This window comes from Drosophila busckii, chromosome 3L, assembly GCF_011750605.1.
Source record: "Drosophila busckii strain San Diego stock center, stock number 13000-0081.31 chromosome 3L, ASM1175060v1, whole genome shotgun sequence".
NCBI classification, from domain to species: Eukaryota; Metazoa; Arthropoda; class Insecta; order Diptera; family Drosophilidae; genus Drosophila; species Drosophila busckii.
Genome location: NC_046606.1, coordinates 15,726,988 through 15,784,675, shown reverse-complemented (window position 1 = coordinate 15,784,675; position 57,688 = coordinate 15,726,988). Strand labels below are relative to the sequence as shown.

General features: G+C 39.8%; 5 protein-coding genes across 6 annotated transcripts; 3 read left to right on the top strand and 2 right to left on the bottom strand.

Moving 5' to 3' along the window:
- Positions 1-1,014: 1,014 nt before the first annotated feature.
- LOC108598940 lies at positions 1,015-2,838 on the top strand. The gene is made up of 2 exons (XM_017985706.2): positions 1,015-1,084; positions 1,586-2,838. The coding sequence occupies exons 1-2, from the start codon at positions 1,076-1,078 to the stop codon at positions 2,798-2,800; spliced, it is 1,224 nt and encodes a 407-aa protein (XP_017841195.2). The 5' UTR covers positions 1,015-1,075; the 3' UTR covers positions 2,801-2,838.
- A 1,121-nt stretch (positions 2,839-3,959) lies between these two features.
- On the bottom strand, positions 3,960-5,112 carry LOC108598731. 2 transcript variants are annotated; one of them, XM_017985463.2, is made up of 2 exons: positions 4,090-5,112; positions 3,960-4,038 (listed from the first exon to the last, which is right to left on the bottom strand). In XM_017985463.2, the coding sequence occupies exons 1-2, from the start codon at positions 4,923-4,925 to the stop codon at positions 4,032-4,034; spliced, it is 843 nt and encodes a 280-aa protein (XP_017840952.2). In that variant the 5' UTR covers positions 4,926-5,112; the 3' UTR covers positions 3,960-4,031. The 2 variants fall into 2 exon arrangements, with proteins under 2 accessions (XP_017840952.2, XP_017840953.2); XM_017985464.2 differs by lacking the exon at positions 3,960-4,038 and having other exon boundaries at positions 4,061-4,914; positions 4,968-5,112.
- An 11,273-nt stretch (positions 5,113-16,385) lies between these two features.
- On the top strand, positions 16,386-17,300 carry LOC108598157. Its single transcript, XM_017984774.1, has one exon. It carries the CDS (start codon positions 16,386-16,388, stop codon positions 17,298-17,300), a length of 915 nt encoding a protein of 304 aa, XP_017840263.1.
- A 22,337-nt stretch (positions 17,301-39,637) lies between these two features.
- LOC108598159 (protein regulator of cytokinesis 1-like) lies at positions 39,638-40,591 on the bottom strand. Its single transcript, XM_017984775.2, has one exon. It carries the CDS (start codon positions 40,589-40,591, stop codon positions 39,638-39,640), a length of 954 nt encoding a protein of 317 aa, XP_017840264.2.
- A 9,018-nt stretch (positions 40,592-49,609) lies between these two features.
- On the top strand, positions 49,610-50,931 carry LOC108598160 (putative odorant receptor 69a). The gene is made up of 3 exons (XM_017984776.2): positions 49,610-50,593; positions 50,659-50,814; positions 50,872-50,931. The coding sequence occupies exons 1-3, from the start codon at positions 49,610-49,612 to the stop codon at positions 50,929-50,931; spliced, it is 1,200 nt and encodes a 399-aa protein (XP_017840265.2).
- Positions 50,932-57,688: the final 6,757 nt, after the last annotated feature.

The following is a 57,688-nucleotide window of genomic DNA, read 5'->3' as shown; positions in this document are numbered from 1 at the left end:
CAACGCCAATACCCAATATCAAGCCCAGGCGAACGTAAATATGGATCAAGGCGTTACTGTGACGGCTGCACCGGCAGCATATCTTTTGCAAACCAATGCTACCACCATCAGTACCGTTGGCTAGACTATTCCATTAAATATTATTATGTATTTTGCTTACAAATAAAATGTTAAGCTGGCATTTAAAATGATTTATGAGCAGTCTATAGATCTATATAATTCTCCTGGGGGAATTTTTTTAGTTTAATTTGTATACTCTTTATTCTTTTAGACCTACAAACTTAAACTTACAATTAGACTCAAAATGTTCTTTGCTTTTTAGTTGTTATACGATAAGATAAAAATAAAGAGCGTATCATAAACAAAACAAAAAAATAAGTATTGAAAAATAAAAGACGCTCTAATTAAAAAAAAACAATATATAAGGGACACTCTAATATACATACGAAACTAACAAAGAAAATCAAACAAGATTGCTTGCGTTAATTGTGTGCCAGATATGACATTTACTAAATATAGAAACTTGAAATATGTCAACAGTAATTGCATATTTGACCTACATGCTGACGCACAATAAAAATCAAATTGACCTAACAAGGCTAATTGTTAAGCTTTGTGTAAATAACAAAGTCCCCTTAATGGCAATACATGAAGCCGTACATATTTATTAAATAAGCAAATATGCATTGGCATAAATGAAGAGAGTAAAAAAGATAATTTGCTATCCCTTTGCTCACGTGTAAAAACAACAAAGCAAAGCAACACACGTTCACAACAAAGCAGCAAGAGAGCGCGTGAGAGAAAGAACGAGAGTGAGAGCGCTCGCGAAAGTGTAGAAGAGAAATATAAGCACTGATAAAGCAACTGTTTTCAATCGCAAGTCATTTAGTTTAGTGCCAAGCGCAGCAGGTGTCACAACAAATAATCGCAGTAATGTTAATCGCAAGTAAATTGTATGTCGTTTGGCTTACACTGCTAATTGCCGTGGAGATTCAAGCACGTGAAGCATTAAAACCGAAACCAGATGTTGAGCAAATAGTTAAAGATATAAATGATCTGCATATAGACGAGCCAAATGAGCGTGGTAAGTTGCCAAGCTGGCAAAAACTTTACAACTTTCTTTTATTTTAGTTACATACATATACATATGTATTTAGTAGAGTTATCATACATATATTCTGTTTTGTTTAGCTACTAGAAGTGACTGCTAATAAAATTTAAAGTTAAAAATAACTTGTCGATTACAAAAGCTCTAAGTTATTTGTCAACTAATGATATAGAAATGAATAATTTTTATTATTGTATATTGTTTACAGAAAAGTAAAAAACGCTACTATTATAAAATGCTAAATGATAAAAGTTTAAGCCTTAACGGTGTTTTGTTTTATTAGCTGCTAATGGAAACACATCTGTCTATATCTATTGTTTATTCATCTAGCGTCAAGCATATAAAACCAGTAATCATTTCTGTTGTCATTAATTTATTTCCACGTTTATTTTAATTCATCTTATAGCAAGCACAACTTATTGTTATTTAACAGCTTACTTTTTTGTATCGTTTAATAATTCCAATAACCATGCTCAGCAGGTGCTCCCTGCCAGTTGGACGTGCCAACAAAGATTTACCCCGGAACGCAGCGGGTGCCAGCCGCTCTACTTGAAGCCGCACAGGGACAGCTATTGGCAGCCGAATGAGGACGGACTGCTGGAGGTGCCACGTGGTGCGAGCATTGAGCTTTATTGCAGTCGCGCCTTTGCGAATGCTAGCAGCGATGGTGCCATAGATGCCCGCCAGCGCTCCATTTACGCGCGCTGCGAGCACGACAGAACCTTCGCTTGGTCTGGGGGCAAGCGTGAACTTGGTGACTTTAGCTGCACACAGCAGCTGAAGTATGTGGCGGAGCGCATGGAAGGGCGGACGTGTGGAGATGCTGCTGTCAGCCCTGGGGCGCGTATTTATCGTGTGGGGTATAACATCAGCGAGTCGCGTTTCGTGCGCACCTTGGAGCTATGTCACGATGCCACCCAGTTGCGCACGCTCTACGCCAATTACCAGCTGACGCCGGCGAATGTGCACTTCCAGCAGCGGGTGAAGCGTGTCAAGTTCAGCGCCGCTGGCCACTTTGTGGGCTATAACATGGAGCGACTGTACGCGCAGCAATACCAGGCGAAACGTGCCGCCCAGCTGCTGCAGCAGCCCGAGCTGGCGGCCAAACTGTTTGACAAAAAGAGGGGTCTTTTTTTGTCACGCGGACACCTGGCCACCAAGTCGGATCTGATTTATGCCAGCCAGCAGCGCAGCAGCTTCACCTACCTGAACGCCATGCCGCAATGGCAGAGCTTGAATGGCGGCAACTGGGCTACGCTAGAAACTAAAACTCGCTTGTTTGTGCAGAGCGAGAAGCTCACGGTGAATGTCTATACGGGCGCCTATGGTGTCATGCCACTAACGGATGAGGCACAAACGAGCTTCTATCTGCTGACAGATGACAACAACAAAGCTGTGCTGCCCGTGCCGCGTCTCTTCTATCGCGTGCTCATTGATACCAAGCAACCTAACCGTGGTCTCGCCATTTTGGGCGTCAACAATCCACACGCCACTCTGCAACAAATTCTGGACTCGTATGTGATATGTGAGCCACTGCAGCCAGAGCTGATACCTTGGCTGCGCCCACTGCAAGAAACGGATCTGAAAAAAGGCTACCTCTATGCCTGTCGCGTATCGGACTTGGCCAAAGTTGTCACGGATTTGCCGGCCCAGTTGCGAGAGGTGCACGAGTTGCTAACTACTTCTCAATAAGATACATATAAATTATTTATTTTAGTCTAATTTATTATTTATATTTATTGTTAACCAATCCAATTATAATTTTTATATATTACTTAATTAATTTATCATATTATTATGCAAATAGTTTAAGGGGGAAGTGCATAAAATACCACAAAAAGATTAAAGTTCAACTTTTTGCAAGAGGCCAGTGACTTGGCCAAAGAATTCATAACTCTGTGATTCGATATCAAATTGATTATCAAATAAAATTTTTTTGCACAAATAATGAAATATTGCCATTGATTACAAATTATTTATATTTAATTTTTTAATATATTTAAAGGCATGGCAAATTACTCCAACAAATATTTGTAAATAAATTTAAAAAAATTAAATGAATTACTTGCACATTAATTCCCACAAGGCGACAATAGTCAAAAGCAAAAGTTTATAAATGTATGTAAATTACAGTTTTCAGCTACAATGTATTAAAATGTAATAACTGGCATAGCCTCTAGTTCGTTTCACAGAAACATTCAAATTACACACAAATTTTAATTTAATGAAAGCTCACTTATAAAATACAAAACACTAACTTGAAATTTATACTGCTGACATGGGCTGCTAGGCATCTGGACCATTTCCCACACAGTAGGTGAGCAGCGATTGCTTACATGAATAATCAATTGCTGCTACACACTATGTAACACATGGCGTATGCTTGATTTGCTGCCCATCATCAGCTTTGATTTGCAGTTGTATAGAAGACCTTGCGCATGGCATCATAGGATGCTGATACATTGTTGCTGGGTATTCGTCTGCGTATCTGGACACCTGGAAGTACGTAAGCCATAGCAAGTTTGGAATTTGTGGCTGTGGGCGCTGGCACAGGTGGTACAACCTGACTGCAGCATGATGACCTTGGCGCAATGCACTTGATGCTGCTGCTACAGCTTAAGCTGGCGTTACTGCTGCTACTGCTGCTGCTGCTGCTGCTGCTGGCGTTCTTGAAGACCATCTCGGAGTGCGCAGGCAAGAGCTCCAGCAGCTCTGGCTCAGTCTTGGACGATTCATAGTCAAAGATAATGTTTTGAAAGACAATATCGTTGGTCTGCAGCATGAAGGGCATGAATAGCTGCGGCTCCTGGCCGGGATATTCGACAAGCACTACGCTCTTGTCCAGCAACAATTTCAATTTGCAATTCATAATTTGCGTTCAACCAAAACTTTTTACTTCGTATACGATTTTTAATCGAATAGCTTACAAGCTACAAAAACAAAGTTTAGAAAAATACTCAGATATATTTGAAGTTTAATGCCTGGACGCAATGAGCTTATGCTTGCGCTGATCTCCTGCGCCCATGTTCTCCGCATTTAGCTGCTTGATGTGCCTACGCGTGGGCTTGACGCCTTTGGCCAGAGGCTGTGGCATCGGCGCTGTTTGCGTTTTGCTAAACATTTGCATGGGATTCACCAGCAGCTGCGTGAGACCCATGGCCTGGGCGGCTACCGATGCAGCAGCCACAGCTGCGGTGGCCGCGGTGCTACTTGCCGATACTTTGCGCTGCGCCACTGGCTGCGGCAGCGCCAGCTGCAGCGACTTTTGCGGCGACCTCGTTGTGTTTTGCGCACACTGAGCCAGCTCACCGGCGGTGACGCGTTTCATGGCTATGCAATGACTAGAAATATGAGGCAGAAATATCTCAGATTCGTAGCCATTGCATTCCGCAAGCACCACGTTACCCTTTGAAATGAGCTTGAGCTCAAAGCGCAGCCTACCGTACTGTGCATTCGCGGCCATAACCAAGTCGGCCTTGTTCAGCTTGAGCTGTTTGGCGGGCGCTAGTCCCGCCGTTGCCGTGGTCAGCTTGCGGTGCTGGTAATGCCCCAGACGCTGCTTACGCTGCCTCAGCGCTGTGACTTGTACTAAGCTCAGTTGGCTCATGCGCAGTCTTGGCTGCCGACTGCAAATGACGTTCACCAGCCCAATGCGTCCATACTGCAGCTGCGGTAGAAATATTTCCGACTCGTAGCCGCTGGCCTCCACCAAAACAACGCACTTATCCGCCAGCAGTTGGATTTGGTATTTGGGCAGCGGCGTCGATGCTGCTCCGCAGCGTTTGTTCATTATCTTGCGGTCGCAGCTGGAATTCATATGTTATAAATCGTTTTCTATTGCTTTAGAGGCTAAATTCACCAATGGGAACGTTGCTTTGGCCAAATTCAATTTCTAATGTATAAACTTGTTGTTAAAGAAGCTTTTCAATCTCTTCTGAATGCGAAACTTGAATTTATCTAACAACCAAACAATTTTGGAATTTTTTTTTATTGAACAACATGTCGCCCAGTTTTGATTAAATTGTCAGTGCAATTGGTTTTGTACCTGTTTAGATGAGAAATATAAAATAAGAACTTATCCTCTTACAGGACATCATTCTCAACTATAATTTGAGTATTCTTAAAAATGCAGAATACAAAAATGTGATGTAAAATTGTTAAAAATAATCCGAGAATTAGCTTTGATAATTTTTTTATTTAAAACAAAAAAACTCAACAAGTACCAATGTTTCTCATTGATTTTGAGTCTTGCACTCTTTGTATTTGCTTTATCGAAGAATACACAGTAATTAACAAATTTAATCAAAAGCCATGGGCAAGATTCTACTTAAAGAATTTTTTTTTATTATTATTGGTATTACTACTACGTATTCCTTCAGAGGATTATTTGGCAATTGGCTGTCGAACAACTATTGGTCCACTCTCATCTCGGTGTATTTCGAATTGGTTTATGCCAAACTCGCGTCTATGAAATTTAAGCTTTAAAGCACTTAAAATTCCATAAATTGCATATTCCTCATTAAGTAATTGGCAAGTAACAATTTTCGTACCTTACGATAAAGCAGTCAATGCATTAAGCTTGACCACCAAATCTCATTTAATTTTCACCTCAGCCCAACCACAAATCGTTGCGGACCGAACCCACAAAACCGCCACGTTCAGCTATCACTGTTCTTACAAAATTCCAATACCAAGCGATTTTCCTAATTGCATCAAAGAGCAGCTGAATTTATGTATGTGCGCTCCCCCTTTTTATCAAACACACACACACACATACAGATACAGACACAGACACAGACACACACTTCCGCATACAACTAGTATTAAATGTCGGGGCAACAGTGGCGCCGGCTGTATTTTATGTGGGAACCATTTGGGTGTGCTTTTTTTTATATTTTATTTTCTGAGAAAAAATGAAAAGGAAAAGCACTGCGGCGCTTTGGCTCTTTGGGCCACTTTATGTTTGCGCGTTGACCAGCTCAGCGTATTATAAAAAATTCAATTATACGCTTTTATAATAGCCTAGCTACGTTTCCACCTAGCTGTCATAGTTTTTGTTTTAATTTCATTTTACACGATTTATTTTGAACAGTGTAATGCACTTTAACTGCCATAGGCGAGCGGTTTGATTAAATATGTATGGGAAAATTTCTCAGAGGAATTGACATAAATTGTGCGCCCAACTTGTTAGAGACAGATATATTCATGGCAAGGCCAAGTAATTCAATCTGACAAAGAGCCGAGAATAAAATAGGCTTAATGTGTGAAAACGTTGACAGCAATGTGCTTGGCCAACGGCAGTTTGTTTCTCTTTTTGCATACACATATTATTTGTTTATGCTCATTTGCCTTTGCTACTTGGGCCTTAGTCTAAGCACATTTGCATAAGAAAGTGTGAAAAGTGTGTTAGTGTTAGTGTATGCCAGTGACATTCTTTCTTTCCTCGTTGACAAATGACTTAAAGCCTTTGGGGAGCAGACTTTGTTTGAAAAGGGTTAAAGTAATTTGTGCCGACTTTTATATATTGAGTGCAAAAGTAGAAAGCAACAAATCAAAACAGTATTATTAATAACAAACAAAAAAGTGTTATATATGCAAATGGAATATTTATAGTTGTCGCACAAGTGACAATCAAATTTTTAAAGCACATAAATATTTGATAATGTTGCCAAAAATAAAATCACATTGCCATAAATCTTATTTATAGCTTACTTGAGGAGATGTTAACGCTGAGCATAGCCAACTTTTTGATGCACTTTGACCGTCCATGCAGGCTTTATAACAAGCCTGTTAAATATTGTTAGCGTAAATAGTTGATTTCGATTTTTAATTATAAGGTTTATCGCATCTGCTTCGGAATTAGAAAGTATCAGCTCTTATAGCCGACTTCTTCGGATAGGACCAAATCATCACAGCTTGTTATGCTGATCAAGACTATGTTTACTCTATAGGATGTGCCCCGCCTTCTTTTACCTGTTACATTCATTACCATTTTTTATTAGAATGCCAAAGTGTATAAAAATATGGGAGCAGTCAAATCAAAGCGCCTTGAAGTATGCTATTAAATAGGGACGCACAGCCAAGTGGAAGTCAAAGCGCAAGTTTCATGCTCAGTTTCGTTTTGGTTTTATGGCGCTAACTTGGTTTGATGACAATGCCTTCAAGCAGTTGTGTGTGTGTGTGTGTGTGTGTGTCGTTTAATCCTGCAACTTATTTAAGTATGCACATACATATAGCGTAGTTGTATGCCTGTCTGCGTGTGTGGGTGTGTTTGTTGCTTGCCGGTCGTTGGCCTGGCGGACACATACTTATAACACAGCCACGCGCACCGCACTTTCACTTTACATAAGCTCTTTGTAGTGCTTACAGCCTGACACTTTCCAACACAAGCCTTCCAGCTACAGTTGCGCACAAATGTCTGTGTCTCATGTGTGCTTGTGTGTGTGTGTTGACAAACACTTGATAATTCCTTGCATACACGCACTTTGCCTTGAATATGCTCGAGATATGTACTAAGTGTCTGTCAGATAATCTTATGTAACCAGTGGATAGCTTGGGCCAGCTGCCAGTTGCTGCTTCTGCTTCTGCTTTTGCTGCTGCTTATCGCTTTTATTGCTGTTGGTTGTGACCGCAAGGGTCTCTTGAATTATTTTAAATTGTTGGCTGGCTTGTACTTAGATCAAATATTCATGCGTAGCGCAAATAAAAATAAAAATAAAAATAAAAATAAAAATAAAATAATGAACATGAGATGCAGACTGAGCTTATTGTCTGAGCCGCATTAAATGCTTAAAAGCACATTTCAACTTAAAGTTAACTAGCTTTCACTTACTTTTACTTAAATATACGTACATATGTATGTATGTGTATATGTGATTTGCTGGTTGATAATGGACACTTGCTGTGTTAATTTAATTAACGTGAAAAGTGCTGAAATTACTTTTCTGTAAAGTTTCACCTCTCTCTCGCTCCCGTTCTCTCTCTCTCTCTCTCTCTCTATGTTTATTCTGCCTGGTTGGCAAAAGGCTTGAGCGCCGGCGGGGCCATAGATCAAAGTTGTGCGCTCCTGCCACCAACTGTGCAGCACACCACAGGACGTATACGTAATGTGGGTATAAGCATTGCCTGCGTTTCGCTTGTGTAACAGCGTGCGTGTGTCTGCTGCTCTATGTCAGCAGGTGCGCAAGTGAGCAACGCTAAACTAGGTCAGTGCGAGCGCTTGTGCCCTGCCAATAAAATTTAATGCGTTGGAGTGTGTGCATTGAGCTATTTGCAGTCGCTTGTTGATATTTTTTAATATTTATGGAATTTTTAAATGTGCATTAAGTGTGTGTTGTGTGTTGTGGCTCTTGTCGCCGTTATAGCAGCACATTTTAACATTTAAATAGAAATAACCGCATTGGAATTGTATCATTTATTTTAAATTAACAAATTATATGCTGGTCATAGTGCCAGATACAAAACAGTCAGCGGACCCTACAAACTTTACACTCAAGCGGCTTTGCACAATGGGCACGCACAACATTTTCAATTAGCTTAAACTTTCAGCTGTTAATTGAAGCTGTCAGCAGCATACTATACAAAAATGAAATGAAAAGTAATAAATACTTACGACGGAAAAAAGCAATGTTTATAATTAGAAATTGAAGCATGAAAGCTGAATTTGTTAAGTATAATGCTTCACTAAACAATACAGTGCTGAACAATTCAAGTGCAAGTAATGCGATTGCGATAGCGACGACTGACAAATGAAATGTCTACGCAATAAAATGGCAAACTGTCGTCAAACGGAAATCTGTCAAGTGAGCGAGGTGACAGCAGTGTGGATGAGCTGGTGCTGGCGCTGGCGCACCGGATAACCATGGAGCCGGATAGCAGTTAAAGACGCTGCCCAGGATACACACACACACACACACATACATTCAGCTTGACAGTTTGGCTCAGGCCTCAGGCCATTGTCTGCTGACAACAACGGAAATTATTGTTGCCACAAATATTTCTATGCAATATATTAAATTTTTTAAAGCAATGCAGCCGGGCATGCCGCATGAGCACTCGAAGTTTAAGCTATAGCCCAACAGTAAAATGCTTTGTAGGTTAAAAACACACTGCCAGCATTTGTTCATTCATTAATTAACTTGTTCTAGAGCAGTAGAGAAACTGTGTAGACAAATTGCTCTTGTTGCGGTTGTTGCCTTGTGGAAAGTCTTGGTAATTGCATTGTTTGACAAAGGGGCCCAATCTCTGTGTGTGACCTTTTGACAGTTTATAGCCCTAACTTATGATATGTATGTATATGTAGCATGTGCATTGCCTTTGGCGCTCAACGGGCTGCAGACACGATGAAAACTTTTGGTAATCCTTGTTGACTCTTGAACTTACTTGACAGGCTGCAGCTGATGCAGATCTTTGGTTTATTGAAGATGATGCTTGTAAAAAATAGAAGAAGAAAAAGTAAGTAAATTTCATTTTCTTAGATTTTTGCCCAACATTTTTGTCTTTGACGTTTCATTGCAAACTTGTTGAAGCGTTTCAATTAAAACTTGAAAACTTGTTGACATTTATCGAATACAGCAAGCGTAGACAAAGTCATCTTTGCAGTTACTTACACACGGTCACACACACACACACATACAGATACACTGGAAGGGTCTTGAGTATTAGGTGTGTGTGCTTCGACTGCTTTGTCCTCCCACCAACTTTTGTGGTAGCACAAAAAGACAGTTGACAGTTCAACTTAACGTCATTGTTGAACTTGCTTAGAATGCATCTGAGCTGCTCGGCAAGTTTATTGATGAAATTTTCCATTTAAGCCAATAACAATATAGGAATTATTTAGCTATAGTGTCATTTATAGCCTTATGTCAAGCTTGGGCAAGTTAATTAAGCCATGTGCTGGCTATGCAAAAGTGTCGCAAATTCAATTTCGAAAGTTCAAACTTAATTGAGCTTTTATTAGAAATAAAATACAAAATATTCTTTACTGTCTGCTAGACCGAAAATATATATAAGGGAGCAGTCAACTTTGTGTGGAGTGGGCGAGAGATTAGGTACACTGTACATAACACAAAAGCAATGCATAAACGTAGATACAATGATTTATAAATTAATTTTTGTGCCATGTTGTGGCAAATTAATTAAACGCATAAATGCAATAATATGTAAATATGTGTGTGTTTGTTTTCTTTTTACCCATTTCTGATTATTCTATTATTTAATGGGCTTGTCAATTGTGTACAGCGTTTATTTATTTATCAACTGACCTGTTTAATTTTTTATTCGTATTTGTGTTTATTTATTAAGTGCAGCTTAATTAATTTGACTTTGCACTAAAAACATTGTGTATGGGCAACATAAATTGCTTTTCTAGCTGCGTAGACATACATATATAATCCAATTAATGCGCAAGGACAGCACCTTGTTCCTTTTAGCTGCTTTTTGAGCACTAATTGGTTTACAGCCAAAGGTTTCATCGGCAGTGTAAAGCGTCATAGCCTAAGTGCTCTGCCAGAGATAGCTCTAAAGTCTCCCTCTAAAATCGACACACACACACACACACAAACAGACTACACACATGCAGGTATGAACGGTTAATTGACTTTAGACAAAGGTTACATAATTGCCATGTGGGTAACGACCAATCACACAGTCTAATTGAAAGTTGCGCCAAACGGTAACCAAATGGCTTTTGTGCACCCTTTGCTATAACTTATATATTGTATAGAAGGATTAAATGCATTTAAGCTCAAAACGCTGGATAGGTCTCAAATTAATTTACCACCGCCCAACAGAACGTAACAGTTGTGATCGGCTTAACAGTAACAGCGCGCTGTTAAGCCTGCGGCTTTAACAGCCAACGCAAGCAGCTCAGCGGCTTTAACAGCCAACGCAAGCAGCTCAGCTGTTAAAGCCTTAGCTCTGGTTGTGTCTTTGAATAATTAACATTAAAATTATTTGCTTGGTCGCATCTCAAAGCGTTTGTTGAAAAGTCAAATTAAGCAGCATTATTTCATAAAAAAAGTTATGCAGCTTGCTGATAGCCAAAGTTGTAATCGATTTAAGCGCACTTAAAAGAATAATTTACATATTTATGGCCAAACAAGTGGGAATATTAATAAACTTGCTTTGCAATGAACAAGCAGCAAAAAATGTGGGAAATTTTTTTTATAATTAACTTATGTTATAATATGTATGCTTGCCGTAAAATAATATTTAATTATGAAATTTAAAGCACAATTCATCTGAACTCTTGACATATCAGTGCTTAATAAACCGGTTGCAATTGAAAATTAAAGCTTTTTGCTTTTATTAAGTGAGTTTCATACAAAGAGTTGAATGCATGCTTTTAGTTAATTTTAAATTTCAATTACTTAGCATCAAGAGGCGCTTAGCAATCGCTTTGACATTTCGATTTAGTGCTTAGTAGCTCAGACTTAAGCCAGCAGGCAACAGCAAACAGACATTAAGAAATGTTGTAGCACAAAAGTGCCAACATTGTCTGATTAGCAATTGCAATTTTACTGTAGACCACAATACAAAGTGCATTGCATTGGAATTTTAGCATTTACTTAGACTTTACTCTCAGTTCTTTGCATTTGCATTCAAATTGTTTGATTTTGGATTGGTTGGTCAACAGCTGTTTGCTTTGGGCGTCCTATCAGCTTGTTTACAATGCGTTGACATATTTGTTTAGCACTCAACTGTGGCTTAAACTTTTGCAGATTTATTGCACGCACGCACACACACACGCACACAAACACAGACATATACATAGGTATTGCCAGGTTTACAAATGTGTAAAACATGGTTGACATATTATGCTCAGCGCTAATGCACTCGATCTAAATAATTGAGGGGTTGTGCTTTTGTTGTTGGCGCATTGTCACACATTGCGTATACGCAATTTGCATTGCAATGCATTGAGAGGCTCCCAAGGCACTTTCAACGGCACTCGACACACGGCAAGCTGGCTGCCTATTGTCTATTAAATGACAATTTCAATTTGTTGCGCACCTTGCCAAAGAGAGCGCAGAAGAGAGAGAAAGAGCGAGAGAGAGAGAGAGCTGGAGAGAAATGTTAGTTATATTCATACACACAGCTGTCAGCTTCACATACAACTTGTTTTCTCACTCTCTTTAACGCTCTGCCTGTCTCTGTTGTTTTCAGTTCATTGAATTTCCATGCGTAATTTATTTAATTATTACTTAAGCCGCAGCACAGCTGACAAAATGTCATGTCAGTGCTAATTTCACTCAATTGAATTTACGAAAAGGACAAAACCAATCTTATTACACACACAAGAGAGAGTTGCATTTGAAATGCAAAAATAAATAAATAAATAAGTGAGGCAAGCTATAAGCTTTAGCGTTTGCTTGAGGTAATGCAGCAGCTGAAAATAATAAATTATTTGAAGCAATTATACTATGTAAACAGTTAATATAGGCCGGAGAACGATGCTGTTCGTGTGAGCATTTTAAATATTTACTTTTTTACTTTTATTTTATGCATGCGAACTTTCACGAATTGCAGTTTTCACGCAGAAATCAACACATTGGTAACAAGGATGTGCATGCGCGTAGGGGCAATAATTCTTCAGCTTACCTGAGGCAAGCTGTATGGACTCTGGCGACGACTGGCTGTGGTAGCCGCAGGTGATTAACTGCCTGGCCAGAGGCGCACTGTAGTATACGGTAAGCATCATTAACTTGCTTGTTGTTAAAGCGCAGTTAAAGTTTGTTAAAGTAGTTGCTGGCATAAAGTAAAACAGGCAGCTGCACTTAATTCTACACGGCAGCAGCAGCAACAGCAGCAGCAGCGTTCATAACAAAGAATGAAGGCGAAAAAGAAAGCAACAAGGAAAAACTTTGTTACTTATTGTTGTGCCTTTGCCATAACGCGCTGTATGCCCGTGTAATCTACTCAAGGCGCATGCATATTTAATGCTGACTAATGTAGAAAATTGTGCAGAGAAATTTACCTGTTGCTGGCTGTCTGCTGTCTGATTAAGCGCACTAAAGTAAAGTGAGCCATGCGCACTAATATCAAATTTAGCTCGGCAGTGCGTACAAAGCAAACTGTCAGACAATTGCATAAAAAGCATCATTAAAGCAAAAGCTAATGGCACCAACAACAAATACTCAAATTCATAAATAGAATGCGGCGACTGGTTGCTGCATGCAACAAAGGCCAAACATCGAGTGGAAATTGCGCAACCCAACATTAACGAGCATCAGCGAAAAATTTGCAACTTACGACTAAAGCTTGTGGGTGGGTGGGTGGTTGGTTGGAGGGAGGGAGGCGTGTTTCATGTGCTATTTGCATTGTTTTGCGAAAATGTTGCCAAGTAAATTATGCAGCAGCAAACAGTAGCTGCAAAAGTTAAGCGCACTTGCAAAACGCAATTTACCCGCTGCCTTTCTACAAAACAACTTTTTGCCTAAGAATGTCTTTGTAGCCAGCTCTCTACTGCTGTTGCTGCTTCGCTTGTTTTGTTGTCTGTTGTTTTTTAATAAGCTTAATAACTTTGCAATTTGTTTGGCTGCAATCAGCGCTTGGACAGCAGCGGCAGCACCAGCAGCAGCGACAACAAATATGCCTGGACAGCACATGGCGTATACTCAATTTTAACTGCAAATTATGCAAGCGCAGCGACAACAAATTAATTTTCAACATTTTATACAATTTGGACAACAAATTTGCATGCAAACCAACTAAAGTTGTAGCCAAAGCTTGAGTTTGAGTTCCACAGCATGGCAAATATAGCGTTACGCGTTACGCATACGCCATGTGAGACACATCAAACAGCACAACGTTCCAAAACCACAAAACACACATGGCGGCCAGTTGATAACCAAGACACTGAATGACAACAACAGCGCACAAAAACAAAAAATCACTCACTCCCAAACAGTTCGTCAAACAGTCTGCCAGTTATTCATGCATTCAGTTAGTTACATAGTTGGGTGGTGGGTTAGTGGGTGGGTGGGTTGGTTGGTTGGTTGGTTGGTTGGGTGGTTTGTTACCTAAATGGCTGGTCAGTTGGTTCGACGCTTACAGATTTTTTGGCATGCATGCGGTGTTAGCTAGCTGACAACATGGGGCCACAGCTGCGCTCAACTAAAATCCAAACGCACAAACATATACCCAATGTCTATACACTGAAAGAAATCAGCAGCGTAACTGCGTAAGACAAATAGACTAGTCACAAGTCACAAGATGACTGCCAGCCTATCGATCAAGTAAAGCTAAGCAATTTTTTAAGGGATATGCAGATAAAAAACTTTTCATTTGTATTGGCTGATTAGAAGCTTAAGTTTTGTATATTTTTAAAGGTAAATATAATACAATGTATTGTAATATAGAGAATAGAATTAATATTTTTTTAAATTATAATGAAAAATAATCGCATAAAGGTATTTTCTGATTCGTTATTATTATTTAACAGCTTTGGTATCATGTTCAATTGGAAGTTGCAAAGTGAATTCCATTAAAATTTACGTTAGTTAGTAATCAAATTTCCTTTAAATCATTTAGCCTATTTAATATAATTTTATTTATATTTTCAGTGCTGTATGTTAACTTTTCTATTGAATTTTTTTATGACCCTTCGTCCTATATACTTCTGCTTATATAAACGTCTCTGCGTGTGTGGGGTTGACAGTTAACTGCTTTAGCCGCGTGCCAGGTAAATAAATCAAACAAAAATGGCGGCTTCGCCTACGTGACAAAGTCAGTTGCACGACCATAGACATAGCTAAAGCCCACCAACTGAACAATTTTGACTGATTAGCAGTCGTCTGCTTATGACACAAAACTGCTCCGAGGTGTAGAGTACAACAGCAACAGTTGCCGCATATCTGTGACACAAATTGCTGCAGCAGTTAACAGACAAACAGACTGCCAGTCAGTCAGTCAGGCGGGCGGTCAGGCAGCTTAGCATTGACAAATGTACCAAAAACTTTGCTGTGTGTTGTTCTCCTATTGATAGCAGCAACACACACAGGCAGACATTTTGTATTGAATCCATTAAGCTGCTATAGAAAGTCGGCGAAGGTTAACGCTGCTTAAAGTTTGAAGTGAATATTTCAGCAAATTCACGGAACAGAATATGAACTATCGTGACTCAGCAACTGTACATGCAATGTGTGCATAATATTATGCTGAGCTTAGTTATGCCACGCCCACAATTAGCTGCGCCCGTTGTTTATGTTTGCCTTGTGGCATGTGATCACTCAATTTGAATTTAATTTGTGGCTGTCAAGCAAATGAAAATTAGTTTGCGCATAATTTGCATAAACTAGAGCGTTGTAACTTAAGCAACTGCTAAATTGCTTGGAAATTATTAAAGCGCTTAACAATCTCTTCCTTGCTTTAAACAATATTTGAGCAAGTCCTTAGCTTCAGCTGTCGTTGTTAAGCTCTAAAGCAGCACAAGTCTGCAAGCAACAGCAGCAACAGCAGCAGCTGCAGTCAAAGCTTTAGCCATTTGTGGTTTGCTGACTTGAATGCAAGCAACAAAAAAAAACCAGCACGCATTAATGCTAGGCGCAGACAACTTTTTGATACACTTTGTGGCGCCAGCGAGGTGTTAGCAAGTGTCCTCCATGAAAAAAATAAATACATTTACATATGTCCAAATTTAATTATCCGCTACTTAGAAGGCTTAAATTAAAAATATACAAAATATTTTATATATACCATAATTTGCGCAGCTTCATGATACCCTTTTCCAAAAATGGGAATGTGTATAAAAATGGAGACGAAAATATTTTGGCACTTTGCTTTGGGCCTTTTCTCGACTAATTCGGTTTTTGTTTATCTCACACACATGCACATTCAATGGGCACTGCATTGCCTTTGGCCTGGCGTCTAGCTGTTGAGAGCAAACTGCAATTTGGTCGCTTTAGTGCTGCCTGAGGACAGCTGGTGTCTCTCAATGCATATGCTGAAGCGGATTAACGTGCCACAAGCAGCCAAAAAGTGTTGCGGATTTTTAGTTGCAGCTGCAGTGGCAGTGGCAGTGGCAGGCCCCATCTTGCTTGTTAGCTAACTAACTAAAAAGAGCACTAAAGGAATTGCGACAAAATAGAGTTTGCCACTGTCGACGACGACGACGACGACAGCTGGCAACCGCTTTAAATAATTAATTGTATAAAGCAAGTGTTGAGGCTTGTCTTAACCTTTTATTGTTGTTGCTTAGCATTTCACTAACTTGTCAATTTTAGATTTCGGGTTTTAAAATTCAATTCATATATTCTATAGAGCCTCGTTCTTCAACATGAACAGCAGCAACATAATCGATGTGCAGCTGCAAAAGGGCCGTGAGAAGCAAATGGACGAGATGCTGCAGCAAATCAAAGAGAACGAAGCCAAGGCGAAACAGCTGCAAGCAGCCGTCCGCAAATTGCCACACACGCCAGCCAATTGTCCTGTATGCCGCAACACGGTTGTCTTTCCCACCAATCTCTTAACGCATCTGCTGCACAAGCACGTGGGTGCGCCATTCTCAATGCACGCGGAGATCTATGAGCAGCAGCCCTTGGTCGTGTGCTTTGATCCTTTGTGCAATGTGCACGGCAATAATCACTGTTTGGCCTCCTTGCTGTACGGCGGTGTGAGGGACCGGCCCGAGACGCGTCCTGGCCTGAGCTACTTAAGTCGGCTCAACTCGGCGCTCATACGGGATAATCAGCGCTACAACAATTATCTGCCCATTATGCTGCTCGCCTGCCGCAGCACCTGGTATGCGCAGCTTGGGGATAAGCACTTGGAGCGTGAGCTGAGTCGCATCAATGGCCACAAGGCGGGTCTCAATGTCATTTGGCTTGTGGCGCCCAAAACCACGCGCAAGCTCTACTTCCAGCTAACCATCTACGATCGCTACCATCTCAATATCCGCAGCGTCAAGGGCACGGTGCGCAACTACACAAGTTCTCAGAATCCCAGCGACTTTATGCCGCATGAGCACAACTATTTGCTGCTGTGTGACGAGGAGCTCGATGAGCTGCTGCAGCCCAGCTATAGCTCAGCCAGCAAGGAGCCGCGGCAAGGCGTCACTATTGAGCTCATACTTTTTGAGAATCCAGCGGCATCTTTGCGGCACTTCAATGGAAACGAACTTCAAACGGCTTTGCAATCAGCTCAGGCTGAAATGTTGGGCTATTCACTCTCCTTCAGTAAGCTGCATGACTAGAGTTAACCTAACGCATAGCAACTGAATGTCGCTATTAGCTGCGCATCATTATTGTTTAAAGTACAGAGCTCTAGTCCTAGTGCACACTTCAGTTTAGCAGAAAATTACAGTTTAAGTTACAGTTTAATTATGTAAATATATAAAAGTAAAATATTGAATGTGTAGATTGTCTTATTTATTTCTAAATTCCAAATTAATACATAAAGAATTTTGCAATTTATACGTTGCATCCCACAGAAATCCCAACTTTGGAAACATTCAGCACACAACATGGGAAGTTAGCAGTTTATACTCATTCATAATTTTTTTATTGCGTTTTCAGATGATATTCTAATTCAGCTGAGCTTTATATTTTAATTTAAAACATTTAGAAAAAGAAAAGAAACTTGGGGATTTGCTCGTAAGAGTGAAAAAGTCTTGTTAGGAATAACAAGTTATATAAATTTTTCTTTTACGTTATTTTTAGAACATATTAAATATTTATTATAATTATTTTTAAATACTTTTTTATTTACATTTGCCGTCGAATGTCCATAGCTGACATTAAATAAATAAACATATAGGTAAATAAAATAGCTACAGAATAAATTGAAATGCACTTAAATATATAAGCTTAATCCGATAAATACTTGTAGTAACTTATTTTCATAAATAAGGGATTTCTTTCACAAATTGCGCAACAAAAATGACTAAATAGCGTAGTTTTCTATGTATTAATTAAACATTTGTTATTTATTGTCCAGCAGGACAGCAAAGCGATTCAGTCTGCTGGTCAAGCCAAGCTATTCTGCTTTATATATGCATAGAGAATTGTGCCTTTAAGAGAATTAGTTCAAAACAAAGCCAAAGCATTACGTGACTGGCATACAATATGAAAACTGGCAAACTGGCAAACTGGCACACAGAACTTAAGCCAAAACTTAAAGCCGCAGCTGTGTTTATTTGAGTGTGTGAGCTCACTTAAGACTGCATGCTGTTCAATTTAAGTGCTCGAGTGCGTAAGTTTATAATTATTTAATAAGCTGACAGCTGATTGAAAACCAAGGGCGCATTAGTGCCACGCCAAAGGGGAAGCAAGCAGGCGGTCAAGCACAAATGCAATTCCAACTGCTGCAGGTGTGTGCATTAAGCAGCTTTCTGCACACACACGCACGCACACACATATCACGTATACGCACATTGTTGGTTATGCAGGCAAGCATGCAAAATGCCATGTAAATGACGCTAATTGTATTACAATTTGCTTGAATGCTTAAAACCAGGTACTGGCAAATCACAAACCGCTTAGTTTGGATATTATATGGCCATGTGGCAAGCTAAACTGCTGCTGGGTGGATAACAATTGTTGCGCATTTCAATTTGCACCTCAGGGCCACACCCACAACCACTCACATCCCCATTACCCATGCAATTTTAATAATGGAAACAGCAAGCTGAATAAAGCCGCTAATGAAGCTCAGTGGATTGTCAAGGGTGTTAAATCAAATGCTACGACTTTGACAGTCTTAAAATCTGACGTTTTCTCCATCTGCTAAGACCAAAACGTTATTGGGCACTAAAAATACCTCATGAAGTCATTTTTCTTTTCTGAAACCAAAAAAAATACAAGTTCTAGCCTGACCTGATTGGGTTGCTCCCAGTCCTTGCAACAAATGTTGGATCTGTTTTTTATATTACCAATAAGTGAGGCCACTGTAAGGTGGCCTACCGGATTAACCTATATATTACCAATCATATAACTTTCATTTCTACAAATTATTTATTAAAAATATTTATGTGTAATCATTTTTATATATTTATAAAATACTTTCTCATTTAATGTTATCTATCCATAGTTGGGATTAATAAAATAAATAAATAACTATAAGATATCCATACCCAATTATCTCAACAAATGTTGTAATTGAACCTAATTTTTCCCATTACAATTTTATTGGTTCTTCTTTCCATTCTTTAAACATTGAATTTAAGATATATTATATTATTAAATTGTTTCTCTTGTTATAAGTATGTTCTTACTTTTTAGTAGTTTTATAACTAGTTTTAGTTTTAGTTATTTAAGTGTCTGGCGAATGCAGAGCGACATTTGTAGCCGCCCAGCAACATAAATTGTTTGCCACCTACACATCTAACTAACATACTTTATCAAATTCTATGCTGTTCGCTATTTGTCTTAAATACTCTACACAAAATATATTGCTTGGGTATACTAAGCTGTTACAAAAACATTAATATAAATCTTGCAGTTTTTTAATATATTGTATTACATATATGTATGTGATGCTGCTCACTCGTAGCCCATTGCAGCATTTCGTTTGCTGCAGCCACAAATGTCACGCTGAATATGTCGCAAGTGCTTCATGTGCTTTTGTGCTATCCAAATTGTCATCTTTGGCTTGCCAGACTATCTGACAATTTGAGCTCAGCAGCAGCAACGACACACTAAACTCAAAAGAAGCTGCAGCAGCAGCAGCAGCAACAAAATGCTGTCAAGTGAGCTGCAGTGCAGCTCAGCACTTGAAGCACAGCAAGAGCAGCTCGAGTTGAGTATCGCTTTTGGGGATTAGCCGAGAAGATGTGGCACAGTAAATGCTGCCAACGGCGATTCTATTTCAATTTACAAGCGGTAAGTTTATTAAAGCCTTAGCCAGATTGATTTTCGATTAGTACATGACTTAATTGTTTAACATGTCGTGCTCATTACGCTGAGTGCACTTTATAATTACTAAAGCTTAAATCACTGCACAGCACACAGACTGAACACACAATGCGTATGCTTAATTTTGTCTATTTAACATTTATTTGCTATTTATTATGTTTACGCCAATATAAGAATTGCATTGAACTACATCATGTTGTTTGAAAATTTATGATTGCTGTCTCAGAGTTTATGAGTTAAATGGTTTTTATCACTTGAACAGCATATTAGAGTTATATTGTTTGAAGCGTTTATTGCGCACATAAATTTTGAGACCAAAGCCAACAACTGCAAGTGGGTTTACACATGGCTCGATTAATGCTGAGTTATGACGCTAAATGGCATTGCTTATACTATAAAGCATTTAATTTTAATTAGTTTGCGCAAAAAGCATCCATCAACTAAGCCACATTGTTTGCCTAACTAGCACGTGCACAGCGCCTGGGAAAAATATTCACCAATAGCTGCTTCGATTGTTTGCCATCTCGCTCGCCCACAGCCCACAGCCCAAGCTGCTGCTGCTGCTGTTGTCTCTGCATATCAAATTTGGTCCGCTTGCCTATTTACCTCAAGCATTGTAAACGTGTCTAGTACTATTTACCAATGTATGCGCACATACCCTTCAGTACAGCTTGAAGAATTTGGAGAATTAACGCAAGCTAATTCTAAAGTATAGTATAAATCATTTCAACATTCGAATTACAGGCATAAGAAACAAGGCATGAACTGACTTTCAGCAAGTTTTCTCCTTAGTATGGGCAGTAACTGGAGACTAGTAGTCAGTGAAGTTACCAGTGAGTCGTACTCGAGGGCACATGTGCTTGGCATGCCTTTGTATATTTGCATAGGCAAGCGTTTCCCATGCATGGCCACTGGGGCATTGCAATTGAGTTTTGCATATGGCCACAGCGTAAGCAATATGAATTTAGCTACAAACACATACATAACATAAGTATATATTTGCTTTTTATACAATTGGGAATTTGCTTATTTGATTTTGTGCATAAAAATGTTAAACGGGCATAAACGATTTTTTTTATTAAGCGCCATACGTTTTTATCCAAAATTCATGTGCGCATGGAAAATATTTAAATAAGATTATCTTAAAGGCAATGTAACGTTTTCATAACAGGCTAAAAAATATTTCTATATTACTTATGTTATAAAAGCTAAGTATATGCGCGTTAAATGTTTTCTATTGGTATTTTTAAAGAGTTGCATTTGTCTTTGTAAATTCTTTACAAAATACGCGTAGAATTGCAAATTATTATGATTAGCTTATTTGTTGGAGGCGCTCAAACAAAAATGGAACTCACACTATGTGTGTTTAAACTTTAATCTGCACGATATGATTTTTAATCAGTGTAGAGCTGAAACATATTTATAGTCATGTGACCTAATGGCACAATTGTTTCACACACACACACACACACACACATATATATATGTAAATATGTGCACACTTAAATCGGTAACAGTTTTTCACACACACACACACAAGGACCCCAAAAAGCAGAAAAACAACAAGGTGAGAGAAAAATTCAGACGTGCGAAAATGTAACACAAAAAACATAAAACTGCTCGTAAATATATCTACAGTGGAGAGTGGACAGTGTAGAGAGCTGTGATATGCTTTGTTTAATGAAAATGGTTTACTGGCCCAGGCACTTGCATTAAATTACAGTTTAAGGCATATGCATCTCTTTGGCATACAAAGCTTGTTTGATTACAAATTTTTGAATATTGTATTGTCACAGTTTCTAAAAGCATAAACAAGACTGTTAGTTTGTAGCACTTGTTTGCTGTCGCTTGTATCTTCTTCTTTTTTATTCTTTCTCTGTGTGTGTGTGTGCTTGTTTATTTTGTGCGCTGTGTTTTGTATGCAAATGTTTGAGCTCTGCTGGACAAAGTTGAGTAGCAGCAATAGCGGCAAGGGGTCAGGCGTACGCACACGTGTGCACACAACACACGCACACACACACAAACCCACACGCATTCATATGTTGCAGTAATATGCAAATATTTGAATGAACATTTTTTGACTTGACCTGTCACACTGTGCCTTTGTCTGTGTCTGTGTGGCACGAGGCATGCAACAATTCACACACTTTTGTTTTGTTTTGTTTGTTTTGCTCATCGTTAAAGCTTTGCTTCACACTTGTTGTAAACAAAAACAAGCATTGCCCTTTAAGGCATAGATATTGCATTTGGATGCCTTTTAAATTTGTTTTCGGCTCACGCTGCGTATGCGCCATTTACAGCCAACTCGAATAGCGCGAATAGTTGCAGCATCCTTTGGTCAAAGCTAAGCTCCAATTGCGCACAGCAAGCAGTCAAGTCATCAGCAGCAAAACCAAAACAACTTGACTTGACTACGACAACAAGTTACTTTCAGCACTTCAGACAGCAGCACTGAAATCGATCTGCTAAGTGAGTTGGCCAAGACTCTTGGCATTTGGCCTTGCCAGCTCCAGTCTGCTTGTTTTTGCCGCTACAATGACAGCGGCAATTGAATTTGCTCACTGAGTGCCTTAGCTGATGAATGAGAATGCATGGGAGAGAGAGAGAGAGGAAGAGAGAAAAGTGTAGAAAGTAGTAAAGATTTTTTGATGCTTAGTTAGTTATTTGTTGGGTGCAGAGACGAAGTTGCCTCTTGGCAGCAAACTGCACATTAGACAGCTCAATGAAGCAAACCAAGTGGGTGCAAGTGCCAGGGGGCGATGAGGGAAGCTTTACTATATCACCTTGTATTGTAATAGAATTCTATGAACTGGCAAAGCCAAAGCCAGAGAGAGACTTGTGCTCCAAGGGCTTTGACGTATATGAGCCGAAGTCTGAAGCTAGGATTTGTTGCTAAGCAATAAGAACAACAATAACAGATGCAATCAAGCTTAAAATCAATGCGCTTTGCTTGCCTTTTGCTGTGGCTTCTTTTATTCTACAAGTGCCAATTGGCTTGTAACCATACAATTGATTAAGAAGTGCGCTCAAACCTGAAAAGAAAGACTTAGAAAAAACAGCAGAAACTTAAGGAATTAAGGAATTTATTGTATTTGTGTAAAGCTGGCACAAATCAAGTATAAAACTTTTATTTTATATTAAATACATTCATGTCTGAGCACTGGCCTGAGTCCAAATAGCCACGCATGACTGTCTGTCTTTAAATCTGTCTGTATCTTAGCAACTCTCAGAGCTGCAGATACCAAAGCTTGTCAAATTCTTCGCATATTACGTTTGTTTTTGAATTTTAATGTATTGCTCTTCTTGCTCCCACTAAATCAAGAAAAACTTTAGCAGACAATAAACAGGCGTTAGTAAAGAAAACAGTAGCGTATGACAAGCGGAGCTGCAGCAAGTTTTTTGCACTTAATAAAATTTTGCACTTGCTCATCCAACTTTTAATTTGGCCATTCAAGCTAATATTAATCTTTAACAACTAGTCTGCTTTTCAATGTATTCATTGAGCTGAAACCTTTGAGCTTGTGATTTCTATTTAATATAAAACAGGCATGGGCATCAACAGTTATTCATTTAGGGGGAAGAATTTTTTAAAATTATAATTATAATTTTCATTGTTATGGCTCGGCGCCTAACAATGTCATGGAAGCCAACCGAATGCGCTTTGAAACTTTACTTTCAATACTTTTCGTCAATCCTTGCAACGAATGTTGAGTCTGTTGAACACTCCCAATCTATAAATTTATCAAATTTAAAAAAAAAAACATAATTTTAAATAACTTTTTAAATTTTTAATTTTAAATATTTTCTATAATCTTTTTCTTTTATCGTCGACTGTTCATAGTTGACATTAAATAAATAAAATAAATAAATAAATATAATATGAATATATTCATCGATCTTTTTTAAATCCAATTTGCAGGCTACAATATGTGGAAATTACTGTTTGCGTATTTAATGTGAGTGATTGGGGGAAAGAAATGTCAGCAGCAGTATTACAATTTTTCAGATTTTTTACTCAAATAAACATTATCTAGGGGTCTGTGTTCCTCCTTCCTTTTAGCTGGCTACGCCCATGACGAAAGCACACTCAATTTGCTAGCGTTCACTCTACTTTTTGCGTATGTGTCTAATCTATATTTAAAATATGAATCCGCTTTGGCTGTTTGCTACATGGAGCGAACGCTGGCCAAACCGATTACTGCAAATGCTCAAGCTCTGTCTTTTTGGCTTGCTTCACATTGCTTTGGTATTGCTATGCTATGCAGTTATTTGACCATCACTTAGTTACTGTCCTACTTCGCCTCTAGCCCCTGGCGCTCGCACTGGCACTCGCAGTGTCTGTCTGTGCATGTGGGCCATCAGTTTTGCTTGAGTTCCACCATGAATAACTGGCTGGGGCGTTGCGCCTTGCATACCAAATTGAGAAAGCAGGACCTCAAGAAATGTATCTTGGGCCGAGCGGAAACCACACACCAAATGCTGCTACAACTGCTGGCCATTTGTCTAGCTGGCCTGCTAGACTGCTTTGCTGCTTGCTGCTTGCTGCGGAAGTCGCATTCGCACACTTGTCGCTCATAACTTCAACTTCAGGTGAGCCAAAAATAAAAAAAAAACAACCGAGAGCACAGTCGAAAGGCGAAAACTTGCAGCAGTTTTTTGCGCACTTTTGGGTCAAATGCAATTTAAGCGATGAACATTTTCGTGCAGCAAACAAAAAACGACAAGAAATAGCCAAGAAAATGTGCTGAAAGGCAGACAAAAAACGTAACCCAAAGCGGCGGAGCATTTGAGCCTTCTTTTTATCGAGCTGGCGGACAAAGCTGGAGCAAAGCAAATTTATAAAGCCCAAGCAGGCAACCAAACAACCAGGGTATGGGTGTAAGTGTGGGGGGGTGACTAGATAATGGTGTCTTGGCAGTGCTGCTGGTGCTGCTGTTGCCTTTTTTCGGCTGTCGTTGCTGCCCGTTGTACAAAGTGGAAAATGTGGTTAAAAACCGCAATACGAAATAAATTACTTTTTCTGCTTTGAGTTGCAGCACGAAGGCTGCTGTCGTGGCTACTTTTTGCATTGCAGCTTGAAATTGAAAGCTTCCGTTAGCCCAACCCCAGCTCTTGCCCCAAACCGTTGCACACAATGTCCAGTGCGCACACCATTAAACCACCACCCACGCTCCAGACTGCGACTGAGACTCAGAGCCAGCGAGCATTAGGCCGCGTTCGCCATTGCTCGCTTCCGTTTCCGCTGCCGCTGCCGGCCGCAGCCGCAGCCGCAATGCGGCCCCTCTCATTGTCTCAGCGCACAATGCGACCCAATTTTTGGTCAACTTAAAGCGCGCTTAAAGGTCCCTGCCGTATGTCTGTTTGTCCGACTGTCTCTTTGCGGCCTATTTGCCAGTTGGCGACTGCTTTTGACCTCAAAGCGCCGCTGGCGGCCTAATTTGAATTATGGCCATCAAAAAGTGACTAAACTTGTTACAGCTGCTGGCTCAGCGCCAGTGTCAGCGCATATGTTTTAGTTAAAGTTAAAGCTTTATACAAAACGAGTGTCTATAAAGCCGAATTGCATTATAGGCAAATGAAAACTGTTTAGAGAAGCGCAACAATGTTCGAGAACGTCGCATTAAAGGGAAATAGCTTCAACTGTGCAACTTCAATTACAATTACCATGACTTCTCCTATTGCCCGTCTTAACAACGTAGCACAAGCGTCGACTGTCGACGCTGGACAGTCGACAGTTTTCTATAACAATTGTTGACTGGCCAATGGCGTGGCCCATTGTAGTCCTTTGACTGCGCTTGTGCCATTTATTTGCCGTTTGCATTCAACGAGCTGATGAATGGCCATTAGAAGTAAGCACAACGCTCTACGAGATTACCTTAAGTATGCGGCAATTGCACAAGCTGCCGCTGCTCTCTGCTACGGAGTGATAAAAATGAAAAAAAATCTTCTATACGCACCGCTCTTAGCTGCTGCTGCTGCTGCTGTCTTGCTCTAATTTATGCGCCAGAGTCGTCGTCTCGAAGAATTATCAGGCTACTAGCAAATTTATGGGCCACAAACAAAAGACAGCTGCCGACTCGCACTATGCTGATATATTAGTTTGATATTTTTAGCATGACTAGTAGCTCCCAAATGGCTACCAAATAAACTCAAAATTGATGATGCGCAAATAGCAAACGTTGACAATAATTTTGCAGCTTTTTGTGCAATTCGCTGAGCAGCAGCAGAAAGTTTTGCCCGTCAAATACCCTAGAAGAAGCTCAGCTGACGCGTTGAGGCTTAGCTCGAATTTGTATTTATGGTGCAGCCGCTTACATACACGCATTTATCATAATCGAAGTTTTATATGTACGGCATGAGCAAGAGAGGGGGCACTTTGGGGAGTGCAGTAGTCGCAGCGTCTGCCATTTGTTTCCATTTTGCGTTAACGTCAGCAGGCTGAGCGCGTTGGAACAAAAGGCAAGGCAAAAGTTTTCGTTTTACTGGCAACGCAGCGAAAAGTAGGCAAAGCGGAAGTGCAAGTGGCGCTGCATTGACATTTCCGGTTCACAGCGCAGCGGCAGCAGCAGCAGCAGAAGCAGGAGCAGCAACTTGCTAAACTTTTCGCCAGTTGGCTATAGCCCGAGGCTGCTGACAAGCAATGCAAAGGCAACAAAACTGCAACAAGCAAGAATAAAAAAAATCACAAGGAAGAAACATAAAGCAAAGCATGACAAGTATTAGTTTGGCTTATAATTTTTACGCGCCAGGATATTAGATTTATGGCACACTTTCTTCTATTTATTTTCAATTTAAAGATCGATTTACGCGCCGCTTGTGCGCTTCTGTCTTAAGCTGCTGACGCTGCTCAAGCATTTAATGAAGCAGTCAAATCTCAGACTGAAATCTTTTTTTGCACACTTCCTTTATGCACTCTCGACTAGCGACTCATGCTCATGCTTGTTATTTTTTTTGCCAGCCAGTGCAGTTTTTCATGGTCTGTTTTGCGCTCATGCTCATTTGATTTTTGCTTCTTGCGTTTATTTTATAAATAAAAAATGCTTAATACGCTGAAAAACGAAAAAAGAAGAGCAAGCAAAAAATAATAACGCTGCTTTGCGGCTTTTTGTTTTTGCCAGCGCCAACTGCAGATAAAGTTCGTCCTTGAAGCCAATACTCAAACTTATATACATATATATATCGCATGTATGCATGTGTGTGTTGTAAAGTTTGCTAAAGACTCGGCAAGCTGTGTTTCATTTTCAATTTTATAGCCAAGGCAGCGTATACTTAATAACTAAATGAGGCTTACTTTGCAATTATTTGTTTAGTTTATTTTGTTTAAATTGGCAAAATTGCCACTTAAAGCCGACACAACATGCAACAAGTGGCACAACTGTTTATTCTTCGCTCGTTTGGCAATTCAAAGAACTTATTGCTGGCTGCGTGCTGTTGATTTGTATTTGAATGGTTCGCGCTTTAATTTATGCAAATCTTATGCTGCGCGTGGCTCGGTCCACAATTTGCCGCCACTCAACATGCGGCAAGCAACAGTCAGTTTCTGCTCCACAACAATGGCTGCCAAGTGGCAAGCGTCTTTGTGTCTGCGCTCTTCTAATTTGTTGCAATTTTCAACTCAACTCCAAATAATGTAAGGAACAGAATAATAATAAAAAGAGAATGAAATTTGCTGTTTACTCTGCGCTCATATTTTGGTGCGTTTGCTTTGTTTGCTCAAGTTGCCACCGCACAAAAGTTTTTAAGTTGAAATTATGCAAAACTTGTTGGCTGCCTGGCAGAGAGAGCGCTGTTTTGAAATATTATTACGCATACGACGCGTACACACACACACGTTGCGTACCTGCAGGCAGCCTGGCAGCAGCAGCAGCAGCGCTGCATGTGGCACAAACTTTTGCACATGCAACATGCAGTGCAAGCGCCTGAAATATGCCACAAGTAAGTTCTATGCAATTTTTTCATTCGTGTTACACAAATGAGAAATAAAATAAAAAGTTGGCACGCGTACCCGCAATTCAATTTGGCCTTTAGACGAGTTATAAAGTACAAGCTGTAAAGACGAAAAAGAAGCTGCACGAAATTTCAAGCATAATTTGATTGCTTAATTAAAAGAAACTTTTGCGCTTAAATCTAAAACATTGAGTTGCCCGATTTATGCAAATGAGTGCCTGACAAACTCAATATGCTAAGGGAGTCCCTAAAAAGAAATTCATGTTTGCTTGGCAATTCAGCGGCATTTAGTCTCGTTTGGCTGCCTTGCTTTGTTTTTAGTTAATTGTTATTGTTTTTTATGCAAGCAAGCGCTTTTTTTTTTTTTGCTTTTTTCTGTTGCGAGATTGAAAGATATGATGCTAAGTGCTTAAATCTTGCTTTATAACATTTTAATGGCGCCGCTTCAAGTTGGAGAATGTCATAAAATTTTCAACAAGTATTGCTGCCTGCCTGGCCAAGGACCACGTCGTTTGTCGTTCGGCGATAAGCGCCATAAAGCACTTAAAATGCTTTATTTTCATTTTGTCGCTACAAAGCAATTTTATTAGCTTTAGAAAATTACAACAAAGTTGAAGTTGGAGCTGGAGTTCAGTTGAGTTGAAGCGCGCAGCTGCAACAAAAATTATGATGACTTTTTAATTAAGCCAACGCAAAGGCAACAATAAGCGCACAACAACCCACAACAATAACAACACCAACAACAACAATGGAAGCTAAATTTATGCAGCTTCCAAACCCAAGCCTTTCATTACTTGTCTGCTGCTGGCTGACTGCGCTGACAGTTGACAGTTGCCATTTGCTAAACTGTCTATCTGTTGTTGTTGCTATTGGCAATGCGCAAATGCACAAAACGAGTGCTGGCCAAGCAGACCAAGAGCAGAGACAAACAGTCACTGGACCATGCCACAAGTCAAACAATTGACTAGCTCTTGCTCTTGCTACTTCAAATGCATATTCGCAGTGGCAGTTACAGATATAGTTACAAAATAGTACACTGGCTGCGTGTTAGATAATGCTGGCAGCCTTCATTGTCCTTGGGCCTTGGTCGGTCGCTGCCACTGCCACTGCCACTGCCCCTGCAACTGTTAAATCCCAGATAGACACTCCTGGCAATGCCAACCAACAACAGCAAGATCAACAATAACAACAATCGCTGTAAATATGTATATATATCTATAGCCAAGCCAACGCAGACGCGACGCGCACAATAACAATAGCCAAAGCCACCGAGCTGCCAACAGCATTGAGTTCTCTACCACAGCTCACTGTGCCTTCCTCTCTCTCTCTCTGTCTCTTTCTCTGTCTATCTATTTATTTTTTTGTGCCTCAGCCAAATGTTAACATTTTGTTGTCCATTAAAGCGGCTCCAAGTCTCCCGCTGGCTTGTCATTAATTCACAACAGTTTAAGCCACACAAAAAATGTGGTCAACTGTCAAGTGCCTAACAGAATTTTAGGCCTCGACTTAAATTTTATTTATTTGCCATTTGATAGAAATCCGTTGCAGCGCATACAAAAGTCCGTACAAACCTTAATATTATTTACAATTGCAGTCAGTCTGGCAACATTTTGTTACGGAATTTATAATCGCATTGCCATTCATAATGCAGTTTTACGGCGTTTGTATATATAATCCCAGTACTCTCAACTAAATGCAAAGGAGATTTTCAAACAAGCTTTGTGCTAACAATTCACTAATAGAAAATGGTTTACAGCTTCTCCGACAGTTGGGCCGGCAGAAATAGTCGCTGGGGTAAAATAAAATACATGGAAAGGAATATTTTGCAGACAGCGGTGCGGTATAAGTCCTCGCGGAGATATGTCCTTTGAAAACAAAATCATTTCCGCTCGGATATTCATTTAAAAAAGTTTATTTTTATGTACTAAGCGTATAATGCGGATGACAATGGGTTGCTTGCATAATCTTAACAGATGTTGATTAACTCAACATTAACATGAGCTTAACAGTCGTAAGCTAAGAGATGTAAGTTTGGAAATCGTAATAACCAGAAAAAAAACGAAGACTTGATATAATTTAAAATACTATATTTAAATCGTAGTAAATATAAATACTTATTTTGTTTTTATTTGTATTGCATCTTAAGCTTCAATTGGTGTCGCAGCTTGCATATTTTAACATCAAATAGAATAATATGTTGTCAAATGCCACAGGTGAACAAAGTTTTCTAGATTCTGCTTTGTACTTTATTAAATTTCAATTTAAAGAGATGTTGAAAATACGAAATGTGAAATTGAAATATTCCTTCTGAATAAGAAGCATATTAAACTGCCTATGGCAAAACAGGAGTTTGCCTTTCATAGCGCTCGTCCACCTTTATTGGCGAATGACTGTTCAAACCTGTATGCAATAGCTGCAATTAATGAACTAGTTTCGAAAAGGTTGGCAATTGACGAATGAATGTTGATAATTCATTGCAAAGGCAGAGAAATATGTAGAATCTATTGCAGCTTATCAATTTGTCAAAGATTCATCAGCTCAATATTAATCACCAGCAAAGCTGCAGTTGGTCACAATTATAATGAACAGATATTTGTTAATTTGTTGCACATCAAATTGAAGCCTCAACGAGCGTGCATATAAATGAACATTTGAGAGCACACCCACACGCAGCTGAAATGCTTTTTCGTCCAAATGATTGTCATCCGCTCAAACATGGCGTATGCGCAATTTTAAATTAAAATGCAATCCGTTTTAGTGCGCCTACAAAGCTAAATGCAGTTTTAGAACATTGCATTGTGCTTTGCTTTTGCAGCGCACAAATTATTCATTATTCAAATTCGTCAACGAGCCGAGCCACATAGAAATTGCGAGTCCACGCTGCGTATGGATAATAAACTTTGTATGCAATTAAAATGCACATAGCTGGCTACGACAGCCACAAAATTATGCAACAATAATGTTTGATAGTTTATTACAGCACACATGCCGCTTTCAGCCTGCTAGTCTTAGCCTGCTTTATGTAAAATACAAATGGGAACACACACTTTGTTAATTTTCATGAAATTAAATTCACACTTGCACGCGGGTAGCTCCAATAGTTTCCAACAAAGCGTATATGTTACGATGGAAAATAATGCGAAACTCGCTGTCGCTGTCGCTTTCGCTTTTTGTGGCTTACTGCTTATGTATGCCACACATTTGTAAGCGCATAGTATGAAATAATTATAATCTTGTGCGTGCTTTGATTTTGCAACACTTGACAATTTAGTTTGAAATACAAAATGGCTTACTGCTCTGCTTTGTATGCATATAAATCTTGGCTGAATTACTTGTGGCTGCAATTAAGCAACTCCCAAAGCAACAGTTAGCGAGTGTGAAATCAAACTTCAAAGCTAGTTGAGTACGCGCGTCGTATGCGCAATAACTTTTCATTTAGTTTGCGAGTATAGTTAATTAAAGTGTGTCTGTAAGATAATTTAACTTACTTTCTTTTTTTCATTTTCTTTTTCGTGTTCTTTGTTTGCTGTTGCTTTCGCTACTTTATTATTCATGTATTTGCCATGCGCTGCATGTGTTTATGTAATTGCGTTTTTATTAAAAATTCATTTACTTCTAAATCCAATTAAATTTCTAATTAATATGCGCCGCATATGGCTATAAGAGCGTAAACATACAATAGCAACAGCTGTAAGTACACACACACCCACGCATGCCCAACAACACTGCCACTTAACTGAGCTCAAAGTTAGCTTGCAAAGTTTATAAATCTGTGCTAAAAACGCCAGCAAACTTGGCTTTAAGCATGGCTTTAACTTGTCATATTTGTCCTACACAAAAGCGTTTAGTAGCGCATAATCGTTCTTGGCTAAATTTTCACCGAAAATTTCGCAACGCAGAATTTGGAAATTGACGTCACAACCACTTGACCTTTGCCTATGTTCGTTGGCTTAGGTAATTTTGTGGCTTACTCGCATGCATTAAAAACTGCTTAGTTGGCGAACCCAAATGGCGGTTGGGAAACTTTGGGGTGGCAAAGCCAACAAACTAATATGCTGCGTTCATGAGTGTGTTTGTGTGTGTTGGTGTGTGTGTGTGTGTATATGTGGGTTGTTGACATAAAAATTACGCGCATGAAAGTCAACTTGGTAAATGAGCTAAATAAACAAACCATAAGCGCTGCGCGTGTGTATGGGGAGAATGGGATAGAGACAGTGGTTAGCAAAATTAAATTAGTTGCATGATATATCACAAAGCGCTGTAAGTGTGTGCTATATTGTCAGTTAAGTTGAAGCTAGTTAAAGCTCAGCGCTTTGTTCGGCACTTGCAGAGGCTTGAATGCTGCATAAACTTGTCACACTGTGCTCTGTTTACTTTGCTTACAATTGCTATACTCTAAACTGTTTATTCAAAGAGCTAATGCGTCGTTATATATTTAAATTGTTAACAATATTAAAAAGAGCAAATTGTGCTCAGCTTACGCGGGCTAAAAATAAATATTTAAACTTTTCATTGCATATTGATCAACTGCTTGATATACTTTAAGACTTTCGATTTTTATTTATGCAGCCGAATGAGCATAAAAGCCAGCTATATTTCAGTTAATATTATGAGAGCTATGCCATATGGCATATCAAACCGCTTTCAGACTTACTTAAAAAAACAGCAGGGACACACCGACGCTGCACAACTCTGTACAGCAGCAGATTGAATATAATCGACTTAATGGAGTTAACCTACTTTTGCCTGTAGACTGTGCACTTTTTGTGCAGAGTCTGGAAATCATAACTGATATGCTAATGTGCACATTTTTATGTTTATTTTTTCAATCATACGCTTTCGCACTTGTTTTCTAAAAAATAAAAGTTTATTTAACAGTAAACGCTTGTTAAAATTAACACTTTGTATAACATAGCTGTGCATATCGTTACCCTTTAGTTATATTCACCCGCTTAGTCCTTGCAGCAGCAGTAAAAACGCAATGCAAAAGTGTTTTATTTATTATTTGTTGTATTTTTTTGTATTCTGGTTTGCAGCTAAAACTTTAAGCTCTTAAGCGCTTCATTTTTTTCTGTGCGTTGGCATTATAATGCTTTTATTATATATTTACTTTTTGCGCATTTATTTATTATGCGCCGGGCGATAAAAACATATTTAATGCCAAACCATGAAACGCATTTATGTAACTGCAATTTATCTCTTTTTAGTTGAAAACAATTTTAAGCTGATTGCCATTGGCACTGGCCACTGATGTTAGATACCTCAATAAGATAGGCCAAAAATAAATACACATGGTATTGTATTGGAAGCTGTGTTGTGTTTTTGCGTTTTGCCACAAAGGCTTCAACAAATTGTTGAGAGAGATTTGCAAATTTATGCGCATTATTAAATAAATATTCTTTTGAAATTGCGCCAATTAGTGTAGCATTAAATCAATTTGTTGCATTTTCAAATAAAGTTCACTGAGCGACGACATTTAAATGTGTGTGTGTGTGTGTGTCCCGAAATGCAATTGTAAAAACGGCTGGCACTAATTGCAGTTACCAAACGACCCATGCAACTGACAGTTGTCAGGTCATAAAGCATTCGTAAAAAGATAAATAATGCCACAAAAATCAAATGAATTCAGCGCGCACAGGTGCATATTACCGGGCACTTTTTTAAAATGCGCACTGCATAAATAAATGCAAAGTGCATATAAACGCACACACACAATGACAAAAAGTTCAAACAAATCAGCGCACAAGTCCTGCCAGAGGCGACACAGAGTTGCCATAAAATCATGTAAAAACTATAGCATATTTTTGTGCGCCAGTCAAGTGTCTCATGTGCTGTGCTGGGCTGCGCACTTGTGTTGTGATTTTTTGTGCAAACAAAATAGTGCCAAAAATTTTTTGTTGTTTTTATGGAGAAAACAAATATTATAGTGATGGACGCTCGCTTTGATTTGTTGATTGTGTCAATTGGCAATGGCGTAAAAAATATTTGTATATGTTTGATTTTATTGATTGCCCTCTGCAGACACCACATTCATCCATGTGGTTACACCAACTAAACATCTATCGTTATTGGGCTTTAGTTTTCCCCCTTTTTTTTTGGCATTTGAAAAGCCATTAAAACAAGCAATGGTGGTTTTTTTTTGATTGATTACGAACTGTGTCAGCTGGTTAAAGCGTACTGCCATGTACTGGAAATTCAAATGATCCTGAAGCCAATCGAAAATCACCTGATTCCTCTTCAAGAACTTAGTTTACAACTGATATAAACTGTAATGTACTTAAAGTTTCCAAATTCTGCAGGTTCTGCTTTTCCTACGATTTGATTTGAGAGATTTCTGTGACATCCCTGTGACATCAGAAAATGTGATAACTTTCCTCACAAACTCTGCACTAAATAAATATTTGCTCACATCTTAAACAAATATTGTTTGTGTACGGCTTTAAATTAAATGAATTATTTCGTATCGATATGAAAGCCAATTAGCAAAAAGGCAACAAAGAAATCATTGGAATTTTGGCATAACTACAATAATAATATGCGTGTAACGTAAATTTTATCTTTCAATTAATGTTGTGCAATGCAATCAATAAATTGCAATTACGCCAAACTCAAATTAAATTCGCAATAAACGTTAGAGATAGCACTTCCGCATCCGTTCGATTAACACGCATTTCCGGCGTACATATTTTAGCGAGAGAGTGAGGAGAGTGAGGAGAGTGAGTGGGAGAGCAAAAAGCAAACAGCTTATTTTTCACTTGTTGTTTTTGTTTGCTGCTAACAATATAGAAATGTGTAAATTAGTATGTGAAATTTCAGCAGTAACTGAGGCAAATAGTTTGCCCTCTGGCAATCCACACCGGAAACAAGCGCAGAGCAGCAGACAAGCTTTATATATAGATGTATATATATATAAAGCGAATATAGCTGGCAGCAGCAGATGACAACGTTCGACCGCAACAAAACCGAGCAAGCCCCAAAAAGCAAAACGCAAACTCCAATTGCAACTAATTTCTATTTTATACCAGTCCCAAAAAGAAATAACAAAAACCTCCCAAAAAAATATAAAATAGTTTCGCTTGCACAGTTTGCCGCATCTGACCGCATTCGATATGCTTTCAATTTCCTTGCAAGCGTCAACCAAACAAAAGCCAAATCCGGCTACAAATATATATATGCGATGTATATATGCCGAGGGCAAGGCTTTAAATGTCAACGCGGGCTAAGCGTACTAGGAATGGATATTTAAGCTGAACGCTGCTTAAGAAATATACTTTATTTACTTTCAAGTTGCAATTTAAACAGAATTGGAAAGTTTGAGCTGCCTTTGAGTGAGCATTTGAGCATTAAATTAGCTTGCATAGTTGCGTAATGATTTATGCTTGAGTAAATCGCTTTACGCATTTATTGCAAGCAAACAACAATAATTTAATTATTAATCAGCAACTATAACTGAATGGCAAAGTATTAAAGACATTTAAAGGCAACATCGTTAGGCATTTTTCTTACAATTCGCTTTGTAGTTTATCTTCCTCACACACTTAATGGTCGCTTTAACGAATGACGTAAAGCTGTTGCAGCTGCAACACTTGGCGTATAATTAATTTTAAATGAGCAGTGGGAACTGTAACACGCTTGCTTTATCACTCCCTCTTTCTCTGTCACTCTCTTTCTGTTTCTTTGCCGCTTTTACTCGCAGCTTGACTTACTGCATGGCTCTTCTGCACTCACATGACATTTGCGTTGTTGCGTCCTGTTCGTCAACAGCAACAACACTAACAATAGCATTTGTGTTAAATGCGTTGACAGTTGCTGCTGCTGTTTTTGTATTTTTAAGCAGCATATTTATTGTTTAATTACTCTGACAACTTTTAAATTAATTTCGCACATCATTAACTGCATCATTTTAATTAGTTATTGTTGCCACTGCAATGAGCTCACTGTAAATAATTAAGCCACAATCGGTTGCATATTGCATAAAGTCAACTCCACTCAACTATTCCCTGTGTGTGCGGCCTTAAAGCTGTTAAGGTTTTATGATTGCTGCACACGCCATGGAAATAGCCAAGTTGGGGAAAAAGTAAAATTACTGATGGCTGTCTGACAAGATGCCAAAAACAGCAAGTAAATGTTGTGGCCACAACAAAAATGTGGGCGTTTTGCTTTTGCTGTTTTTTTTGCCAAACGTGGGCGTGGCTTGTAGGTGTGGCAACTGTTGCGAGCGGTGCGGTTTGCTTAGGTGTTGCTTAGATAAACTGACATGATTTAAATAGCAACAAAAACTTTTGGCAGTCACCTGCTTCAACGCTTGCACTCTCCCTCCCAGTCTCTCTCTCTCTCTCTCTCTCTTTCAGTCTTTCTTTTTCACGCATGCACATACACATACATATACGTGTATGTATATGTATGTCTAGCTGTAGCATTTTTCAACATGGCAACTGTCATCTTGCGTTTGTCATGTGCCTTTGCATTGTGACATTTGCGGTAACTCCAACTACTCCAAGTCTGCTTGCTCTCCATTACTATGCCTCTCTTATCAACTTGCTCTTGTTGTTGATTGAATAAACAGACTAGTGTGTGTGTGTGTGTGTCTGCTTTGTCTGCTCGCAGCATTGTGTGCGTCAGTACAGTAGAAACTTTTTTCTTTTGACAAGGGACAGAGCAAACTGAGCATCTATGCGTGTCGCTTGTGTGGGCTTTGAGGGCCACTGGCAAAAGTAGCAAAATAATATTTACATGCCTACAAAAGAGAGAGAGAGAGAGACAGCTGGAGTGAGCTAGAGTGAGTTCACGCTGTCTAGCACATGAAAAATGGTCAAAATGCTATTTAAATCTCAGTGGAGTTCAGTTTAAAATGCAAGACATACATAAATCAAGGCAGTTAAGCCTGAGGCGCACTAATGTGAGCATTAAATGTCAAGCCTAGATGCCAGATAAACAAAATCTGGGCCAAAAGGTCAATTGTTAAATTGTTAAAGTGCAGCAGCAACTAACTAACAGCAATTTTGAACGCTGCTATGTGCACTTGACGTTGTTCTGGCAACTAAATGCAACAAGCTAGAAGCTTCACAAAGATTCATGCATGTCAGCATAATCGTTGGCGTTGCCTGCTCACGAGCAAACTACTGGTAACAGTAACAGTTATTTGACTAAAGTTACCTTTTTTTGACAGCCTGCTGCTTAAGGGGCAAGTGTCTAATGATGACAAATGCAAAAAGTGAAGAAAACAAAATGAATAGCTGCCCTCGACCAATGAGTTCAAAGGTCAGCAAGCTCAGACGGTCAGAGTGTGGTGGCCATATGCTGCGACAATGTCCATCTGCTAGTCGGCCTAGGCCAATGGACGGGGGCTACGTACGTTGGCTCATTGTGTCTGCATGCAAATGACTTTATTTGAATTTTAAATGTGTAAATTGTGCTCGTGTTGCTTGATTTCTCATCTTATTTTTTTTGTTTTTGTTCTCTGTCTCAGTTTACGACCTGGCCGTTTGTCACTGATAACGTGGCATAGGCAACGAAGAAGGGACAGCAAATGAAAATTGCAGCATCACCGCGTGGCGGCGGCAGAGCATGTGGAACAATGGCCACAATGACAACATTGTTGCCAACAATGGTAGCTGCTGCTTTCAGCGGCAGCAGCAGAAGCAGTAGTAGCAACGGTCGCTGCCTCCAAAGGAGATATAATCATTTCCGTTGCCGGTACACGTACGTCTTTTATCTCTTTTTCAAATTTTTCGTTATTGTTATGCGCTTTAAAAGGTTTCCTTGATAAAGCAGCTGACAAAAATGAATAAAAAAAAAGAAGCAGCCTGCAAATATATATTTCGTTGAGTCACCTGGCAATTTCCGACGGCCTACCATTCATTGCATTGTGTACATTGCGTATACGCAACGCGTGTACATGCTCTGTCCGCATCCGTGTGCCCGTGTGCCCGTGTGTGTGTTTGTGTGTGTTAGTTACTTGCACGCGCTCGTCTTCACATTTCACGCGATGCTCCAACTGCTGCTGACAGCTTTTTAATTAATTTCAAATAAACCCCGCTCCAAAAACACCTAACAAATGCCACAACATTTCCAAATATAGCAGGGCCAAGTTCATTAGCACACGCCAACGTGCAGTCAACGAATGTAAAAGCGCAAAACTAACCCAATAGCTAGCAGAAACGTATACGCGATTTTTATGGCATTTCAATTAAGTTGCATAAATTAAAAGTTACTAAGCTGTCGACTGTCGTTCCCGGGGCTGTAAATCACAACAGTTGCTAATTTCATTAAAGCAACTTCTGCTCTGTCTGTGCGTGTCTATAAGTTTCGCACACTAATGAGTTTCAGGTGTAGCCAGCTAACACGAAAGTTTGCCTACAGCTAAAGCGTATGCAAATAATAAAGAAATTTCTACTCAAAGTGTCTCCGACTGCCTGCAGCAGCAGCAGCAATATTAGTGACATATTGGTTTGCCAAGTGAACTGGCGCAGCTTTCCTCATTTTCCATATGTTTTGTTTACACAACTTCTATTTGCAAGTCAACAGCAAAGAGAATAAAAAAGAAAGAGAGCTGTCGCGACAGAAACTTTTGCTCAACTATTAGTTGAAATGCTTGACTAAAGCGCCAAATAAAACTGAATAACTTGTGGCTGCTGCCGCCCAAAAACTTTGCTAAAGAATTACGATGCCTTGCCACAATTTATGATCCATAGCATACGGTCTCCCTTATTTTCATCCTTTCTCTCTCTCTCTGCTTGCGTGTGTATGTGTGTGCATGTCTAAGTTGGCGAACAAAATCCGCTCAGGCGCTGAAATTGTGTGCGTGTAAACATATTGGCTGCCTTCATGGATATTTACGGCACCGCTGTTCGTGTGTCATTGATGTACGGCCGTGTGCCACTACGCTACGCCGTGTGCCCGTATGCAAAAGGTAGTGGAGTCCTTGTGGCGCATGAAAAATGGCAAATTAACTGAAATTAATGGCAGTCGCCGTGCAAATTTATTAAAATTGATACACGCATACGCCTACAAAAGCCGTCGGCTTTCTAACTTCATTTAATGGATTTATGCGGCTACCTAATCAAATCAGCAACCAATTGCCGGTCAAAGCCAACAACTCTCGCCCGAGCTGTATCAATCAAAAGTCAAATCGATAAGATTTAAGGCACACACACGCATCCGCACGGACCTGCAACGGTGGCTTAAGCGGGGTCAGAGCTCATGCGGCTTATGTTATCAATATGGGTCTTAAGTTTTTTGCCTTTAGCCAATTGCGCCTGTTGAAGTTTTCGTTTGCGTTTCAGCGCATTCTTATTTATTTATGCCTTCAATTTGCTTTGTTGGCAATTAAGCCGAGTTTGTCTGGATTAGAGGCGTACGCAGCCAAAGAAAATCCAACTGAGTGAAAGGACTTTGGCGCAGACAAGCTAATCCGGCAGACAGCAAAGAGTTATTGAATGGAAATATTAGAGCTTGGGCATACAACTAAGTATCTTGTGGGAGTGTTGACACTGAAAGTTCGCAAACTTAAATTAAGAAAATTTAAGTGCAATATTGAGAGCAATCTTATCGCTAGCTATTAATAGCCCTATGGCGTGTACTCGCTGACAGAGTGTGGCGGTCGGTCGACCGATAGGCATTGTATTTTTGGTAATCGAGTAAAAGTAGCTTGAAAATACTTTTATTAAATGCACGCCATTGCATTTTAATGAAATAAAATAGTTTTACGCATAAGCTGGCCGCAGAGCTCTTAATTAAATTGTGGCACCGAAAATGTCTTGCGCAGCGATACTTTATCCTTAAGTCGCAGCGGCGCTGCCTTGGCCAAGCGATACTCCTGCCAGTCAGAGGCAAGGCGCTCTAGTAATGGATCGCCATAGACCATGAAAGGCTTTTGGGTGCGCTGCTCGTATTCGTGCACGAGTTGCGTGAGCTGCTTCTCAATTTGTGGCAGTTTCATGCTAATGCTTTTGCGTTCACGTTCCTCACGCAACAGCTGACCGCCACGATTCTGGAAGCGATTGGGCTCTTTGGATTTGTCCTCTTGTGCCTCACGCAACAGCCAGAGCTGTGTGCGCTTGGCATAGAGCTCAAAGATGAGTTTGTTGCTGTTGTAGTAGGCCTTGAGATCGAGGAGCTTCTGATCAAGCAGCTCCAACAGCTCCTCGGTGCAGCACTCGCTCTGACAGCTCCAGGCTGAAGGATATTGCAGCGTCAGATCGCACCACTTCTGGATATCCCGGCGCACCTGCTCGATGAGCGTGACCAGGTGCTGGCGACGCAGCGACTCACACTGATGCAGCTGCTGGCACAACAGCTCAAAGCTCTTCTGGGTGTAGTTCTGCACCTGGAAGGAGGCATCCTCGCAGGGATTGCTCAGACCCAGTGTGCCCAGACGCTGCCAGATGGCGTTAATCTTCTGACGCATATTATCAAGCGATTGATGCCACTCCTGCAGTCGCTTATCCGCCTTGGCCTCCAGCTGACGTCGCTGCAGCTCGTCTGTCAAGTGCATTATAAGCTGATCCAGCTTAAGCCGCGACTGCTGTTGCTCCTGCTCTGGCAACTCTTGGTCCAGCCGCTGCAGCATTTCATTTGCCTGCCCTAGCAGCGTCTTAATGTCCGACTCGAACTGTTGCTGCTTTTGCAGCCAAACATCGCAGAGTAGATTTATGTCGGTTAACTGCGCGGACTCTTCGGCCATCGCACAAATCAAGTGTGTGTAAAATTCAGTTTGTATAATTGTACGTATATGAAAATTGTGAAAACAGTGATGGGACTACTGTAAGCACACAATTTATAATAACAGCAAACTCTAGACGATAAACATTTTGAAATAGTTATATGTATATTTTCCAGGTGTGAGATATAGCTGGCAGCGCCAGACGAAAAAACAAGCGAGTGTCGCACAATGAAAAGCATTTAAAATTTTAAATTGTTAACGCGAAACTTTAATTAAAAAGCAATTGTGCAAAACAAAGCATGAAGTGGGAAAAAATTTGATTCAATTGCAGGATTACCTCAAGCAACTGAGTTGATAAAAAAATACTCCGGGAAAATAATAGCAACGCTAGCGACTGCCATGATTGCTGGTCAAGTGTTTGTGGCTGTGATTTAAATGTGAGCTGTTCAGCAAAATAAAATAAAAGAGCACATATAAAGTGCAAAATCAAATGCAACTTGGCCGCAGGCAACCAAAAGGAAATCGAATGAAAAAAATTGTATTCAATTGAATGCAAAACCACGAATGCAATTAAAATTGAACAAAGTGATTGCCACAAAAGTTGCTGGCAATCAAATTGTTACGCCTGCTAATGATAGACATTTCAAATGCTCTATTGTTGTATAAAACAAAACCTCGAAATAATTACCTTTTTATAAAGTCTAACATGAGAAAGAGCTTACCATTCAAGCGCATCCGCACATGGAAAAAAACCAATCAGCTCAAACTCAATAAAAATATGTTTTGCTTTAGCTTGCCTAGAGTGCTTTTTTGCCTCAATTGTTGAGCTTCCTGTGCAGTGCTAATGAACTTCCGTTTTCAAATGAAATGCTTACAATGCAAATCGCGGCAGTTATCTTTAATTGTATACAAACTGCCTGCCACAGCATTGTTATTATCATTTTTATATTCTGCTTCCTTTGCCACAACTTGTTTAACAATTTGCTCGGCTGAGGGCCGCCGCCGCGCACATGTTGCATAAATACGTTAACGCCATTTTCTTTGCCGGCCCTGCAAAGTAGGCAACCGTTTTTTCATCATCATATTATGTATTATATTTTCTGCTTTTGGTCTCGGCAAATTGCGCACATTTAAATGCAAAAATTGTAGACAGTGGGGCTTATAGCTTGCTAGGTGTGCGGGCTAGACACCGACCCTATTTACTTTGCAGCTGTCTGCGGCATCTGCGTTATTCTCGCTCAACTGTATTTATTTGCTCAAGGTTTATGTCACAAACATTATGCATATGTATGTCTTTATTATGGCGGATTATTTATGAAACGTGAGCGGTAGCTGTTTGAACTTTTCAATCCATAGATACACTCTCTAGTTACGCCTCAAGCTTAGTTAACATTCAGCGGCAATCGATAATAGGAGCAATTCTGCTATCAAGCTTTGTTAAATTAACAGAGCACTGTTATGCTCACAGCGCGTGGAATGAAGCGTGTTGTTGCCCAAGTTGACAAATTCATAAAGATTACAGATTAAATACGGGCATTACGTTTTCAGCATGCGTGTAATTTCAACATAATTTTTTTCGGCATTTTGTTGGCATTGCTTGCTAATAAACTCTTGTCATTATCAGTGTGCATGGGACAAACATGCGCAAAAATTGCTTAATTTTGCAGGCAAATTGCGAATGTTACAATGAACAATTCGCAACAACGGAGCATTCACAATTTGCGGTTGCAATTTGCTGCAATGAGTTCATTTGCGATCAGCTTAGCACAAATTTTTCACATTTCAGCTGGCCGCTTTTAATCTCTGCGCTGAACCAAACACATACGGCTCTGTCCCGACTCCCCGTAGAGATCCTTAGTAAACATTTGCCATGGTAACAACAATTAAGCCTTGCATACAAATGCGCGGCAAATTTCTCATTTATCGCACCGTAGGCCAAATAGGCAACCGCAAGCGACCAATCGACTCGTTCAACTCGTTTCAATGCGCTACTTTGTTGTTGTTGTTGTTGTTGTTGTTGTTGTTGTTGTTAGAAGGCTGTATAATGAAAGCGCCTCACGGGCAGCATACATTGACAATTCCCTAGACCATAGAGGATATACATTGGCATTCAAGCATTCGCCCATTGGGCATGCAACAAACGCCATGTTGACAATGACAGTGGCAACAACAATAGCATCCGCCGCTCGTTGCGCTTGTGATTAAGTGCAGCCCAACTGAGCGTTTGCTGAATTTTTAGATTTTAGTTCACAGCGCAGTGTTGTCATGGCAGCTGTTGTTGAGTGCCACAAATGATTTTACAAATTCGCGCTATTTTGTTTCACGACTTAAGGCTTAATTTGTACAGCCCGTCGTATGCTTAATATATACACTTTGCACTTTCATTAGTACTAATGTGCTCTGCTTTTCACGCATATAGAGCATATGTTCTTAGCAGTCCCAACAAGTTGCCAAGCCCTTTGAGCTGATCATTTTCTAATTGAGTGCACTGCCTGCAAGCAAATCAAGTATACGTAACATCAAACCTAATGAATGAACTCTCCTACGATTGATAGACAAAGTTTCGTCTGAGCAGCAGAAATCAAGGCAACAGCAACTCACACATTTAATCACAGCCTAACAAGCAGCCAAGCAGGTTGAGAGCTCAGTGCGTTGCGCATAGTACTTTGCATAATGTCTGTAATTTTCACATGTAGACAGCCAAAGTTTTGCAGGTGTCATGTTGGGCAAGGGTAATGGCAAATTAATACGCCAGCAAGTGTTAGTGTTGTGGAAAAATTTTATGAATGTTGCCCAAGTAACACGAACTCATCCATATAGACAATTGTGCAGTCTAAAAGTTGAAATGAAATAAACGTTTACTCGACTTCGTGCAACTAATTTAATTCCACAGTGTGGGCACAAAAAAATGTCATGTCTCATTAGTGCAAACACAGCTCGAATACTAAATAAAACGACGCGTGAAATAGCATATTATAAAAACTTACAATAACTAGCTGGTGTTTATAAAACTTTTATATATTTAGCAACGGCCAACAACAAAAACTTTTCTAAACAACACAAGCAGAAAAAGCGCAATAAAAGCAAACAGAAAGCGAGTTTATATTAAAATTGCCATAAAGCGAAAGTAAGCGAGCGAGAGAGAAGAAGAAATTAAATAGTTTGTGCTAACATGGAAAGTTGTATTTGATTTGAATTGTTGCTGCACCGAAAGCAGTTGGATTTTCAATAAATATTCCTGCTATATTGTGTGCGAACAAGTATGTTATAGTTTCAGTAGCTATAAAATAACAAAGCTGCACGGAATACAGCAAAGCAAGCAGACACTTGCTATTTAAAGCAACTAACACGCAGTATGACAACAACAACATAAACAACAACAACAAAAACGAGTGTCCATGCGGCGCTGCGTGGAGACGTCTGTCTGTCGTATAAAAAGCAAAATAATTGGCGTGTCAGACATTTTGTTACGCCCAATTTAAGTGCTTCCGCCTTTTTGCAAGCAAAGCAGTAACACTCAATCTCAAAAAGCAAAGAGGGAGAGTTAGAGAGAGAGTAAAGTGTGTAGCAAATTCTTGTAAAAGTAACAAGTGCACTCATGAGACGTAATTTTAAAAGCTACAAGAGTAACAAAACGAATTCATGGAATTTGTACTTAATTTTATTTATTTATATGTTTGCTTAAAACAGCAGTTTAATTTATGTGACAACTTGTTGATGCTTTGAACGCATTAATTCTACTTAAATATGTCCATAAAATTAACATACTATTATTATATGCATGTCATATATTTAATGGCATATTCTTATAAATGAATCAAGTGCATTCAGTTGGCATATTGACGTTGTCGCTATTATTTCGCTCATTTTAATGTTCACGGCTATTATGATTATTAATGCACTAAATAAAACTGCGTCCGCATTGTTTCCGTTGAATACCAATTAATTAGTTTCCACAACAAAAAAAAACTTGCATTAATTTAATAAACAAATATAGTACATGCGTTTTTTCAATTAAATGCAGCGTAATTATTTGCCTCGAGGTAATAAATGCAATTAACAACAAAATAATGTACGAGGTCAGAACACAGCTATTCATTCTTCATTTTAGGTAATTACATAAATTATTAATCTTTGCTTTCGCATAGCGGGCTTAAATTTTAAACTTTTGTTAGTCGCGTTCTTGGCCAAGTTCTCTCTGCGACGTTCAGTCCAAAGCATAATTGGTTTAAGATCAAATTAAATTATTATAAAATGCAATTAACAACTAAATAATAAAGGAGGCTAGACATAAAGCTATTAATATTGCATATAAGCTAGGTAAATTACATAAATTTATTAATATTTGCTTTCGAAATTCGAATACATCGATTTTTACTCTTGTCGCTTTCTTGGCCAGGTTTACATGCGACGCTAATATTTTGCAGTCGAAGGCATATAATTAGCAATTAATTAGTTAACAAATGCAATTAACAACAAGGCCAAACACAGACCTATTAATTTGGCATTTTAGTTAACCAAATTACATAAATTATTAATCTCTTCGTTCGCTTATCGCGCTTAAATTTTATTTTTGTTCGAATTTAAAGTCGTTTGCTTTGCATGCAACGTTCAGTTCAGTCCGAGCCATATAATTACCAACACAAGCATGTAGTACATAACATTCGTGTATATGTAGAAGTTGCAACACTGCGCACTTCCGCTTAAAACCTTTCACTTCCGGTTGAGCAGTGCTGCAACAAGCTGCAAGTCGAAATGTTGCACGTATTCAAAACTTTGTTTGCCATCGCATGCGAGCACGCAAGCAAGCAGCAAGCAAATATGCAAATATTTTCAACTGGCAGCTTTCTTTTTGTTTCGCATATAGTATAGAGAAAAAGTTGATGTTGATAAATGTGTTGCGCCACTGAAAATTGTGGCACATTGAAGCTGCGAAGTCCCAGCCGTATTATCGCCTGTAAATTATGGCGACAAAAAGCAATCAATTTTTAATTTGCGTTTAATTAAAAATGCAACAGAGCCGCAATTTAAGCGCTGCCAGCGCACCACACTCACACTCACACTCACAACAGACGCAATGAGGCCAAAAGCCAGCAGCCGACGTGCCGCGCCTCAATGAATATAAATTTATTGCCAGCGGGACTTTTTGGTGGGAATTGAGGGCGCAAGTTAGCCGCGCTGCTTAAATGACAGCCAACCAAAATCTGGTTTTGTTGCAATCAATCAAGGCAGCTAAAATCCAATCTCTACGCACATACAATGCCCGCAAAGCTTCATCCAGTGCACAGATCCCAATCAGTTAGCCACTAACCAATCACCTATCCATATCGTTCAGCAGCGTCGGCGGTAATTGGAAATAGGTGGCGGCGCGTTGTGATTGCGCGGTTAGGCAGCATTACATCCGATGCAGTGGGCCTATTGTTGCTGAGCGTGTGTGTGCCTGGACATTTGCGGCTGTTGTTTCCAAAAGTCTCACATGACACGTATGCACTCGTGTTGTTAGCAAATTATTTGCCGCCTCGCTGGCGTATGAGTGATATACGCATAATGAGCATTTATTGCTTGACAGCAGCCGAATACAAATCAGTTTGGCTTCTTTCAATTAAGTGTGTTCACTTAGCCGCCATTAGGCAAACAAAAATGGCGGCCATTGAAAAATTCGATTAGACGGCCGGCGAACAAAAAAATATATGACAACAGCTGTAAATTTAATAAGTCAAATTCACTAAATTTATGCAAGTTTATTACTTGCTTAATGGACATAAATGCTGTCAACAACTGTGCCTAGATCTAACGCGCCACCAGCAGCAGCACTAGCGCCGCCTCAGACGCTTTAACAAGAGTAGCAAGACATTGAATAAATTTAACATGGCACAAGTTTGCTTTCGACGCACTTTGAATGCACTGAAAGAACATTATATATACCTAAATAAAAAAGTATTTTCTGAAAGTGCAGGACAAACAATATATTTGAATATTTAAAATCTTTTAATGTTATGTTTGATGTTAGAGTAACTGCCTGTTGGCTTTAACTATTAAATGTAATTATTTAACATACTGTGCTTAGCTTGCTTTCCATGACGTTTCACACCAGGGACTTGGCTATTTTTTCCTCCTATTTTTTTTGTATCTTTTATATAACACAACAGCTTTGCCGCACTAAGCAAGTTGGCAACGTGCGGAAATGCCGCTAAATTCTGTATAAAAATTTTGGCTGCTCTTTGTTGGTTTCTCTTTCGCTCTCTGTGTGTTTATGTAGCGACACCATATGGCCGCAGCAGATAAGACCCCAATATAATACACGATAAATATGAAAAAATTTAAAATAGCAAAAGCCTAAAAGGTTCGCCTGTGGGGCGCATTAAAGTTGCTAACTGGCTTTTGCAATTAGTAAATGTTTGCCTAGAAATTGAGACATGAGCCTACATTTTGAGGTTTACTTTGGCTCGTTTTTTGCTAACTGCACTCAACTGCACAACTTTGCCCTAAAATCCATGCCAGTTTGTTTGCTCGAAACTTATCAAGGGCATTGCAAGTGAATGGTCACAGCGTAACTTGGGTGTATGAGGCCCACCCGAAGCTGTATTGAGCTGGCCTCTAGTGCAGTAACTAGTATACACTGATGTACCGGAGGAACTGTCTGTGCATATTTTGGTTCGATTAGCTTCGCTTAAAGCCGGCCATGCTCTGCATATTGTCAGAGGGGTGTGGGTGTGTAACATTGTCGACGCTGGCTTGCTGGTCACTTACACTTGATTGGGCAATTGGCAACTGGGCTATTGTCTAAGCGCCCACAAGCTGATGGCTAAATTAACTGCCACACAGCAGTTGTTAAAGTTGTTGCTCTCGTAGCTGACATGCCAAAGCAACTAACTAAAAATGAAACTGAAAGTGCTTAGGAATTTGTTGAAAAATGTTGTACAAAGTGCAAAATATTTATTTAATTTTCACATCAATTACTTAAGCTTGTGCTGGCTGCCACACAAAACCGCAAAAGTTGTGGCAAGCAAAATACAAAATTGAAATTCCCCCATCGCAGCTCCGAGTTCAGTGAGTGCGCATAAGTAGTAAATGGTACATGTTGGACTAGCCATGATTATGCTTGGGCGGCCGCTAAAAGCTGTCAACAAAGGCAAAAACAATAAATAAATGCGCTGCTGCTTATGATTAATGAATTACGCACACAGCCAAAACCCCAATGCAAAAAAGAACGACCGCAAAAAAAATAAATTTAAACGAACCTAAAAGGAGCGCCTAAAAGCAGGCAACGGGCAGCAAGGGCTTAGCAAGCGACAAGTGCGAGGCGAGAGGCGTGCAGATTGTTGCGGCTTTGAGTTTGCTTTGACTTGGCAGGCAGCGTAGCGTGTATTAAGGGAATTAAAATGTTATTATATAAAATAAGAAAACAGTGCAAAGCTAGATACAGATAACGAGAGCGAAAGTGAAATTGAAAGTGAGCGGGGTGCCGGCACTGATCCCTGGATAACAACGTGATAATCACACCCGGCAAAGGCCACTCAGCTAGCTGCCATATGATAGACGAACAAAACGAACAGTCAGCCGCCTGCCAGCCAGCAGCCACCCAGTCAGGTGACTCGTACATAATTCTCGAATTTTTACATTTCTCTCTGCCCTTTGTGTGCGAACTTAATTTTACGCTTTTGCATTCTCAACATAAATAAACGAGCACAAGAGTGCTGTCGTCATCAAATCCAGCGTACAAACAAGTGGATTTTGACAAAATTGACGTGACCTGGTATGAAAGTCAGCAGCAGTAACAACATACACACACACACACACTCACATACATAGAGAAATTTAATAAGTTTTACTTGCTGCTTGGCAGCCACAAGCATTGAAATTTTGTAGAGTTTTATGCAGATATTTGAATTTATATTTAATTTGCATAACAAAATGTGATGACTTGAAGTAGGATGTTAAAAGCACATACTATATTTATATTTATGCATATTTAGTTGCATAATAAATTGATAAATCATGACATAGACATCTTGCAGCAATAAGTAAGTGCAAAAGAAATTATTTTTCTTTTCATGTTATAGGCATTCAGAGTAGGGTGCCCTTCTGCCATCAGATTTAAACATACAAATATTATATTAATTTTTTCTGCTTCTGCTTCGTTTCGAACTTAACATTATGTTAGCTCCTGTATTGATTATGCGTTAGCATTTACAGAAACTGTTTTACATTAACAAATTGAAAATTAACTGATTTGTATTTGCATAACTCGAAAAGAAGTTATTTTATTAACTTCGGACAACACATTTACTATAATGAATATATTCAAAGCCTTCCAGCTGTTGGGGTTTTTATAATTGTTGTCAAAACAGCAGACAATTTGAATTTGTTTACCAAGACTATTAGTTTTTGGGCCAAGATTTGTGTGCACTTTACGATGTGAAAACACCAAAAGCAAATAATAAAAATTTGTTGTTTATAAGCTGTTTACTGGGCAACGTGATGAGCATCAGTTATATTTCTATTATGGCCAATGCTTTCTTCTGGCCACAAAGAGAAAAAAAGCAACTGCGGTGATAAATTTGCACAGAGCTCTCAGAACTTTTGCAATTTTTCATGAGAGAGCTGAAATAGTTTTTCGTTTATTTTGTTTTTATTTTGGGCAAGCGGCAAATAGAAATATCAAATATTTAAAAGTACTTTGCTTACGACTCGGCTTTGCTATATTAATATTTAAAGTGTTTGCTGCAGCAGCCTTGGAACGGATAAAGTTGAGAATTGATGAAAGTAAAACGAGTTTAGGGCTTGCCCGTACAAATTTTAAATAACAGTTGGGGAAACTTGCACACACTGCATAGCTGACTTAGCTAATTCATTGCCTAATAGGTTAACTAGGCTCAGATGTGCATTCCCAGGAGCTCATTAAATCAAGGCTAAATTACTTAATATCGAAGGTAAATGCTAATAGGCGAATGACGCAATTTGCAGTGCCTAACTTGGCTATATAAGCCGCAGGCACTTAGTAGACGCTCACTAAAAAGAACTGGAAGTTGATACAGAATGCAGCTGCACGAGTTTATGCACTATCCACATTTGGGCTGCCGTCTAACCATGATGCGGCGCTATGAGTGGCAAGGCAGCGGCGTGCCACAGGAGCAGCAAACCAGGCTACAACGCGCGTTCTTCTACTTTGGTGCGTTCAATCTGATCTATCAGAACTTGGGCTTGGCCATTAATCTCTTCTTGGTGCAACCACAAAGACTCCAGCTAAGCGCTTTTGTCGCTGAAATATCTGAGACTTGCAGCGTCATGGGCCTAACACTGGTGAGTGCCTGCGACTTGTGGCTGCTGGAGCACCATCGGCCAGACATTGAGTTCCTGCTGAGTGAACTGCAGAAGTTGTTCGAGCAGCGCACTCGAAACCGAAACCGGGTTGCCTATTACTACAGCACATCCTCACGTCTTATGCGCTACACCACAATCTTCTTCGTCTTTGCCTGCATCTACTATAATCTGCTGCCCATACTGGAGCTGCTCTACGAGATGCTGGCGCAATCGCAGCACATACGCTACAAGTCCCAGAGCAACACTTGGTATCCCTGGCAACTATTCGCCGCACCGGATTCCTACTTAAGCTTTTTGGCCGCCTATGTATGCCAAGGCATGTCCTCGCTCGTCGGCGTCGCTTTCATCATGGCCAGCCAGTTTCTGCTTTGTTTTTTCATCACTCAAATGCAGCTGCATTTCGATACGCTGGCCAGTGGGCTCGGCGCACTGGACGCGCGTCAGTCCACTGCCAATATGCAGCTGAAGAATCTGATTGCCTATCACAGTCGCCTGCTTAAGCTGGGCGATCTGCTGAATCGCATCTTTAACTTTATATTTCTCATCAACTTTACCACATCGACTATTGCCATTTGCCTTATGTGTTTCGCCATGGTCATGATCAATCTGGCCTCCGCTTTCAAGTACTCGGTGGGCCTGATGGCCTTTTTGGTATTTACATTCTTTATTTGTTATCAGGGCACTAAGTTCACCAAAGCGGTAAGTGGAGTGCTGTGCTATTTAACTGAAAATTAAACAACAGTCTTGTTTTTGTTTCATTTCAGAGCGACAAAGTGTTGCCGGCTGCTTTTTACAACAATTGGTATGAGGGGGACTTGGCCTATCGCAAGATGTTGCTTTTCTTGATGATGCGTGCCAGTCAGTCGCGTGTGCTGCGAGCTTATAAATTTACGCCAGTGTCTCTGGCTACATTTATGGCGGTGCGTATACGTAATTTATGTAGCTTAGTCTTGAATTAACCCATTTAACTTTAACAGATTCTAAAGTTCTCGTATCAGCTGTTTACGTTTGTGCACTCAATGATTTCAGAAAACTAGCTTAATCAGCTTAATTTGTTTAAATAAAACTTTATGGTACAGCATAAAGCATACGCCAGGTATGCCTACAGTTAAAGCGCACAATAAAGCAAACGCAGTGAATCGCTTGTCTTGATGCTCGCGTTAGATTTGTGTCAACCTCATAATGTGATGCCTTTAAGCTGGCTATCAGTCTTTTTTATATATACTTAGCCTGGCTTGAGCTGTCTAGCAGTATTGTGCGTCTATTTAGAGTGTGAGTGTGTGTGTGAGTGTGCACTCCGTTTCCGCCGGAAGCCCTGCGACAAACATACACATTCCGTTCGATGTATGCATGCATGTAAGCGTCTGCGAGTGTAATATACTTATGGCTTGTAGCCTTGTTTATTTCTTTGTTTATGGCCATTGCTGTTTTTATGCGGAGCTACTCCATAGCTCTAGCTGATTGTTGCTTTTATATTTTATGTGGTTTGCCTTGTGCGCGACTCACTAAGGAGTAGGGAGCAAGGAGTGAGCGCGCGACAGCTAACAATGCTGTCTGTCCCACTCTTTTGTCTTATTTTGTTTTTTTGTTGTTTGTGTGCTTTTTATTATTTGTGAATTCGTTAGTCTTTATTGGTACGCGCAGCAGCAGCAGCACCAGCAGAAGCAGCAACCTTGTCAGCAGTTGCTTGTTGTGGTAATTAAACTTTGATTGGCTTCAAATTGTTGCTATTGATTGGCAGCTTTGGCAAAGCTATGCCTGTGCTGCTCGTTAGACACTTACACAGAACGCAGTGGCCAAATTGATTGACAATTGCATTTGGCTCAACAATTTGGTATTTGGCAAATTAAATTGCTGCTGTCGATTTTCGATTGTCAGCTAATTGCAGCTTATTCAGCATTTGAGCTTATGGCAATAGCCATAAGTACAATATATTTGCAGCATTTGACAAAACAAATTACGCAAGTAATTGAAATAGTTCTGGGCATCACATTACGCCAATTACGTGCTGTGCAACTTTTGCTTTATTTGAATAGTAGTGCGCTTTGCTTTGTAGCCAAGACAAACACACAGACAGACAGACAGACAGATAGACAGACTGACAAACAAACGCGAACTTGGCAACTGTTATGGCCAAATAGACTTTAACCCATGAGCGAAACTTGAATTGCGCACGTACACGATGCCAATTGAAGCCAAGGCTAGAAACGAAAGCTGACGCTGTAGCTCCAACTGTAGCAGTAGCTGTAGCTGTAGCTGATGCTGATGCTGAAATCGAGTGGCAGCTGCGCGAAATGGACAAACTGAATTATAACCAAGCAAACGGACGATTGAGTGCGGGAGTGTGAGTAATAGTTTTGGCAGCCAAGCGCGCGTTCGACTGGAATTTATGGACAGAAAGCACCATGGGCCCCAAGTGCCTCAACACTTGGAATACATTTTGAATACTTGGCAGCCAAAAGGCAGCCTGAAGGCACAAACCAGCCAAAGAGCATCCATCTTTGCTGCTGACAACTGCAAAGAAGTGCGCCCAACTGTTGGATTTATTGATCCTGATACCGCCCTCAGCCACATCCGTATCCGCAACCCGCAACCCGCAACCCGCAGTCCCACAGTCCCACATCGTCCCAGGTCAGGCCTTTTAAACTAATTAAGCTCAGTGTGCTGGCCAACACATGCTACTAATTTTCCAGCTACTTTCTCCTCTCTCTCGCTGTCTGTGCTTCGCTTGTTCAATTAACGTCCTTGTTTTTAGGGCCGCAGTCGAAAAATAAGGCGCCGTCAATGTGCTAATGCAACTCCAGAACATTGGGCAATAGCCATAAATTCAATTAAAACTAAATCTTTCTTGGCGTTGTTTACAAATCCATTTGCGCTGGTCGCTTGTTCCGCTTCATCTACACCTCTCCCTCTACTGTTTTTGCGCACTCTCAACATATTTCAGACATATCTTTTGTTTGTGCTAATAAATTAAGCAACTGTAATAAGCAAAGGCCATTGCAAATTGACTCAACAAATTTGTGCACCTTGTCTTTGCATAATAAATTTAAACGCTAATTAAGTAATGAGTGTGCGTAACTTATGCTGTTGCAAATGCTTTTAAAATTCATCGCTATGAGGATTGTTAAGCAAGTAAACAAGGCACATCAAAGCAAATGTTGCTTAAACCCTTTTTGGCTGTTGACTGCTTAAATCTAACGAGCAAGTAAATCACGCGCCAGCAGACACACACACAAACGTTTTTATATACATATACATATATATATATATATATATATATATCAAACAGTGAAAAAAGCTTAGAACTCCAGGCATAAATCACAATTTCTTAGCCATTAAGACGAAACCGCAAAGATTTGCGGCACTTGCCAAAGTTGATGATGAAGCGAAAGCGCTCTGCTTTTGGGCTCCCTGCATATTAGCGAGAGGAGGCAGGGCTCTCTGAAATACAAGTCTTACAAGCTTACAAGTGTGGCTAAGAGAGCAACAAAGAATTTGTACACTGAAAGAAAAACCATTAGTAAGAGCTCCCCAACGGGTGCAATTTAAACAGAAATGAGTAGGCAACATTTTAAATCATACAAATCTTTTAGTTCATAAAATAAAACAAGAAATGTTTATTCGCTTATAAGTTCGATTTTTTTTATTTACTTTACAACTTTTTAAGATTTATGATTATTAAAAAATGTTCCTGCATTCTAACTTTTCTATCTTTAACTCGGCTGAGTTACATTTTAATTGTGCGCCTTGATAAAAATTGATACAAAAGAAAAAATAACAGCGAAAACACCGAAATTAAAATAAATTTAAGTTTAATAGCAGCATTTTTGGTCACAACTTAAATTTTTTAATTTGTCATTCTCATATTAATGGCAAAGGCATTATGAAATGCAACTTTGTTACATTTTACATATTACAACTTTTACTTTTTACCGAATTTTGGAAAGCAAGGATCAAAATTAAAAGTCCAAAAGATGCACTGGAATCAATAATAGAAACTCCCGCGAGTATAAAACGACATCAAAATACTCTAGTATTTTACGCTTCACCATTATATTAATTTACTAATATGTTTACTATCTTGTGTACAACTAGGTCAGATCTTTCTTAAGATAATTTAATTCATGCATGCTTGACAAGCAAAATAAGTAAATCTTAGTTATAATAAATAGTTAAACGATTTTATTAATTTTATTTGTGTGTTTAGGTAAAAACAACAAACCGAAGCTTCCAAAGAACAATTAATTGTTGGCTTACAACAATCTCGAATATATAACACAAAAACACCATAATGAAATGCAATGCTTTGAAAGATTGTTTCAATTAATATAAGCGAACTTTGTTCTCGTTTTACAATTGACAGCAGACAGAATTTCTTACAGTGATGCACATTCCGTCGTGGCTCAACAATTTCTTGCTTGTTGCTAACACGACAAGAGCTGAAAAGACATTCGCTTAAGACTTTCATATACGTATTTGTATATGTTTGGCAAACACCAGCCGTGGATGCGTTCGCAGCAGCGAACCGCAGCGCCCACAGGCTTCAAAATTTTGCGTCGCAGTCAACACGAGTACGTGGTAAACAAATGATACGAGAATGTTGCAAATCAAATGCCAAATTAGCTACAGTAAGGTTATGCTTGTTATTAGAAGAAGTATTGGCAAGGCTTTAAGCAGCAAACCTTCTTACTTGCTTTAATATTGCTTTCACTTTGCCAAATGGCCGCAAATAAATTCCCAGCCACATCCTTTGGCGGTTCGAGCAGAAGAGCAACCAGTAAATTACATTTGTACAAACCGAAACGAGTGCGCTCTCGGCCAAAAAAAAAAGAAAAGGCAGGCAGCAAGCAGCTAACAAATTGCTCAAGCATTTTATTTTGTTGGCCAAAAGCTGAACATAGGCTGCAGTTTGAGACTTTGCCATGTACTTTCTTCATTTTATTTCACACGTGGCATACCCCACCCTCTCTCTTGCACTGAAAAACGAAGTAACATATAAGGTGTGTCCATTTTATCTTGTTGAGCAAGCAGCTAGCGAGAAACTTTTCACAGCTGCTTTTGCTTTTGCTTTAACTTTTACTTTTATTTCCGTTGCCCTTTTTTTAACTTCAAAACTAGCTGCTTGCCAGCGACCCAGTTACACTTGACAAACAAACAAACACACATCAGGTGTAGCTGGTGTGGTGTGTGTGTAATTCAACTATTGCGGCTGCTAGGCTGACAAGATAAATTAGGCAAAAGTAGTACGTACCACAGCGCGGCTACGTAATATGCGCCACAGAAATCAAATTGCTGCTATGATTTTGAGTCGACCGAAACAGCAACTTTGCGCAACTTAAATTTAATAATTTTGCACTCATTTCAAACATTTTGTTGTTGTTGTTGTTGTCTGCATTTTGCCTTTGGTAAAACTAAATTGATAGTGTAGCAGTAGCCCCAATAACGGTGGCGTTTTCTGTGAGTTGGAAATAATTTCGGAAATTATATATGAGCACTTAAGTTGCTATTAACGTTAACGACCTGGCCTGGCCTGGCGAGCAAGCAAGCAAAAGAATGAAAAGCAGCCTTTGCTGAGGGCTTTATGAAATGTGTTTAACAAGCGCGCTAAGTGGCGCCAGCTAGCTTTTCCCTTCTTCTTCTGCTTCTTTTTTGTTGCTGCAGTTGTGGCTGAGGCAGACTAAGGTAATCCAAAATTAATGGCCTGTCAGTCAGCGACGTCGCCAGCGCCACAGCAGCAGCATGGCCACGTGTTTAGCCTCTCGACGCCGACGTGTTGTACTGCCTGCCTCGCTTGCAATTTTGGCTCATTTTGGTTGCAGCGAACACTTGCCACTTGCCACTTGTACAGCCGCAGCAGCAGCAGCAAGTTCTGCAACATCCTGTCTTTGTGTAAATTTCCGCTTCCCTTATGCCACAGTCGTAAAAGTTGAGGCCAAGACCCTCAGGCCGCTTTATCGAAAACCTATGAATGCAGCGTCAGTCAAGTTTGGTGCGGCAACCAGCAGCAGCAGCAGCGGCGGCGGCGGCGGCGGCAAAGATATCCACAGCCGCGGCACTTAGCCTCAAGTTCTGTTCATATTGTGAGCAGCAGAAGCGGGGCAGAGCCGAGTGGTTAGCACAGTCAAGTTATTACAAGCGCAAAAATATTTTCACTTAAGTAGCTGCCACTATTTTGCTCAATTTATTTCTACACGATGTTCAAAATGTTCTATGCCCTATGTGCCACTTAAAAAACGCCATAGAAGAATAAAAAACAACAGCCAAAAGCAAACATGAAAAGGAAATATAATTTTTAACAGTACAACGTGCTGAGAGAGTGCCATACGCCAGAGAAAGGTTTTCTATTAAATCTTACTCGCCGTAGTTCTTGGGTATAACTTTCGGCTTAGATATTTTAATAGGCATAGCCATTAAACTATTTAACAGAGCACTTTACTGTTAACTCGCTCTTAACAGACCGAGTCGGCTGTTGCTCATTAAATGCAATTATTAGTCTTAGTTCTTTTCAATTTACAACTGACGCAGGGTATATTGCAGTCAAGCATATTTTGCGATTGGTTTTTTGAATTATGTGCTCTGTTTTTGTATTTTTATCATACATAGCTCACATTGAGTGAAACATAATATTAAGCATTCAACTCAGCACTACATTTTATTTATGACATTAAATCTTTAAACTCACATCTGATTGCTAGGTCTTGGCTTCACTTTCTACTTAACTGCTCGCTTATCTATGCTCTCTAAAGGGCGCTTAGTGCGCTAGTTACCAGCTCTGATTAGCTGTAAATCAACGAGTCGGCGTACCAGTTGAAATTACAAGCAGCAATTTAAGGCCTTGGGAGAATACACGCAGAGCATTATTGCCTGTGGGGGCGCCATCTCAATGCTTGCCTGGGTTTTGTGCGCAAAAATTATGAGACGTTTGCGTTGCGAGTGACCCGTAAAATATCACGTATACGCCGCAGAGCGCACTGGCAAACACACGTAGCTTGCGTGTAGACTAAGTAGACGCGATTTTATGATTTGTGGCATAATGCCAGCCAGCCAGCCAGCGAGCCAGCCAGCTAGCCAGTCAGCCAGCAGCTGCTGATTGTGAGTCTATGCGGGCGGCAGCAAAACAAAGTCACTGCCTGTGGTTATTGCCGTTATTATGTTCGAGACAGAGCGGAGTGGGGGCTGTGGTGTGGTTTAAGCAGCAGCTGTCACTTTCATCTTTAAACTTTAACGGCTAGCAAAGTTTTTAAATGCTAAGTTTTTGGTCAGAGACCCGCACGTCCTTGGTAGCCCCTGGTTAATCCGCAGTACGTGTCTTGCCAACGAAACGAAATCGTTTTTGGTAAATATTTATTTATTATTTACTACTGAGCTCCTGCCATCAGCATGTTAGTCCAAACCGAAAACATGTCGAGCTGACAACGCTTGGGGACTTGTGTGTTCGTTCGTTTGGACTTTTCTTCTCTCTGCTTTCTTTTTTTTTGTATTTTGGTGTCTTACTAAAAGCTGTCAAACACGGCGTATACTTAATATTAATTACATAGACAGCACGCACAAAGACGAAAGCTGCTAATCTATGCCTGTCACACCCTCCCACACTCACACGAAGACAAACAAAATCACACTGAAAGCCAGTAAAGGACACTGCTGCTTATTTATAAGTGATAAACATCTTGAAAGTTGTCCCTTAATGCACTGAAAAGAATTGCACAACTAGTTAATTAATTAATTCAACAGCTTGTTAAAGTTGTACAAACTAATGTTAATTCAACTAACTTTATTGTTGATTGATGCGGCAGA

Excerpts from the sequence above, each read along its gene's own strand:
- LOC108598731 (XM_017985463.2), bottom strand. The coding sequence starts at position 4,925 with ATGAATTCCAGCTGCGACCGCAAGATAATGAACAAACGCTGCGGAGCA.
- LOC108598157 (XM_017984774.1), top strand. The coding sequence starts at position 16,386 with ATGAACAGCAGCAACATAATCGATGTGCAGCTGCAAAAGGGCCGTGAG.
- LOC108598159 (XM_017984775.2), bottom strand. The coding sequence starts at position 40,591 with ATGGCCGAAGAGTCCGCGCAGTTAACCGACATAAATCTACTCTGCGAT.
- LOC108598160 (XM_017984776.2), top strand. The coding sequence starts at position 49,610 with ATGCAGCTGCACGAGTTTATGCACTATCCACATTTGGGCTGCCGTCTA. Across the intron at positions 50,594-50,658 it reads GCACTAAGTTCACCAAAGCG|AGCGACAAAGTGTTGCCGGC; the intron begins GTAAGTGGAGTG and ends GTTTCATTTCAG. Across the intron at positions 50,815-50,871 it reads CTCTGGCTACATTTATGGCG|ATTCTAAAGTTCTCGTATCA; the intron begins GTGCGTATACGT and ends TAACTTTAACAG.